This window comes from Prunus avium, chromosome 8 (assembly GCF_965620075.1).
Source record: "Prunus avium chromosome 8, drPruAviu1.hap1.1, whole genome shotgun sequence".
NCBI lineage: Eukaryota > Viridiplantae > Streptophyta > Magnoliopsida > Rosales > Rosaceae > Prunus > Prunus avium.
In genome coordinates, this window is record NC_142291.1 from 6,798,413 (window position 1) to 6,870,501 (window position 72,089).

Below are 72,089 nucleotides of genomic sequence, written 5' to 3' on the forward strand. Positions count from 1 at the left end.
AAATCAAATTCATGACAAAGCTTTCGGTGATAAGTACATTTAGTATTCTTGCAACATTTATTTACCCATATATCACCATCTAGTCTACATCAATTTTAATAAAAGTAAGATTTATCTGTTGCGAGTGTCACCCTTCTTAAAACTAATAATATATTTAGTGATAAGTTGAAATGATACAAATAACGCTACTCGATATTATTATTTATACGATGAGTAAATTTGAGCTACATCATTTTTAATAGAAGTAAGGTTTATCTTTTGTGAGTGTCACCGTTGTTAGAAACAATAATATATATTAAGTGATCAGTTGAAATGATACAAATAATGTACGCTACTATTCTAGTCATTTATAAGATGAGTAAATTTCAGATGACATAACGCATGAACATGGCAGTAGATTCAAACATATGAAATCGTCAACTACAAATCTATCTGTATTTTGAACTTGAGAAAATATAAATTAGGCGCCAGAATTTTACCAAATGATGGACTTTGATTGACAATATCTTCCCAGTTCACGACCATGCAGTATATATTTTACCCTGGGTAAAATCAATATATTCAGTCACTGATCCGGAAGAAGAGAGAGAATCTCTGATCCGGAGTCAAAGAAAATGGAGAAACGTTTTTGAGTATCAAAAGCTTGAGGATGGAAAAATGCGAGGATTGATTTTATAGCAGACCATGTTTATGCAGTACACGATACATGAAGTACAAAAAATGTACTTCATTAGTTAAGCACTTAACCGCTAAGCTATTTCTTTGTTCAACAGTTGGCCAGAAAATCTAAAATTCTCATAAAATAATACATAAAATATTTAATTCAAGCTTCTTTGTTTATTATTTAACATATCTTTACAATGATTAATTTTTTTTATTTTATATTCTTCTTCTTTTTGTTAGAAAATTTTCAAATGTATTTTGAGAAGGTATGACTGCAAGCAGTTTTTTTTCTGAATACATAACAGATTTTTATTTTTTGTTGAAACTAATTAGTCCAATAATATCACTTGTCACTCCAACACCACCACATGATTGAATTAAGCCCATCCTACACCATCAGCCCAAACCCAATGCCCATTATTGTTAAAATAAGATAAATAATTGGAACAATATGAAAGATAATTTTAGGAGTCACGAATTCTATAGGGTAAAAGGAAACAAAATGTTAGTTATTTGGATCTGTTTGGGTTTGCGTGCCCAAAGAGTTCTAGACTCTGTTAGTTATTTTCTCGCATTAAAAAAAAATGAATTCTATGAAGCTATAATGCTATGTTTTCAAAATTTATGAAATCTTGTCGCGGACAATTATAGCTTGTAATGTTGTTTTTCACATGAATTATTAATAAAATGGTTAATTACAGTTTAATACCTTGTAATTACACCCTTAAGACATATTAGTCCCTATCTTTTTAATTTTTACAATTACATTCCCTGGTCTTTTACATTTGTTACAATATGGTTTTGCGGTTAAGGTTTCCTATCATATCTCACTGTTAGGTGCCTACGTGGCACTATGGGCCCTATATCTTCATTTTTTTAAAAAAAATTTAAAGAGGATTAAAATATGAATAAATTTTTTTAAAAAAAAAAATTGAAGAATTAGAGAAAAAAATATCACCAACCCCTCCTCCCCTCCGATTTCTGCTCCCCTCATGACCACCATGTGCCACCCCCAAACCCACCCCCCCACTCCTCATAGCCAGCCCCCACTCCCAAAACTCTCTCTCTTCCAACACCCTTCGCCTCCCCAGCAATTATCGCCAAGCCACCACAAATAATTTCTCAAGACACCCAAAAAGATAACCCCTCCCATGATCCCATCCCCCATAGCCAGGGCCGTCCCTGAGATTTTGAGGGCCCTGTGCGAAACTTAAATTGGGGTCTCACATAATCTAATACAAAAATACTATAAAAAAAAAAATTTGCCATAACTTAATGTTATAAACAATTTTTTTATAACTAAAAGTCACCATCAATAAATATGTAATGACAATTAGAAATCAAATTCATAAAAATTTAAATGTGTCCATTTGATAAATTTAAATGTTTGGTACAAAAATAACCTCCTCGTGCCTGCCCCTATAAGGTCCCTTGCTGCCTCAAATAAGCAATATCTGGTTAATAGGAAAAAAAAATTGGCAATCACAAATTAAAGAGTAGCATAACTATTTGATTTTGAGTGGTCTTTATGAATTTAGGAATTATGAATTTCTCTTTTTGGTATTGAAATTCCTGAAATTGAAAGAATAACAAAAATGGTCAAAGGACTAAAAAAAGAACCAAAAGAAAGATTGATGAATGATGATGATTACTTTACCAGAAAATCAGAGTTTAAGAGAAAGAAAAACCATGAAGTGTTTTTGGTTTTGAAGTAAAAAGTGTTTGGGGAATATATATACTCTTCTTGTTGTTAGCTTCGATATTTCCCTTTTTTTCTTTAAAAGGCTTTCTGTTTTTTTTTATTGATATTTATAATAATTACGTAAAGTGAACATGCGCTGGAGCCAACTCCACTAGACACGCTCTTGTGCAAGTATTTTGCACGCTATACTATATATACAATTCCTATAATATTAATATATACAATATAAAGAATTTTTTTTTGGGGCCCTCAAGAATCGGAGGCCCTGTGCGGTGGCGCCACTTGCACCACCCCAGGGCCGCCCCTGCCCATAGCCACCCTCCACTCCCAAAACTCTCTCTCTCTCCCAGCACCCGTTTTCCTACACAGCAACCATCGCCTAGCAACCACAAAACATTTCTCAAGACACCCAAAAATATAGCCATACCCAACCCACCCACCCATGATTCCACCCTCCTCCCTCCCCCATTATGTTTTTCACCCACAGACCCATTCACCCCCTTCTCCCCCACCCCTGAATTTCTCTTCCCCAATCACAGACCTAGACCCATCCCTCCCTCCTCCTCCCACCTTTCTTCTCCACCACACCCCTCTTCCCCCAACCCCCGGCATGATCTCTTTTCCCTTCCCACCACCATCATCATCATCATCATTAAAATCACTCTTAAAATTTCCAAAACCAAATAAAGAGTAAAACGAGATCTGCAGTTGTCCTCTATCCTCACATTTGCATTCACTTGGGATTTCCCATGAAAAACAAATAAACCCATCCCCAAACCAAAACCCCCTTATTCGAACAGGGATCTGGTTGCGCTACCCTAAACCCCCTTCTTCGAACAGGACCTTGCGCGACAACTCATCGTTCTCTAAAGGCCAGGGAACAAGCAGCGTTCGACTAGTGGAGCACTCTATTTTTGAGAAACAAGTCAAGGTCTCAAAGCTGGTTGGTGAGCGAGAACGAGGCCATGTCAATTGGAGCAAAGGAGAGAATGTGGGACGAGGTTCTTCTACTCCCTGCGATTTCTTCTCCCTATTCTCCCTCCCTTCACTTACGCTGCCAGGGGTGGGTTGCGGCTGGGGGTAGCTCGGGCTGAGGTTGGACGTGGAGGGAGAGAACAGAGAGAGAGAGAGAGAGAGAGATGAGTTTTTTTTTTCCTTATTTTTTAAAGAGATTTTCTATTTAAACCCCACACTTCTCTTAGTTCACCCCATATTCTAAGTTCACCCCAACTTTTAATTTAAATTTTCACAATTTCTAAGAAAACCCCACTATCTTCCCAAACTACCCTTAAATACACCCAAAACTGAATAAAAAATAAAAGAAATTTTCTATTTAAACCCCACAAACTACCCTTAGTATAACATGAAGAAAAATTCAAGCTACCCAATACTGATATTCCAAAAGTGACAATAATATTACCGGTGATACCTAGAGAACAAATTGATTCTAATATTGACGTTTCATTTGCTGCAAACAAGTGTCAATTTAACGATTGAATGTTGCCAGATAGTTCTAATATTAAATTGACACTTTGCACTAGGAGTAGGCCATCTTATCGGCCACCAATGGAGAATACATTGAAGCTTTTATCAGAGTGGAAAAGCAACAAGAAAAATAACCCAACTATTGAAGTAGCAGCAGCAGGATTATGATTTTAGATGCATACTGGAATTCCAAAAGTGACAATAATATTACTGTTCCCAGAAAAAAAAAAAAAAAACACAAACAAATGGAACCCCAAATTCGAAATTTAATACTTTCTAGAGAAAGAGAACAGTTTTACCAAAACATCAGGTATTAAAAAAAAAAAAAAAAAAACAATCAACAAAGGTAAGAGAATAAGATCATTACAGCCAAACAATCAATAAGTCTTTCCATCAGCTCCCACGCAGATTTTAAAGAGGCATGCTCGTCAATGTTCTACGTCTTTGACAATAGGAGTTTGTATTTTTGTAAAACTTAATATGAAGAGTGGTGGGGTGTGTGGGGTGTTGATCGGTTCATAATTGTATATCATTTTGTACCATTCTAGCTTATGATTTGGTTATGTTTTTGAGTTAAACTTGTGCTTTTAATCCTTTTTGTGTTTATCTTTCAGTTCATTGAGCTTTAGGTAATAATGATGGCTTTAGAGAGCATAATTCATGCAATTCAAGCATGTTAAGGCCTAATTTGGATGAATGGATGAAGAGCTTAAAGACAAACTCAATTTTGGCTACAGTCCCCTGCCAGCCCAGTTCCGTAGGTCATATTGCAAGCTTTATTTCAACAACCTACATAGCTCGAATGAGGCCACATTCTTCATGAAAGTTGTTCCAATTGGTGTGTACTATAACATATCCAAAATTCAGCCCCATTGGATAAATCTGGAGTCCGTTACCTAGCAAACACAGAACCATGCTCAGGATGGATTTTATCAGCGCGCAAAATGAGTTAGCAATTTGTTTTGGCCTTAACTTCCTCCTCCGACCTTGGATTGGCCCAAATGATATATGGCTGGAAAGAAGACATTCTGAACTTCAAGTTTGAGTGCTTAAAGTCCTAATTTGATTAAGAGAATCCCAAGTTGTAAGCCCTTGAAGTTGCTGGTCATGCTGACCTCAGCATGTGCTGGTTGGATGCTTGGTCATGGTGAGCTAGGTATGAGCTATCATTTCTGGTTGGAAGCTTGGTCATGGTGACATGAAGATGAGCTAGGGCTGCTGGTGGGATCTATTGGTGAAGTGCATCAACCAATTCAAGATTTTCTAATACAAGTGCATCACCCAATTTAGATTTTCTAATACAAGTGCATCAACCATTTCAGATTTTATAAAACAAGTGTTGTATGCATTAGCCATATTGAATTCAGATTTTCACTTCCCCTAGGCCTATAAATAGGGAAGTTCTCTAAGCTTGTAAACACACCCCAAGGGGGGGAGCTCTCAAACACTTCTCTAGAGCTCCCTTCCCTTCTCTCCCTCAAATTCTCTTAATTTTGCTTTCTAGTTCTCAATTCTAGCTTTCCTTTTGCTTCTTAGTTGTAGTTTATTTTTCTTTGTAATGTAAATTCTTTTCTTAAGTTTTCAAGTTGAATTAGTTTCCAAGTTTCAATTATGGTTTTTGTTCTTATTCATTATGCTTATAAGTTAATATGCTAGTTTGAATGATTGATCACCATTTAGGCTTGCATGTTAGCTATCTTGGTTTGAATTAAGAGTATACACCATGCTTTAATTCGAATTGAACTATGAATAGGAAGAGTATGTATGGACATTCGACAACATGGATTAGATACATGCTTGGTTGTTTAAATTGTTCTTCTATGCTTAATGGGTTCCTAATGCTTAATTTTAGGTTAGACAACAAATGATCAAATTAGGGAATTAGGAACACAAGGTTATGACCACACACCATGGCTTAATCATACTTTAGCTAGAATCAATCCATTAATCTAAATTGAACTTGGGAACTTATTTGCTTGAGTTACTTATTTCTTTCTTCCTTGTTTTATGTTCTTTGTTTTTGTTTCTATTTTGTGTAGGGAAACTAAATTGGATCATTCAATCACCAATCCTCGTGGGATCGACCTCGCACTTTGTTGTTAATATTATGTTAACTCGCAATTGTACGGGGCAATTAGTAGTATAGCAAGACAAGTACGAGGTCGTACCCACGAAGACTGAGAAGTTAAAACTAGTTATGTACTTAGATTACCAAATTCAAGAAAGTAGGAGGTTATGTCTAAAACAGAATTTAAAACAAGAGTGGTTGTGATTGTTGAACAAAAGAAGCAAAATGAAATTGCAAACAAAAACAAGTAAACAAATGTAACAAAGAGTGGTTTTAAGAGTTGGAAAACAGATTTTGAGACTAGGGCATTCGAATCACCATAACAATTCAATTCTGGGTTATAAAGATTCAAGTAACAAGTCTAATTCAGATTCAAAGATTGATTCTAGCTAAAGTATGATTAGGCCATGGTGTTTGGTCCTAACCTTGTGTTCCTAATTCCCTAATTTGATCATTTGTTGTCTAACCTAAAATTAAGCATTAGGAACCCATTAAGCATAGAAGAACATTTTAAACAACCAAGTATGTATCTAATCCCTGTTGTCGAATGTCCATACATACTCTTCCTATTCATAGTTCAATTCGAATTAAAGCATGGTGTATACTCTTAATTCAAACCAAGATAGTTAACAAACAAGTTCTAATGGTTATCAATCATTCAAACAAGCATGTTAACTTATAAGCATAATGAATAAGAACATGAATCATGAATCAAACTTGAAACTCCAAACTTATAAACCCAGAATATTCATGTTAGGTTACATCGAAGCCCTAGTTATGGATTTAGCTACTCATAATGGAAAAGAGACTTGAACAGAAATGAGAAAACATAATGAATACAATAAGAGTAGAAAAACCCTTTTTCTGAAGTTCTTGTGTTGTCCAAGGCTTCTCCAAGTGCTTCTCCACTTCTAATGCTTCTCCAAGAGCTTCCCCACTTCTAGAAAGATGTATGAAGGATATGGAGGTGATTTGGGATGAGTTTGAGTGAGTGGTGATGGCTAAGGAAGATGAAATTCGTAGGGAAATGGAAGAATTGGAAGGAAAAACAAATAACTTAAGAACATACCAAGGTTGCATGCTTCATTAATCTGCAAGGCATCATTGATTTAGATTGGCATGGCAGCAAACTTCATGGTATCTCCTGGCATAGACTTTATTTTTCACACTTAGATCAAATCGAAACACTTTCATCTTCGTTGATTTGATCTGCATCTTCATTAACTTCATTGCACAGATTCACATCATCTTTATTTAGGTACATGGCTGCAACTTCCTTGCTTCAAACTTTATCTTGGCACACCTTGGTATATTTCTAAGCTATAGGGTATGGCTACAATAGGTCAAGTATCTCAGATTGAGATACAAAGGTAGGGAAATGATGAGGGTGATAGAAGAAAAGGCTTTAAGTGTTTGGCTTCAAGAGGGTTGATGGAACACACATATAGGTAGGGTGAAAAGAAAGCACATAGAATGGTTATGCACACATAGCCTAGCATCACTTCAATGAGTTCATTCATGAATGAGAGCAAGCACATGATATCTGCAAAAGAGAATCATCCTTAGTATTCAATCAAAATGGAATAATGAGATCAATTAGAGTGAATTGAAGAAAATAAGTATGGATGAGAAATAGAACACTTTAAACCCTCTCAAGAAAGCAATTAGGCTCGATATAGCTCACTAGGGTAGTCTCCACTATTTTCCTTCAAGAATTTGAGCGTGGTACTTTAGCCACCAGAATTCTAAGAGCAAAAGCTTTGTGAAGTGCAAAATTCTGATATGAAAACCTCAAATAGCAGCTCCATAGCATTGATTGTATGACATTCTTTAAAAAAAAAAAAATTTAAAAAAAAAAATTTAAAAAAAAAAAAAAAAATTGTGACAAGAGAACGAAAATTGAAAACACAAATGGATAAGAAAATTGAAATTGAAAACCTTCCCCCCAGACCTGAATTGAACATTGTCCTCAATGTGAAAGCATACAAAAGATGATTGAGAACAAACAAATGATAAAGGGAAAAGTTTAGAAGAAGGTTTAGGAAAAATAAAAAATAAAAAAAATGAATATATAAGCAACTCATGGATGACCAGTTAAGGGCCTCAGAAAACACAGCCAGGGGATCCGGGAAGGTTGGAGGGGTCACAATGGTCCCGCTTAAAACCCAAACTTCTTAGACACCGAAGGTGTCGCCTAAAGAACTCCTAGACACTGTATTGACGGAAGTGCTCACTGGAGTTACCATAAGTTAGCTCATATGAAAAATCTTTTTAAATTTTTAAATTTTAAAATTTTTTTAAAATTTTTATAAAAAAAAAAAAACAGAAATTTAAAATAATAACAAGTAAAGAGAAAGGATTGAAATGCTCCCCCTTGATGCGATTAGGTCGATTGCTACCAAGCACCTTCTTCTTGAACACATGGGTTGCCTCCCAAGAAGCGCCTTAGTTACTGTCTTGGCAAGACATTGTGCAATCAGCTAAGTTGATGGTACGAAGGGAAGTTGATCTACCACATGGCCAGTTTGGATGCCAGCTGAAACTCCCTCATAGAATGGCTTTAAACGTTGTCCATTTACTTTGAAAGTCGAGCCATCTTTAGGGTTTTGAATCTCCACAGCTCCATAGGGAGAAACATTGACCACGGTGAATGGGCCTTGCCATCTAGACTTCAATTTTCCTGGAAAGAGACGCAAACGTGAGTTAAACAAAAGAACTGACATACCTTTGGAGAACTCTTTCCGTTGAATGTTTCTGTCATGGTAACTCTTGGTTCGTTCTTTGTAAAGCTTTGCATTCTCATAAGACTCATGTCTAATTTCTTCCAATTCATTCAGCTGAAACTTTCTTGCATGGCCTGCCTTGTCTAGATCAAAATTTAACTTCTTGATGGCCCAAAAAGCATTGTGTTCAAGCTCCATTGGCAGGTGACAAGCTTTCCCAAACACAAGACGATAAAGGCTCATTCCAATGGGAGTCTTATATGCTGTCCTATAAGCCCATAATGCATCATTGAGCTTGGCTGCCCAATCTTTCCTTGTATTGTTCACCACCTTCTCCAGGATGTGCTTAATTTCTCTATTGCTTATTTCCACTTGACCAGAAGTTTGCGGATGATATGGTGTAGAGACTCGATGGGTGATGTTGTACTTCTTCATGAGTGCTTCGAATGGCTTGTTACAGAAGTGGCTGCCTCCATCACTAATGACAGCCCTTGGAGTACCAAACCTTGTGAAAATATTATCCTTCAAGAACTTCAGCACCACCTTATAATCATTGGTTTTGGTGGCTATGGCTTCCACCCATTTAGACACATAATCAACAGCAACAAGTATGTAAGTATAACCAAAGGAAGATGGGAATGGTCCCATGAAATCAATACCCCACACATCGAAGAGCTCCACAACAAGTATGTTATTCAATGGCATTTCATTCCTGCAACTTATGTTCCCCATCCTTTGGCACCTATCACACTTAACACAAAAATTAAATGCATCTTTAAATAGAGTGGGCCAAAAGAAACCAGATTGCAGAATTTTAAGTGCTGTTTTCTTAGCTCCAAAGTGACCTCCACAGGCCAATTCGTGGCTATGCCTAAGTATGCTTTCTTGCTCTTCTTCTGGAACACATCTTCTGATGAGTTGATCCGGGCAATGCTTGAATAAGAAAGGTTCATCCCATACATAATGTTTCACCATGGAAAAGAACTTCTTCTTATCCTGAGAAGTTAGATCATTTCTAAGAACACCACAAGCAAGATAATTAACAAAATCAGCATACCATGGCTCTTTGACTTGGGCAGCATATAGTTGTTCATCAGGGAAAGTCTCATTCAAGGGTAGCACAGCTCCTCCTTTTTCTTCAACCACAATTCTGCTCAAATGATCAGCTACCACATTCTCACATCCCTTCTTATCTCGAATCTCCAAATCGAATTCTTGCAGCAAGAGAATCCATCTAATCAAGCGTGGTTTGGCATCCTTCTTAGTGAGCAAGTATCTAAGGGCTGCATGGTCAGAATAAACAATTACTTTAGAACCAACAAGGTAAGAACGAAATTTTTCTAAAGCAAAAACCACAGCAAGCAACTCCTTCTCTGTTGTGGAGTAGTTGATTTGAGCATCATTCAAGGTCCGGCTAGCATAATGAATCACATGGGGCAGCTTGTTCTTCTTTTGACCTAAAACTGCACCAATAGCAAAGTCAGAGGCATCACACATTATTTCAAATGGTAAAGACCAATCCGGAGCTATGATAATAGGGGCTGAAGTTAGCTCCCTCTTCAAGGTAGAAAAAGCTTCCATGCAAGCTTCATTAAACTCAAAAACAGCATCCTTAGCAAGGAGATTACACAATGGCCTTGTAATGCTTGAGAAATTTTTGATGAACCTTCTATAGAATCCAGCATGACCTAGAAAGCTTCTAATTCCTTTAACAGAGGTAGGGGGTGGAAGATTTGAGATGAGGTCGATCTTGGCTTTATCCACTTCGATTCCCTTGCTTGAAATCACATGGCCTAGTACAATGCCTTGTCTCACCATGAAGTGACACTTCTCCCAATTCAAAATCAGATTTGTTTCCTGGCATCTTTTAAGCACTAGAGACAAGTGGTGAAGACAATTATCAAAAGAGGAACCAAAAACTGAAAAATCATCCATAAATACCTCAATGAATCGTTCCACCATATCTGAAAAGATTGACGTCATGCATCTTTGGAAAGTTGCTGGGGCATTGCATAAACCGAATGGCATCCTTCTATAAGCAAACGTACCAAATGGGCATGTGAATGTGGTTTTCTCTTGGTCTTCCGGAGCAATGGGAATTTGATTATAACCTGAAAAACCATCAAGAAAACAATAGTAAGCATGGCCAGATAAACGTTCAAGCATTTGATCAATAAAAGGTAAGGGGAAATGATCTTTTCTAGTGGATGTGTTCAACTTCCTGTAATCAATGCAAACTCTCCAACCAGTGACAGTTCGTGTAGGAACTAGCTCATTCTTCTCATTCTTCACAACGGTGATTCCGGACTTCTTTGGAACAACTTGCACAGGGCTCACCCACTTAGAATCTGAAATTGGGTAGATGATTCCTACATCGAGTAGCTTTAAAACTTCAGCTCTAACCACCTCTTTCATGTTGGGATTTAGCCTCCTTTGGGCATCACGAGATGGTTTGCTGTCTTCTTCCATTAAAATCCGGTGCATGCACATGCTTGGACTAATTCCTTTGATGTCTGCTATGGTCCACCCAATGGCTGTTTTATGCTCTTTTAGAACTTTAATTAAGCTCTCTTCTTCATGTGAGGAGAGACCTGCAGCAATTATAACAGGGAGAGTTTCGTTAGCACCCAAATATGTATATTTAAGATTATTGGGAAGAGGTTTAAGTTCTAGCTTTGGTGGGATGACAATGGATGGCTCCAATTTCGTGGATGATGGTCCAAGAGGCTCGATTGGTGGCCTAAAGGATGGTGGGTATGGCGGAAACACTTCTAAGGCAGCCACCACTTCTTGGAACTCCGGTTCACAAAGATCTTCCTCTTCTTGTGTTAAGACAGCTTCTAGAGCATCATTAGACTTTCTCTGCAAAATTTTGGAAGAAACCTCATGATCCACAACATCAATTGAAAAGCAAGAATCAAGAGAGATAGAAGGTTGAGATAGAGCATTAAGCATTTTAAATTCAACAGTTTCACCCAAAACAGTCATGGAGAGAGTGCTATCTTTCACTTTGATGATTGTGTCTGCAGTGGCCATGAATGGCCTGCCTAGGAGAATGGGATCAACACGATCTCCATTTGGATTGTCTTCCATGTCCATCACTACAAAATCAGCAGGGAGAATTAGTGTATTAACTTGAACTAGAATATCTTCTACAATACCTTTTGGATATTTTATAGAATGATCAGCTAGTTCAAGTCGCATTGAAGTCTTCTTCATCCCTTCTAAGCCAAGCTCTTGATAAACTGAATATGGCAAAACATTGATGCTTGCTCCCAAGTCCAACATGGCTCTTCCAACCTTCTTGCCTCCAATGTTAATGGGAATGTCAAAGCTGCCAGGATCATCTAGTTTTGGTGGAAGCTTCCTTTGCAATACAGCACTTACATTCTGGTCGAGCTTTACTCCTTCATTTGGAGCGAAATTGAGCTTGTGAGTTTTCAAGTCCTTGATGAATTTTCCATATGCAGGAATCTGTTCAATAAGATCAAGCAAAGGCAAATTGATATTAACTTTACTCAAAATATCATAAATCTCTTTAAAAGCCTTATCTTGCTTTGCTTTCTTAAGACGGCCTGGAAATGGAATCTGTGGAACATATGGAGCGGGTGGCACGTATCTATCTTCTTGAAGATGTGGTGGCACAAATTTGTCATCCCTTTTATGCAATTGGAATTGATCGGATTTCTGAGAATCTGATTTGGCCTTAGGAGCAGATTGAGAAGTTTTGAGTTGTTCTCCTTCCGTGGCCATGGTCTCCTCCTCTTCAGTTTCTACAATCACAACATCATTTGAAAGATTAGAATCATCTTTATTATCAATGATCTTACCTGATCTGAGCACATGAATGGCCTTGGCTTCTGGGTTCTTTGGATTGATCTCAGTTTGGCTTGGCCATTTCCCAGGCACTCTTTGAGTTATTTCAGCAGCTATTTGGCCTAATTGGACTTCCAATTTGGAGATGGCAGCTTGTGTAGTTTGCTGAAAATTGGATTGGTTGATTGCCATCTGCTTCACTATATCTTCCAATGATGATGATGATTGTTGTGGCCTTTGGAATGAAGGGGGATTTGCTTGATTCTGGGTATTTCTCCATGAAAAGTTTGGATGATTCCTCCAACCTGGATTATAACTTTGAGAGTATGGATCATTTCTTGGACCTTGGTTGTAGGAATTTACCAACTTAGCTTGCTCTTGCACAAATTCTGGATATCCAGCCCCAAGTGGACAAGCTGTGGTAGCATGGTCATGAGATTCACAAATGCTACACACTTCCTTCGGAGGGCTTCTTGAGTTTAATGCAAGAAGAGCATCTAGCTTTTGTTCCAGTTTTGAAATCTGCACACTAGAAGCATCATTAGAACCACTAATAACACGTTTACCTCTTGTATCCGTATGTTGGGTCTCCATTGCTATCTCCTCAAAGAGTTCGTACGTTTCTTCTGGAGTTTTGGTTTTAAAAGAACCACCTGCAAAATTGGTGACTATATTATGACTAGAAGGGGTTAGTCCTTTATAAAACATACGCATTTGAAGCTTCAATGGAATCCCATGATGAGGACATTGGTTGAGCAACCCATTGAATTTCTCCCATGCTTCACAAAACGATTCATCATCTTGCTGTGCAAATAACAAGATCTTGTCCCTAAGCATGTCGGTCTTTTGCGTGGAGAAGTATTTTTCCAGGAACTTCTTTTGAATGGCAGACCATGTAGTGAGTGAACCAGGCTTCAAAGAATTCAACCAATACTTCGCCTTATCCTTTAAAGTGTATGGAAACACTCTCATTCGAAGTTGATCTTCTGTCACACCTGTCAAGGGAAAAGAACTCACAACATTAAAAATATCCTTTATATGAGTCAATGGATCTTCATTAGGTAAACCATAAAAGGAAGGCAGCATATTAAGATGAGAAGATTTAAGCTCATAATTTCGAGCTACAGTGGGCAGCAAAATGCTTGAAGGAGATGCTGGAATTGTTGGGATATCAAGTTCTCCCATGAACTCAATGGCAGCCATCATTTCTTCTTCTTCTTGGTCTGAACTTGCTTCCGAATTTGAAAGTGAAGAACCGGGAAGTTCAGTGTGGAGAGCAAGACTTGTAAATGTAGCAAGAGCTTGCTCTTTTGCAGTTGACAACTCCCTTTCTAGACGATTCTGAATTTCAGAGGTCACTCGTCTGGGTTGCAATGATGGTCCTGCGTTCAAAGATCTAGAACGTTGGAACGAAGACCTCACTTGTTCAAGTAATGGATTTTTAGACATAAACTACCTGAAACAGAAAATTAGATTAATTAGAAACACTAAAAAGAATAGGGTAACCTTGGGCACATAACCAGAGAAGAACTTTCGTTCAGTCCCCGGCAACGGCGCCAAAATTTGTTGTTAATATTATGTTAACTCGCAATTGTACGGGGCAATTAGTAGTATAGCAAGACAAGTACGAGGTCGTACCCACGAAGACTGAGAAGTTAAAACTAGTTATGTACTTAGATTACCAAATTCAAGAAAGTAGGAGGTTATGTCTAAAACAGAATTTAAAACAAGAGTGGTTGTGATTGTTGAACAAAAGAAGCAAAATGAAATTGCAAACAAAAACAAGTAAACAAATGTAACAAAGAGTGGTTTTAAGAGTTGGAAAACAGATTTTGAGACTAGGGCATTCGAATCACCATAACAATTCAATTCTGGGTTATAAAGATTCAAGTAACAAGTCTAATTCAGATTCAAAGATTGATTCTAGCTAAAGTATGATTAGGCCATGGTGTTTGGTCCTAACCTTGTGTTCCTAATTCCCTAATTTGATCATTTGTTGTCTAACCTAAAATTAAGCATTAGGAACCCATTAAGCATAGACGAACATTTTAAACAACCAAGTATGTATCTAATCCCTGTTGTCGAATGTCCATACATACTCTTCCTATTCATAGTTCAATTCGAATTAAAGCATGGTGTATACTCTTAATTCAAACCAAGATAGTTAACAAACAAGTTCTAATGGTGATCAATCATTCAAACAAGCATGTTAACTTATAAGCATAATGAATAAGAACATGAATCATGAATCAAACTTGAAACTCCAAACTTATAAACCCAGAATATTCATGTTAGGTTACATCGAAGCCCTAGTTATGGATTTAGCTACTCATAATGGAAAAGAGACTTGAACAGAAATGAGAAAACATAATGAATACAATAAGAGTAGAAAAACCCTTTTTCTGAAGTTCTTGTGGTGTCCAAGGCTTCTCCAAGTGCTTCTCCACTTCTAATGCTTCTCCAAGAGCTTCCCCACTTCTAGAAAGATGTATGAAGGATATGGAGGTGATTTGGGATGAGTTTGAGTGAGTGGTGATGGCTAAGGAAGATGAAATTCGTAGGGAAATGGAAGAGAGGTTTGCTGGAGTTGTTTTGGTGATTGTTGGAGTGTTTGGGATTTTGAGAGTGTTTGAGGATGGTTGGAGTGAATTGTGGGGGTTGTGAATCTCAGGATTTGTTGTGTCTTGAATGTGGAATGGATGTGGTATTTATAGGGAGAGGGGAGTGACAAATCTGAATTCAATATGGCTAATGCATACAACACTTGCATTATAAAAGATGAATTGGTTGATGCACTTCACTAATGCATACAACACTTGCATTATAAAATCTGAATTGGTTGATGCACTTCACCAATAGATCCCACCAGCAGCCCTAGCTCATCTTCATGTCACCATGACCAAGCTTCCAACCAGAAATGATAGCTCATACCTAGCTCACCATGACCAAGCATCCAACCAGCACATGCTGAGGTCAGCATAACCAGCAACTTCAAGGGCTTACAACTTGGGCTTCTCTTAATCAAATTAGGACTTTAAGCACTCGAAATTGAAGTTCAGAATGTCTTCTTTCCAGCCATATGTCATTTGGGCCAATCCAAGGTCGGAGGAGGAAGTTAAGGCCAAAACAAATTGCTAACTCATTTTGCGCGCTGATAAAATCCATCCTGAGCATGGCTCTGTGTTTGCTAGGTAACAGACTCCATATTTATCCAATGGGGCTGACTTTTGGATATGTTATAGTACACACCCATTGGAACAACGTTCATGAAGAATGCTGCCTCATCCGAGCTGTGTAGGTTGCTGAAACAAAGCTTGCAATATGACCTACGGAACTGGACTGGCAGGGGGCTGTAGCCAAAATGAGTTTGTCTTTTAAGCTCTTCTTCCATTCATCCAAATTAGGCCTTAACATGCTTGAATTGCATGAATTATGCTCTCTTGCTCTATTGGCCTACAAAACACACAAAGGGAGGGAAATAACTTAGAATTATAGGAACTAAGCAAAAGAAGTAAGTAAATTGGGCATGTATATGTATGAAATTATGAGCTTAACACACTTACATATGCTATACTACAAAACGGCTCGTGCACTTGCGAGTATCACAAGTTGAGGATGCAACTGAATCCATTTTGGTGCAGCTGTATCTACACAACAAGTTTTTGGCGCCGTTGCCGGGGATCGGTAACATTGTTTGATTCTATTTGACTTTCCTACTTTATTTTTTTTCTTAACTGGACAATTTCTTGTTTTAAAGTTAATGACGTTAATAGACCAGTTGTGTTTGTAGTCCAACAGAAAAGGACAATTGCCCAACAAGCAAGAGAACTGGGTTTAAGTCCCAGCTTACACAACCCATTGGTGCTTGTTACTTTGAAACATGGAATTGGATGTGTGTTGATTTTCCTTTTCATTTTAGTTTTTATTTCCTCATCCTTTTAATTCTATTTCAAGTTTTCTATGTTTGTTTTAGCAATTTATTATAGCTCAATAATAAATGGAGAGAGATGGCAACCTCAATCATAAGAATGGGAAGTGTGGAGCAGTGGGAGAAGTCGCGACCTCCAAGTGCATCCATGCTCGACCTAATCGCTTCAAGGGGGAGCATTTCAATCCTTTCTCTTCTTTGAATTCTGTTTATTTTCGTAGTTTGTTTTGCCTTTTGGTCCGCGCTGAGTTCTTTTTTTTTCTATGCTGAATCCAACCATATAAAGAACGTAAAATTTGGACTTACGGTTGGAAAGTTATAGCCTAAAAACTGAACAGAGGTCGAAGCTGAAAAACATAGAAACGAATCTGTCCAAATGGTGATAAATAGGTGATAGAAAGTGCTGTTTGTGTTTTTCTTTGGTTTCTTGGTTTGTTTCTTTTAGTACAACAATTTATTTCGTTTGTTTGAGTTTGTTTAGAGTACTTAGTTCATTTTCGTTTATGGTTTGTTGTTTCATTTTATCTTAATTTGCTTTTGTTTCTTATCTTAAAAATTTTTATAAAAAAAATAAAAAAATTATTTTTCATATGAGCTGACTTATGGTAACTCCAGTGAGCACCTTCGTCAATACAGTGTCTAGGAGTTCTTTAGGCGACACCTTCGGTGTCTAAGAAGTTTGGGTTTTAAGTGGGACCATTGTGACCCCTCCAACCTTCCCGGATCCCCTGGCTGTGTTTTCTGAGGCCCTTAACTGGTCATCCGTGAGTTGCTTGTATATTGTGTGTTTTTAAATTAAGTTTTTTTTATTTTCTTTGTTTTCTTTTCTGTTGAGTCTTTGTTTTTGTTTTGTTTCTGTTTTTGTGTTGTTATGTTAGTTTATTTATTTATTTACGTGGTATGGTTAGTTAGTTTATTTTTGAGTGTTAAAACACATTTTTATTTCAAACGCTGCATTAAAAACAAAAAAAAAAAACAACAAAAACAACAAAAACAAAAAAACAAAAACAAAAACAAAAAAAAAAAAAAAAAAAACAACATCATCATCATCTTCTTCATCTTCTTCATCATCATCATGGCTTGCCTCTATTTTCTCGCACTTGTAGAATCTGCAGCAGCTCCACATGGTCCTCATTTTTTCTCTGCAGTGCTTCCACGTGCTGATTGGCACAGTAGAGCCGCTTCTGCAAGTCCGCCACCATAGCCTTCAAGGAAGCTATTTCCTCGCTCATCGCGGCACACTCCCTTGTCCTCGCCAGTAATCGCATGCCCAAATTGGTAGCGGAGACCGCGTGGAGCACAGTTAAATTGTGGGACTCCTCTACCGCTGCCTTATCAGACCTCTGTGCCACATGCATATGATCTGTCGGAGTGAGCTTGCTGCTAATCATGCCTCCTAGCAGCACTGTTCTGTTCGACAGTGCCTCAGAAAAGTTCGGTATTGCCTCAGCAAAGTTTGAGGCCGTGCCGTGATGATATGTGGAGTTTGGGAAGACAGGAGTTGGAGGAGCCCTTGTCTGGGCATTCGGTGGTGCAAGTGAGAGCTCAAGGTTGAGATCATCAAGGTGAGTGCATGAGGATGCCATTTGTTTTGCTTCTGAATTTTTTATGTTTTTCCTTGAGTTTGCAGGAAGAAATGCTGGGTATCATCCGCTTGCAGAGGTGTGGTTTAAATAGACATATGCTGATGAGAGAGAGCCAACACCATTTCGGATTTCCCGGCCATGCTCGACCTAATCGCTTCAAGGGGGAGCACCTTTACTTTCACTTTACTTTTCTTTTTTCCGTGTTTTCTGGTGTTTAATGTTTTTGCCCGTTACTTTCATTTTCTAGAGCTTTGTGTTTTTGCTTTTCCCTTTCGGCTATCATCTTTATCTTATTTTAGTTAGGGAAATGTGTTTCTTTTCCGTTTGTCGTCTTTGTTTTCTTTTTCTTTTTCTTTTTCTTTCTGCAACCTTACTCTTTTATTTCCGAAACAAAATAACGAAAATACAAAAACAACAAAATAAAATAAAAACAACAATAATGCAGTAGGAAATCATTTCTTCTCGGTGCTTGGTGTCTCGACCATTGGAGCTTTGAGTTTGGCCCTCTGGCTGTCCTCTTCCGGGGCTTCACGCACAGCTTCTTGGGGCTCATCACTTGAGCTCCCAAAGATCGCAATCTTAGCTTGAGTGTAACTACTCTCGCGATCTGCTTGTTTGCGTTTACCCGGTCGGTCTAGGTCCTCCAGCTGTTTTCGCATGTCGCGAGAGTACAACTCTACCATCTTTGATAGGTTTCTATTCTCGTCCCGCAATACTTCTAGCTGGTGTCGATTCACCTCCACTATCCTTGACCTCTCCCTTTTCAAGCTTTTTATAGCAGTCTGACACTCCTCAACCATACTTCGCTCCGCCGCCAACTGACCTTTCAGCACCTCTACCTCATGGGACTTCGCAAGTAGGCGATGACCCAAACTTGCGACTGTTGCCGTACTCTGCACGCTCAGTGCCAGGGCATCGCTCACGACCCGGTTGTCATCCCTTGTCCCCAGAACACGTATATCTTTAGGAGTCACTAAATTTCTAGCCACTCCAATGGCAACATCGTTGTCCAGGAGTATTGAGTCAGTTACTGTCACAGGCCCCCGTGCGGAAGCAAAGTAGGGCATCCATACTGGTGCCGCTGCTTGGCCTCGTGTCTGAGTCGGTGGAGCTAGGTTGAGATCCAACGAAAATGGGTAGTTAGAGGCCATTTGATTTCTCACTCTCTTTTCTTCTTTCTTTCTTTTCTCTTTTGTGTGTTTCTGAGTTTGTGTTTTTTTTTCACCCTTTCTTATAGACTTAGTCTTTGACAAACCCTAGCTATTGCAGCATCTGAGCATTTTCTGAATCTCCAGAATTCCTTGAGTCCCACAACCTTCTCGCCTTCCAACCATACCCAACTCATTTATCACGACGTGTCTTTTCTGAACGAACGCGTTCAGTAAAGTCTTCGCGCCTTTCCATGAGCCCGTAATTTTTGCTTGTGGAGTCTGCGTCGCCTCTTTGCGTCGACACGTGCCTCACCCTGTCTGTTGGTCCCTTACACTGAACCGAGACATCATGACCCATGTTAAAATCCCGCTCTTTGTGTTGCTAATCACGGTTCGATAGTTTGTTTTTACAAAACTAAATAATAATAAAAAGCCGGAAATGAAAACAAATTGTGGGTCGGGTTTCACTTTAGTTTGGGTTTCAAAGTGGGTTAAATTCACCGTGGTTTGTGTTTCGAAATTGTGGGCTTTGGGCTTCAAAATTTTTTTGGGTTTCAGAATTGTGTGATTAGGATTTACTGTTTCATTTTTTTTTTTTTTTTTGTTTGTTTGTGTTGTAATTTTTATTTTATAATTATTTTGTTTTTGTTTTCTTTTGTGATTTTGTGATTTTTTTTTATTTGCTTTAATACCTTTCATTTGTTGTTATGACATTGTTTGTGGCTAATTTTTAAACATTGAGGACAATGCTCATTTCTAGGTTTGGGGGTATTGGAGTTTAGCAAGTAAACTTGGTTTTTCTGAAAATTAAAAAAAAATTAAATTTTTTTTTTTAATCTTGTTTTGAATCTTGTCTTGTTTAGTCACTTTCCGAACACATTTGATGAGATTGTGATAAATGTTGCATGACTTAAATAAAAAATTGAATTTTATTTATTATTTATTTTTTTTCTTGTAAATTTTTATTGTAAAAAATAATAATTAATTAATTAATTAATTTGGCATCGTTCTAGCATGACATGTTCGAAACCTTCTTTGCACTTGCCATTTGTTTCATAATTTTCCAATTAAAGGATTTGCATGATCTAAAGAATTGTATGAATCATAAATTAGACTTATTTAACCAACTATATAAAGTGAGCTTTTGAGCCTTGTACTTCAATTCTTGAGTGTTATATACATACTCTTATTTTCTTGTCATCAAAGTTGTTGTTTGATCTCATTATTCATTGATTTGGTTGAACACTTAAAAGTCATTCATTCTTATGCAATTTGATTTCATGACATTTAAGAAGTGATATTAAGGCCCTCTTTGGATCGTTTGTGCCTTTCAAGCTAACCTTATGCATGCTTAAGCATGATTTTCCATTGTTAACCATTTTGAGCCTACATGTAAACCTTTTCTTTCATTTTACCAATTATATTCCCTCGCCTTAGCCCGAAAAACAAGAATTTACCTTTCTAAGGAACTCATGAGCTCTAATTCAGATGTGTTTTTCATGCTAAGTTTGGGAAGGGATATTACATAAAGAAGAAAAAAAAATTCACTCAATTGGTGAAAGAAAAGAAAAGAAAAGAGAAAAATTGTGATTAAGTGGTGGTTGAATGAAATTTCATTTTTGGGTTTCATTTTTGGGCCTTCTAAATAAATTGGTGTTTGTTCAATTCAAGGAAAGGAGTATGAATAATTGTAAATGAAGGTATAAGGAGTTTTGATCGTGTAAAAGAAAAAATCTAATCGTGATGATTCGAATTCTTGTAAACAATTGTTTTATGCTCTTATATTTTGAGTTTCTTGGACTTTGTTTTATCCATACCCTTCATTTCTTACTCACCTTACACCCTTGGCCCCATTACAACCTATGCTAAAGACCTAAATTGATCTTAAATGTCATGTGGTTGAATTGCATTTATTTTTATACTTTTAAGTGTTTGGCATCCTTCTTGAGATCATATTAATGCAAGTTCTTCATCTTTCTATTTCGAGTTAAGTCTTTATGGTTTAACTCTAATCTCATGTTTATAACTGAGTGTTGCATTATAGCCCTCTTCCGAGTGATTCATTTGTGAGAGGACAACTTTGGTGAGATTTGAAGTTGAACTTGTGCTTTGTATGATTTTTGAAATTGTGTGAAAACTAAGATTGGGGAATTTGTTGCATTTGGCTATCACACTACCACACTTTGAGCATATTATGTTTTGAACTTTGCCGCTTTGTGAATAATGTTTAAAATTGAGCTTTTATTGTTAAAACTTTTGAGTCATGTGCATGAGTCATTTCTCTTCAGAAAATGTTCGGAAAGATTGTTTTGAGTTCTTTTTATTTTTGTAATTTTTTTTGTTTTGTTTTGTTTTGTTTTGTTTTGTTTTTTTGTTTTGTTTTTGTTAATGTAATTATTTTTTTTGTTTTTGTTTTTTTTTTTTTGCTTAAGGACTAACAATCTTTTAAGTTTTCTAATTACCTTGTTTTACAGAGTCAGTAAAACGTTTGTGGGTATCGTATCTGTTAAACCCTCAGGAGACGCAACTCCTCCTACTAGGGATGCCTAGAGGTTTAAAGGCTTGTTGCATATGCTCAATGCAATCGAGTTACCTACGAAAGTGGTCTAGTTAACTTCTTATTTTGTTTTATTTTTCTTCGTTTTCCTTTTGTTTTGCTTGAGGACTAGCAAAATCTAGGTTTGGGGGTATTTGATCGGTTCATAATTGTATATCATTTTGTACCCTTCTAGCTTATGATTTGGTTATGTTTTTGAGTTAAACTTGTGCTTTTAATCCTTTTTGTGTTTATCTTTCAGTTCATTGAGCTTTAGGTAATAATGATGGCTTTAGAGAGCATAATTCATGCAATTCAAGCATGTTAAGGCCTAATTTGGATGAATGGATGAAGAGCTTAAAGACAAACTCAATTTTGGCTACAGTCCCCTGCCAGCCCAGTTCCGTAGGTCATATTGCAAGCTTTGTTTCAACAACCTACATAGCTCGAATGAGGCCACATTCTTCATGAAAGTTGTTCCAATTGGTGTGTACTATAACATATCCAAAATTCAGCCCCATTGGATAAATCTGGAGTCCGTTACCTAGCAAACACAGAACCATGCTCAGGATGGATTTTATCAGCGCGCAAAATGAGTTAGCAATTTGTTTTGGCCTTAACTTCCTCCTCCGACCTTGGATTGGCCCAAATGATATATGGCTGGAAAGAAGACATTCTGAACTTCAAGTTTGAGTGCTTAAAGTCCTAATTTGATTAAGAGAAGCCCAAGTTGTAAGCCCTTGAAGTTGCTGGTCATGCTGACCTCAGCATGTGCTGGTTGGATGCTTGGTCATGGTGAGCTAGGTATGAGCTATCATTTCTGGTTGGAAGCTTGGTCATGGTGACATGAAGATGAGCTAGGGCTGCTGGTGGGATCTATTGGTGAAGTGCATCAACCAATTCAAGATTTTCTAATACAAGTGCATCACCCAATTTAGATTTTCTAATACAAGTGCATCAACCATTTCAGATTTTATAAAACAAGTGTTGTATGCATTAGCCATATTGAATTCAGATTTTCACTTCCCCTAGGCCTATAAATAGGGAAGTTCTCTAAGCTTGTAAACACACCCCAAGGGGGGGAGCTCTCAAACACTTCTCTAGAGCTCCCTTCCCTTCTCTCCCTCAAATTCTCTTAATTTTGCTTTCTAGTTCTCAATTCTAGCTTTCCTTTTGCTTCTTAGTTGTAGTTTATTTTTCTTTGTAATGTAAATTCTTTTCTTAAGTTTTCAAGTTGAATTAGTTTCCAAGTTTCAATTATGGTTTTTGTTCTTATTCATTATGCTTATAAGTTAATATGCTAGTTTGAATGATTGATCACCATTTAGGCTTGCATGTTAGCTATCTTGGTTTGAATTAAGAGTATACACCATGCTTTAATTCGAATTGAACTATGAATAGGAAGAGTATGTATGGACATTCGACAACAGGGATTAGATACATGCTTGGTTGTTTAAATTGTTCTTCTATGCTTAATGGGTTCCTAATGCTTAATTTTAGGTTAGACAACAAATGATCAAATTAGGGAATTAGGAACACAAGGTTATGACCACACACCATGGCTTAATCATACTTTAGCTAGAATCAATCCATTAATCTAAATTGAACTTGGGAACTTATTTGCTTGAGTTACTTATTTCTTTCTTCCTTGTTTTATGTTCTTTGTTTTTGTTTCTATTTTTTGTAGGGAAACTAAATTGGATCATTCAATCACCAATCCTCGTGGGATCGACCTCGCACTTACATATGCTATACTACAAAACGGCTCGTGCACTTGCGAGTATCACAAGTTGAGGATGCAACTGAATCCATTTTGGTGCAGCTGTATCTACACAACAGGTGTGTGTATAGATGTACTGGGGTTAAGTATTAAGTTGGACGACTTTTTTGTCTTTTTACACAATAATAAAACTTATAGTTTAATAATTTAAGTATTGGGGTGAACTAAGAGAAGTGTGGTGTTTAAATAGAAAATGATTTTTTAAAATGATATGAATAACACCTAATATGGGACTCATAAATGTCACGTAGGCAACTAACGGGGAGATCTGAGTGAACCCTAATGGTGGAACCACATTGTAACAAATTTAAAAAATGGAGGTCTGTAATTGTAAAAATTGAAAAGATAGGGACTAACATGTTTTAAGGGTGTAACCATAAGGTACTAAATTGTAATTAACCCTGAATGAAAGTACTATCATTTCATTTTCAATGTGTTTTTCATCCTAAATTTTTTTTGGAAGCTTTACACTATGACCATTTGATGTAAGATTCCTGAATCTGCCACTGCTATGCGGTAAACGGAATCAAAATGTTATTATTTTGCAAATATTTGCTTATTCCTACAATATTCCAAGTCGAAAACTTAAAATAAAAAAATAATAATAAAACAATTCGCTGAACTCATTGCCTTCAAGTTTGTACAGGCTAAATGCAACCAAAAATAAAAATAAAAAATCTTTAAAACCATTTTTGCTTAGGATAGAACCTCTTCACCTTAATTCAGTGTAACAAATCCAAGTCTTATTGATTCAAGGGTTAATTACAGTTTAGTACCCTGTGGTTACTGTTGCGTAGATTTAGCTCCACCAAAATGGATTAAGCTCCACCAAAATGGATTAAGCTGCATCCTCAACTTGTGATACTCGCAAGTGCACGAACCGTTGGTAGTATAACATATGTAAGTGCGAGGTCGATTCCACAGGGATTGGTGATTGAATGATCCAATTTAGTTTCCTACACAAAATAGAAACAAAAACAAAGAACATAAAACAAGGAAGAAAGAAATAAGTAACTCAAGCAAATAAGTTCCCAAGTTCAATTAGATTAACAGATTGATTCTAGCTAAAGTATGATTAAGCCATGGTGTGTGGTCATAACCTTGTGTTCCTAATTCCCTAATTTGATCATTTGTTGTCTAACCTAAAATTAAGCATTAGGAACCCATTAAGCATAGAAGAACATTTTAAACAACCAAGCATGTATCTAATCCCTGTTGTCGAATGTCCATACATACTCTTCCTATTCATAGTTCAATTCGAATTAAAGCATGGTGTATACTCTTAATTCAAACCAAGATAGCTAACATGCAAGCCTAAATGGTGATCAATCATTCAAACTAGCATATTAACTTATAAGCATAATGAATAAGAACAAAAACCATAATTGAAACTTGGAAACTAATTCAACTTGAAAACTTAAGAAAAGAATTTACATTACAAAGAAAAATAAACTACAACTAAGAAGCAAAAGGAAAGCTAGAATTGAGAACTAGAAAGCAAAATTAAGAGAATTTGAGGGAGAGAAGGGAAGGGAGCTCTAGAGAAGTGTTTGAGAGCTCCCCCCCTTGGGGTGTGTTTACAAGCTTGGGAAACCTCACTATATATAGGCCTAAGGAAGCTGAAAATCTGAATTAAGTATGGCTAATGCAAACAACACTTTGTTTTATAAAATCTGAAATGGTTGATGCACTTCACTAATGCATACAACACTTCCATTATAAAATCTGAAATGGTTGATGCACTTCACTAATAAATCCCACCAGCAGCCCTAGCTCATCTTCATGTCACCATGACCAAGCTTCCAACCAGAAATAATAGCTCATCCTGAGGTCAGCATGACCAGCAACTTCAAGGGCTTACGAATTGGGCTTCCCTTAAGCAAATTAAGACTTTAAGCACTCAAACTTGAAGTTCAGAATGTCTTCTTTCCAGCCATATATCATTTGGGCCAATCCAAGGTCGGAGGAGGAAGTTAAGGCCAAAACAAATTGCTAACTCATTTTGCGCGCTGATAAAATCCATCCTGAGCATGGCTCTGTGTTTGCTAGGTAACAGACTCCATATTTATCCAATGGGGCTGAATTTGTGATATGTTATAGTACACACCCATTGGAACAACTTTCATGAAGAATGCTGCCTCATCCGAGCTGTGTAGGTTGCTGAAACAAAGCTTGAAATATGACCTACGAAACTGGGCTGGCAGGGGACTGTAGCCAAAATTGAGTTTGTCTTTAAGCTCTTCATCCATTCATCCAAATTAGGCCCTAACATGCATGGATTGCATCATTTACTATCCAAAGCCCTCATTATTACCTAAAGCTCAATGAACTGAAAGATAAACACAAAAAGGATTAAAAGCACAAGTTTAACTCAAAAACATAACCAAATCATAAGCTAGAAGGGTACAAAATGATATGTAAATATGCACCGATCAGTTACACCCTTATGACATGTTAATACCTATCTTCTCAATTTTTACAATAACATACCCCGGTCTTTTAAATTTGTTACATTGTGATTCTGCCGATAAGGGTTCCGTCATATCTCTCCGTTAGTTCCCTAAGTGGCACTGTGGGTCCCACATTTTTCACATTTTGTTAATTTTAAAATGATTTTAAAACTTTTTTTTTTGTGGAAAAAGTTGCAGAAAAAGAGAAAAAAAATTATCCTCCTCTTCTCCTTCCCATCAATTTTCTTCTTCCACCCCCCTATGCGATTTTCTTCTCCCCCACCCCGGATTTTTTCTCCCACCCCCAAACCCAAAACCCCAGCTCGCCGACCACTCTCTCTTTTCGGCTAGATTTGACGGTCTGCATCTCCCTCTCCTCTCCGCTTTATGTAGGGACCTTTTTCTTCTGGCAGCTACCAAATGGGCTGGGCTGCCGTAAGGAGCAAACCTTTTTCCCTCCTCTCTCTTCTCCCTCTGAACCCCACAACTGCGAGATGCTTTGTTTTTCCTTCCATGGCTTCCCATCCCCTCCTTCCCTCCTCCCCTCCCTTAGTTTTTTTTTCTTCCCTCATATTCCTCTTTTGCTTTGATTTTGTGCGGTTCTTTTGTTTTTGCACATGTTTTGGTTTGGTTTCAATTGGTTAGTTTTTTTTTTTTGTGTGTGTGTGCAGATTTTGGAGTTCCTGCGTAGATGTCCAGATCTGTACTTTTCTAGATGACTACCAAATGGTTTTGGTCGGCTTGGATGATTTTGCTGGAACTCTTGTGTATCTTGGAGGTTGTTGATGTTAGAAATATACCCTTAAAACCAACTAATTATGTAATAGTTAAAGTTAAGGACATCTTTGATAAAAGACACACTATGTTATCAATGGGCAAGAAAGGTTGTTTTATGCATTAAATCATCCTACATTATCTTTCAATATGTAGAACAACTATAGTCCAAGGAATACACAAGTGGATATGAGAGCTATGTAATGAGATTCCATACATGGAGACTTCTCATCATCCCTAAATCCTGAGTATGTTCCTAGTCATAGGAATATTGATTGGGCGTCAATATTCCGCAAAGACCAGTACACACAATATTGTCTCTATATGTAGGGAATGGCAAGGTCTCAAGCCATTAAATGTGGAGACACATCCAATATGTGTGTAGGTGCTTGTAGAAGAACAAGTACACTGAACGCAATCCAACACATGAGTTACAGCATGGAAGTCTTTACTCACATGTCAAGCTAGAACTCATAAATTGCAATGGTGCAAACTAAACCTTAGACCTGAGGCATCATAGATGTTTTGTGGCTATGTTGTTAATTTTTTAGGGCACTATACGGTCATGTTGAATTAGGCATAGCTTAAAAGTGCTCATCAGGATTCTCAATAGAGTCATGGAAGCACATGAATGTACAACAAGGAATCTCTACTCTCAGTAAAGGAGAGAGAATACTCCAAGATATGATTGGTCAAATCTCTGCGCAGAGTAGTGGATAAGACTTGAAAGAAGAAGTCTTCAAATCTTACCAGGATAATCATATAAAAGGAATGATTCACATTAGGATATTGACAATCGAATTCCATGATCTAATAATGTGAATAAGGAGTATTGACATAAGAGAATAATTCAATTACATGGTCCATCCAATTTGAATAGGTTCTTTCACAACATCTCATTTAGCTCGGATAACCGTGACTTGCTGCTAGGTGACAACCATGGTTTGTGGATGTCCTAAAAGGTTTCAATTAACTTTTATTAATATGAAGAATTAAATTGTGGAATTTAATTCGTATATCATCTCTGAGGAGTTGAGTCAACCCACTACCTTAGTAAAGGGAACCTACGGATATGCACACCCAAAGAATGTGATTAGAGGTACAAATGAGGAGAAATGAAATTAGGAGACACAAGTCAATGGTAGATAATCAAATGTCAAAGTCAACGGTCAAAAGTCAACATGTTGACTGGAGCAATTGACCAAAGTCAAATAGTTCAACCGGGTCAATTAAGTAAGACTATAATGATAATTTAATAGTTAAATTATAATTAAAAGATTAATTATGAAATTAATATTGACATATAGAAATATTGGATTGAGCTTTTAAATATGATTTAAAAGGAAAGGGACAAAATAGTCCAAAAGGCTATTGGGCCCCAGGGATAAGTGGCATAAGAGCATCTCCAACCGATATGTCAAAAGTGCCACATAGACATTTAACAGCTAGAAATAACATCTCACACACTCCAACCGATGTGTCAAAGCTGATGTGGAATGAAGGCTGAAGATTGAGATGTTATTTTTGACATCCCAAAAGCAAGATGTCAAATGAATATTTTATTATTTTTTCTTTTCTATTCTTTTTAATTAAAAATAAATCAACACTAAAATGTAATAAAATAATAATTTAATTTGACATATTGGGTGGAGTGTAAAGCTGTGTAAGATGTCAAATTGCCACATCAGCCATCAAATTTAAATTTGATGTTTGGTATTTGATATCTCCCTCGGAGATGCTCTAAGATGACATGACCCATGGACCAAATGGAGCCCCAAATACCTACCCAATTGCCTTTTGTGTTGTCCTATATAAGCTAAGTGTTGGAGAAAACCTAGCTAGGGTTTTTGGTTTCCTACTTTGGTTGATGAGTGATCATCTTTGTATCTCATCTTCCAAAAATCAAAAATTGGTCCAATCAAGAAGTAGACTAGCATCCACACTTCTTGATTGCTTTCTCTTCATCTCTAGGAGCATTTGGTGTGGCGAGGTAGAGGACTCCAATCTTGGAGCCTTAAGGTGAAGGAGTCAAAATCAAGAGAAATAAAAAGGCCTTTCCAACAAAGGTGTTCATTCTTGAGAAATCAAGAAAATGTCATCAAGGGTAAAGATCTATTCCCTTTTTCCTTTTTCTATTTGTGTTCAAAGAGACTAGGCTAAGATACTTGGTTTAAAATGAAAAAGGTTTAGCTCAACTAGTATAAACAAAATGAATCCACCATTTAGAATGTTTTTGTTGTATATGTTGTGGCTAAAGTTTATTTCCTAAGCATTAGATGCATGTTTCCTTCAGTTGAAGTAAACATCGTGAAACATCATTGTCTCCATGATTTAGTTGCTGTTTTTGGCCCACATACACAGTTTTGGCTCCTGTTCAAAGTTTGGAGTTACAATAATGGAAATTGCAAGTTTGTGCCGGTGCGACATTAAGATTTAGCCGGTATGACACTTTGGATCTCTATGGATGCCAGAGAGGATGTGGAGCAGTGGTCCTATTTTTCTTTGTTTGTTTTAGTATATTACTGTTGAGGCCCAAATATATTTTTAGTCCAATACAACACTTAACTGGGGAAGAAGCCCGACTGGGGTACGCAAGAGTTTGTCGTGTACGCTTGCACAAGTTATGGTCCACGTGCCACGCGAAGGAAATACGCAACTCGCCACGTAGAAAGTCGTAACAAGCCCGTAAAATGTATTGGCTTTATGAACCCATGTTTATTATCCTGTCAAGCGCCATTCGGCCCGGCCATAACCCTTTACAATACAGCAAAGCTCGAGCACAAACACGCCAAATAACACACAACACCAAGCGGGAAATCTTTATTTCAGGCACTAAGCCACCCTACAAGCTTAAGTGGGCCCAAGCCACGCAAATGCCTGGGGCTTGCTGAGCAGGTTGTGGTATTGATGGTTATGAGCATTCACAAGGCCCATTGATGGGCTAAAAAGTGGAAGTTTTGGGCTGTTTGGGAGCACCAAAACTCAAGCCTATTTCTTGAGCCCAACCATATGGGTAAGCATGAAAGAGAGAAAAGTGGCCCATCACCTTAGTAAAGTGGCCCATCACCTTAGTAAAAGTATCCCATCACCTTAGGAAGTGGCCCAACAACTTGAAAAATATCTCAAGAAGCCTCCGCATATGGCCAAAGCCAAATCCAAGACAAACCATCTTTAAAACTGAAGGATTTACTGACTTCCTTGCCAGTCATGGTATTCTGCATCAGCTTACATGTTCATACACCCCACAGCAGAATGGTATGGCTGAAAGGAAACAGACATGTTGTAGAGACTGCACTAACTTTCTTGACAGCGGCTAATATGCCTGGACAGTTTTGGTATCATTCTCTCACACATGCAGTCTACTTAATAAATAGAATGCTAAGTCAGTCCTTCAAGCACCAAGCTCCGCATTTTCGATTGTATGGCAAGCAACCAGAGTTACAATTTTTAAGAATATTTGGCATTGCTGTATATCCTTATCTCAGACCTTATAATGTGCATAAGTTTCAACCTCAAACCACTCAATGTGGATTTTTGGGTTATTCTTCAGGGTATAAAGGTGTTTTGTGTTATGATATCCATTAAGGTTCGATTTCTCCTTTCAGAAACCCCATTATGTTGTGGAGTCCCTGGTGGAGTCCATTGTGATAAGATGCCATGTTCCTTGAGGTAATCAAGAAACACTGTGCTTAAGTATTCACCTCCTCGATCAGATCTAAGGATTTTAATACTCTTGCCTGTTTGGTTTTCAACTTCATTTCTGAATTCCTGAAACTTTTCAAAAGATTCAGACTTATGCTTCATTAAGTATAAGTACCCGAACCGTGAATGATCATCAGTAAAGGTAATGAAGTATGAATAACCTCCCCTTGCGTTTGTAGACAATGGTCCACAAACATCTGTGTGGATTAACCCCAACAACTCTGTAACTCTTTCTCCTTTTCCTGTAAAAGGAGACTTGGTCATTTTACCTTGTAGACAAGATTCACAAGTAGGCATAGGAGCAGGGTCTAAAGATCCAAGGCATCCATCTTTTGCCATCCGGTGAATCCTATCTTGGCCAATGTGTCCAAGTTTGAGGTGCCACAATTTAGTTGAGTTATCCACTTCTCTAGGCCTTTTAGGTCTAGGTGCATCTTTATCTATACAGTTAATACTACCATTCATTTCTAAATGAAAAAGACCATCAATCAAATTTGCATAAGCAATAATTCGATTATTATGTGAAATAGAACAAAGTAGTTTGTCAAACAAAACAACAAATCCGTCTCTTAAAAGCATAGAGACAGATATTAAGTTCTTTACACAACCAGAAATGAAATAACAATTATTCAAATTCAGGGTCTCCCCGGAAGGTAGATTGAGACGATAGGTGCCTACAGCTTTGGCAGCTACCTTAGTGCCATTACCCACAGTTAGCACCATTTCTCCTTTTCCGAGTCTTCTACTTCCTACTAGTCCCTGCACACAATTGCAAATATGTTGACTAGCTCCTGAATCAACTATCCAGGTAGAAGTATTAACTGTAAAAACTGATTCAAGAACAAGAGTGTTACCTTCCGAAGGCTTGTTCTTTAAGCTTGCGAGGTAATCCTTGCAATTTCTCTTCCAATGTCCATCCTTTCCACAGTGAAAGCAAGTTCCTTTCGGTTCCTTGCCTTTCTTTGTTATTTTTCTTTCCTTGGGTTTTTAGAAAACCTTTCTTCTTCTTTCCCTTATCCTTACCTTTCGGTTTGGATTTGGAAGAGGAGGAAGAACTCTTTTCAAACACCGCAACTGTCCCTTTCAGCCCTTTATCCTTTGAGATATTCTTTTCAGCTACTATAGCCATATTGAGTAGCTCAGATAAGGAACTTTCCATCTTTCCCATATTATAGTTCATAACAAATTGGGAAAAATCTGATGAGAGGGACGAAAGAAAAAAATCTTGTTGAACTTCAGCATTAAATGGACAATCCAATTTTTCTAATTTCTCAAGTAATGATATTATCTTGAGACCATGCTGATTAACCGGAGTCCCTCTTGTCATCTTTGTGTTGACAAGTTCACATATTGTATTGAATCGCAAGCTACGAGTAGCTTCACCATAAAGCTCATTAAGGTGAAGCAATATGGAAGCACAATCTTCCATATCTTCATGTTGTTTTAGTAGCTCATCATTCATGGATGCTAGTAAGTAACATTTACCTCTACTATCATCCTTGACATGCTTCTCATAAGCAGTTATTTCTTCCTGAGTAGCTTCTTCGTCAGGAGCAATATGTGGTGGGGCTTGTGTCAACACATAATCAATCTCATCCATTTTAAGGACAAGTTTCATTTTGCGAAGCCAACCCGGATAGTTCGTGCCATCAAGGATGTAATTGTTAAGTATCGATGAGATTGGGTTTTTAACGGCCATTTGAAAAATTCTGCAACAACGTAAACAAATTTTAGTTTAGATTAATCTTCTACTAAAAACTTAGGGTCTTTAAGTCATGATGGTAGCTCCCACTATTTTTGGCAAATATCATATCCCTCTTGAAATCCGAGAGTTTCCGTTGAAACTCTTAGTGGGGATGGGAGTCTCATTTTCATATAGTTTTCCTCAACCTAACAGTTTGTTGGATTGCTATCTTACTAATGAGAGGATACTCTTATCCAATCACATCATTCATGTGAATACCCATCACTATGGCCTCTAGAGAACTAGACCTCAACCTAACAGTTTGTTGGTTTCGTTCGTCTTAGTTAAGTTATTCCCACCATGCTTGTGGGTATAGGGTTTCAAGCATGACCTCAACCTAACGATTTGTTGGCCACACTCGTTATCTATCCGCACTACATCAAGTATGTGTAATAGGCTTCCCTTGGATGGTTACAAGTACTGGATGTTGCCTCACTGAGGTACAACAAAGTGTAAATGTGCCACCCAATAAGAGACTACCACGGTGGAAGGCCACAAAATAGCATTCAAAATGCCATTTCGCTTATCAACTTAATATTGCTTTGAGGGTAGTTGAATTGGTCTCATTTTAATCCAATTTTAATCCTGTTAAAATTACCTATCTAATCTCATTAAATGGTTCCCAATGCAACATATTAGTAGCACATAATACTCCCACTAAATATTTTAGAAACCATTTGCTTAAGATAGCGAGAATACATGGTGCTACTAATTGGTTAATTATTGTCATTACCGAACATTCAAATTGCATTGGGCTTATAGGATGATTATGGACTTTCTTGTTGATCCAACACGAGCCACCATGTTGGATCATGGTCTTGGAAGGTGATTCATTTTAATTACGCGCGCATAAAAATAAATTAGGCATGAAAGCCATTTCATTATTACATAGCCAAATAAATTAGGCGTGAAAGCCATTTCATTAATACATAGCCAATCAAAATCGAATACATATCCAATAAGCGGCCAATCACATAGCTCAATTGTTTGGTCTAAGTCCATAACCATCCTTTAATTATTTAAACGCTTTAAACAATTAAACTAGCAATGTAAATACATGCTCTTGGGTTGCATACATATGTGGGTTTCATTCAAGTGGTAACCATATTCAAAATAAATTTACCATGGAGTGAAAACGTTTTACTACAATAGCAAAAGTAATTGTGGAAATCTATTGGACATAGTTACACTTATCATATATAGTAATTAGGTCCAAAACTATTCAACAATTAATAATGGATCCAAAGTTGATCCACTAAGGTGTGGGGTTAAAGCATGCATTTGTATAAAACAAAGTGGTGATCATGATTATTCCAACAAGGTGAATAATCATGAATGTGACTAGGTAGGCCAACCACACTCACCAAAGTAATCAAAATTAATTTTAGTGTGGTGGGTAAAAAATTAGTGATGGGAATAATTTGAACAACTTTTGCATTTTATATCAAATCACCATAATTTAAATCTAGATAGCCCCACACACTCACCAAAGTAATCTTATTAATTTTAGTGTGGTGGGTAAATGTTTATTGAGTGGAAACATTTTGAAAAACTTTTAATTTTATAATAAAACACCATCATCATCTTTTGACCTATTTTGGTGGAAAATTCCACTAAACACAATCATCAAAATTAGTCACCTAACTTATGGATCAAAAAGATCCCATAACAAGAACATCAAGAACACCAAGAACATGCATATGAACTTATATGAATGTTCATGCTATTTCCGGAAAAATCCATATTCCATTTTAACCATCTCATGCTCTTAATATCATATATTTCATGAAGTTAAAAACATGGGGTTTTAATGCAACTATGCTCAAATGTTCATACATACATATATGCATACAAAGAGAGCATCAATCATCAAAACAAAAATCCGGAAATTCAAAATCCCAAACAACCCCTTTCACTTCATTTGATTTACATTCAATCATATCAAAATAAATCAAGTATAACCATTATACTTTTAAATGAATTTATAACCCACATATGCATCTCTAAACCCTAGAATCATATCAAGTTCATGACCTATGGCTCTGATACCAATTGTTGGTTTTAAAACATTTTTAAGAAGTTGATTTGAACATTAAACATACAAATTAATCAAATTAATTGCAGCGGAAGAATATGGTGGTTGTTTAAATTCAAAACAAAACTTCTTCCAAGTATCTTAAGTCATGAACATTGATATGTTTTTCATAAAAGAAAATTCAAGAGAAATGATAAGATATAATTACCCTTGAAGCAATTATATGAACCAAGTTGTGTTTTGGTCTTCTCTTGATGATTTCCCTTTGTTGATCTCCTCTTGATATTTCTCCTCCTTGTGAGCCACAAAAGTATATGGCCTCTAAGTCTCCACACCAATGGAACCTTGAGATGAGAAGAGATATCTTGAGAATACAAGGATGCTAGTACAAGATTCTCAAGATTGGTTTCAATCTAAACCCCTTTGAAAGATGATTGTGTTTCACTCTTGAAAACTCACAATTGTCTCTCTTTGATCTCCCAAACCCATTTGGTTGATGTTAGATTGTGTTTGTGTGTAAATTAGCTTATAGAAACAATTCCCATACACCTTTACTTAAGCATTTTCGGCCAAACCCCATTGGGCTTCCAAAATTGGGCCTTATGACACTTAAGCCATAAATTAGGTGTCTTAAGTCCATGGGCTTGATACCCAATCATTTGGGCTTCTCATTAACTATTACCGAGGCCCAAATACATTTTTACACGTAGTAAATCATCCACATCAAATCAATCAAATTGATTTCCTCATTCTCATTTGTATTACTCGAAGTTAACCATTTAAGGTGTGCGATCCATTAGGTTCTAATTTAGCAAGGCAGTGGGAAAACATTAGAACTCTTTCTAACCAACTGGAATTAAAACCCCTTTTTAATTCTTCCTTTATTTTGGATTGATCACAATCAGTCCTAGGACTTCCACAAGCCAAGAGTGACATCTAGCAATATATCATGGCTACCCAAGCTAATTAGAATAGATGAAGAACCTATTCAGTTGGAATTGCAATGCAATACGGTCCTTCTCTTATACAATGTTTCCAATCATATTGTTAGGGTACGGATTGATAATGTCAAACCCCTAATATGATTAAACTCATATGATTCAATAGAACACAATTAAAAACCACTTTCTAAATCATGTTCAAGTACTTCGGCCGAAGATTCACTGAATCATATCTTGAAACATTCTCCTTTCTTTATCAAGGTAGAGATTCCTTATTGTACATTCACATGCCCCTATGATGAATTAAGAGATCCCAATAACACATAAGGAAAATCTTTTACGACTTGCCTTTGTGAGCTATCAAAGATCAATAACGCATCACAAGACAACCATGATGCCTCAGGTCTAAGGACTAATTTGCATTATTGCAACTATGAGTTCTCGTTTGACATATAGATAAATACTCCATACGAGAACTCCGGTTGATCGCGTTCAGTGTACTCATTCACTAATGAGCACCCACATACTTGTATTAGTGTCAATTACACAAATGGTTTGAGACCAACCATCCTCATCATTGAGCATACATAGTATGTGCCAATCTTGACGGTTTATCAATGCCCATTTGATAACCTTATGATTAGGAACATTTTGGGATACTACAGTTAGAGATTAAAGGTCTCCCGAATCTAAACTTCTTTAGATCACTTTATCTCTTATTTAGTACACCCTGGACTTTTGTTTCTTTACACGACATAAAAGATAACAAAATAATATTGCCCTTTATTTATCATATACGAAATGTATTCTAAGGAGATTACATCAAATGTATTGGCTCTTAGGGCACATTTCTAACATAAAGTAGCCTCTTTTTCTCCACAATGAAAATAGGCTATGCAAGAAGAGATTGATGCCTTGCTTATGCAAGGCACTTGGAGTTTAGTTCCTAATCCTGGAGATAAAAACATTGTTGGTAGTAAGTGGATTTACAAGATAAAGAGGAATTCTGATGGTTCTATAGCTAGGCATAAAGCTCGGTTGGTAGCTTAGGAATTCAGTCAAGAGCAAGGCTTTAATTTTAGTGAAACTTTCAGTCTTGTAGGATGCCACACCACTGTCAGGTTAATACTAAGTCTAGCTGCAATGAATAAATGGCAGTTAAGACAACTTGATGTTAAGAACGCATTTTTACATGGCGAATTGGAAGAAGAAGTGTTTATGAGGCAGCCATAAGGCTTTGCAGATCCACGTTATCCTAATTTTGTATGTAAGCTTAAGAAATCATTATATGGTTTGAGGCAAGCTCCAAGGGCGTGGAATGCCAAATTCACCGAATACTTACCAGCTATAGGTTTTCAAGCTTCACAATTCGATCCTAGCCTATTTGTCAAACATGCAGATTCAGAGGTTGTGATTCTCTTACTCTATGTTGATGATATCATTCTCACAGGTTCTAATGAGAAGATGGTTCAACTTCTGATTGATGAGTTAAGTTCTGTATTTGAGATGAAGGACTTGGGTAAGCTTCAATTCTTTCTCGGCTTGCAAGTATCCTATGCCTCCAATGGTGATTTTTTTGTTAATCAGTCCAAACATGCTAAAGAGTTGCTACACAAAATGCACTTTTGTCGATCCTGCTCAACTACATGTAAACCACATACACATGTGTTAAAATGGTGATATGAATCTCTCTGCATATAGTGATGCCGACTGGGCAGGAGACATCAACACTCGAAGGTCTACAACAAGTTTTGTGATATTTTTGGGCAGCAATCCTATATCTTGGAAATCAAAGAAACAAGGCTCTGTTTCAAGAAGTTCTATAGAGGCAGAGTACAGGTCTCTAGCCAATACTACTACTGATTTGGCTTGGATTTGATAGGTTTTAAAAGATTTGAAGTTTTATCTGCCAGATCCTCCAGTTGCATATTGTGATAATTTGTCTACTTTGGCTCTTAGCTCAAATCCAGTATATCATTCCCAAATTAAACACTTAGACATTGATTTCCATTTTGTAAGGGAGTGAGTGCAGAAAAAGGATTTGTTGGTCCAGTGTGTTTCAACATATGAAGGAGCTCAAATCCAGTATATAATTCCCAAATTAAACACTTAGACATTGATTTCCATTTTGTAAGGGAGTGAGTGCAGAAAAAGGATTTGTTGGTTCAGTATGTTTCAACATATGAACAACTAGCTGATGTCTTTTCCAAGGGCCTACACATGGTCCTATCTTCTCACAGCATTGTGCTCATCTTAGGTTAAGAGAGTTACCTAAGTAGGGAAAATGTTAACTATGATTAGTAAGTCAGTAAGTCAGCAAGTTTGTTACAAGTCTGGTACTTAGCACGTGTATTAGTTAGACAACTAAGCAGTGTGGTTAGTCGGTTAAGCCCCTTTGTAATCTGTTTACATAAGAGTGGGCTATGCTTTGTAAGAGACAGTTAATATAGAAATACTCTAGTCTTCTGAATTTCTCCTGATATCTCTGAATTTCTCTTCCTCTTTCCTTATGTTATCAAGAGTTAGGAGTAAAAGATGCATAAGATATATATTTAATTTTTTCAACTTTTTTCCAATTTTCCTTCAAATGACGCAAATCAACAAACAAAAAGATGTAAAGTAGACAAAATAAAATAGCAACAAACTTGGATGATACAATTATTCCAGTCGCTCGATGTAAATATATAAATTGATATTGATGGAAGAGAAAGTAAATTTCTAAATTTAAGAATTGGAACAAGGAGGCATATAAGCAGGTGGTCCACGAATCGTGCTTTCACTGGTATTTCCATTCCTCACAATGAGCACAGTGTCCATTCCCCAGCTGGAATGCCTATCCAAGTGACAGTGCATAAACCATACTCCTGAAAATCATTATCAAATAATTCATTTCATTAGTTAACCTAGCTTTATGGTTGCTCCTTAATTAATTTAATGTGCATTTGATATTAAGACTTACCAGGATTATCAGCTACAAATCTGATGGCTGCCCATCCATTCTTTGGCACTCCAATGGTGTTTACTTCTGGTGGATCAACCAAATTGTAGGTCGTAGGCGACATCGTACTGTTGAAATTCCCAGAACCAGTTCCAACCAAATAGAAGCTGAAACCATGGAGATGCATTGGATGATTCTCAGCTGCAATAACGCTGGTCCCTTGGAAGACTATCTCAACTCCTTCACCATAGTTGATCATCCTCACCCTCGTCCCAAAGCTTGGATATAGTGTGTTGTTTGTGAAGTCTCCCGTGAAGTTATAAAAATAAGGTGGTATGTCTGGGAAATTAGTTGCGTACACTCCATTGGTATTTCCCCTGCACATAGACAATAAGTTGGGAAACCTTATATTTATACATAGAAACTTCATGAACTATAATACTATAATTTTATAGCATGCACTGTTTGATGCAAAAAACATGCAAATATGCATATGCTAATAGATGGAGTCTCGACATAATTTGTGGAAGAAAAACATGATAGGTACCCATAATATGCTTGCAGTACACTAATAGATGGAGTCTGAAAACTGATGTTGTTTAAGCTTGCAGAAAGCGCATTTCCATCTGGCCCAGCACAAGAAGAATCTGCGCAAATCCTTTCATTTATTGAAACAGCGATGTACATCGACGTTGAGATGTTTAAGGGGACACTAATAGGGTGGTCTTCGCTAGCCAAGGCCCTCACTTGCTTAGTGAAGTTTTCAGCAGCTGTGTCGTCATTGTGATCTGGAAGAGTCGGAAAGGGAGTGGTTGAGGGGGTGCTGTAGTTGCCGTTGTATTGAAGAATTGCAGTGGTGGTGCCATTGTGGAATGGAACATTCCCGCCAACAAAAGAAGTAGAGGCGATGTAATAGTGGCTGGGAGGCTGGTTTGCAGTGACTAAAATGTCCATGGTTTGGCCTGGAGTTATCATGATGTAAGGGGTGGTAATAGGTTTTATGTATGCAGCATCTTGAGCTACCACTCTCAGGTTGTGGTCGGAGATGGCGAAAAACTGTTCTTCGTTCATCACCGCGTTGATGACACGGAGTAGATAGGTCTTGCCAGAATCAACCAACCAACGATATGTTGTTTCTGCACCATTAAATCAATTAATTATTATTACAGAGTTTGTATAAAAACCATTTCTGAACTTTAGTTACCGAACAAAAATGAAGCAGCAAATTAATGATGTGAAAGTATGCTAGTTGGTAGAAATAAACGGTGTTCATAGTGAATCAAACACTATATCTAGAGTAAGTAAATGTTTGTATATTTTACGCGATATTTTCCTCTATTACTTATTGATTTTCGATGAAATAATAATGTCTCTTTGTAAAATAATTGTAGTTGATTTAGACTTCAATGATAATTATATAAAAAAAGCACCGAAGCATGACTAGATTACCTGGTTTATTGGCATGTAGCCTTCACATTGTAAGAGGAAATTATGAATTCAAATCTCAATGGACGATAGCTACTAAATAAAATAGCATGCAATTATTTTTGAGTGCTACTATTTCGATCCCCTTATCCTATTTCCCCACCCACCTTATCTTCAAAATTTTAAAGACAAATTTACCTGTTTGGAAAATGACTCCTAAGACCCTCTTCTCCCTCATCCCGACGAAACCTGACCGCCCCACCACCCCACCACACATCCGAACCCCACCTCCTCTCTCCTTCTTTTCTCTCTTCCCCTCTCTCGCTCTCTTCAACAAACCCACCGTACTGTCTTATCTTCCCCAAGCACCCATCCACCCTCCCCCTCCTTTTTTCTCCTTATTTCTCTCCTCCCTCCTCTCGACAGCCACCCCTATGAATGAATTGATTCTTTATTTTTCTTTCGTTTGTTATTTGGTATGGTTTTAGGTTGAATAACTCAAAGGGTTATTGGGTTTTGTATTGGCAGGGGGTTGAAGGTTAGCATGCTTTCATGCTTTCAATGAAAGCGAGGGCATGCTGTAGGGACTTGGGACAAAAGGGTGTCTTTCGGGATTTTTTTGGAATTGTGATTGAAGAAGAAGAATAGGAAGAGATTGCTGGGTTTGTTTGGGTTTTTTTTTTTTTTTTTATAATAATTTTTTGCTTAATTTCTGGGTTTTTGTTGAATTAAGTATTTTAGAAATAAAGGTGGGTGGAAAAATAGGATTGTGTTTTTTCAAATTTACATGGTGGGTGGGAATATAAGGTGAGTGGAAAAATAGAACAAGGGGGTGGAAATAGCAGCACTCTTTTTATTTATTTTTATGAAGAAGCAAAATAGTGATTTTCAATCATTTTCTTGAAGTTTTAAATATTTTTTTTTAATCATTCAGGGATTCAGATTCAAATTTGAGACATTTTATAACATTTGGGAAGATAAATTTCACTAAATCAAGAGCTAGTTTTAAATTGATTACTACGTTTTGCTAACTAATCACCACAAGTCAGAAAAGCTATATCCTTTGCATTTTATATTATATTCCATAGACACCTAAAAATCTTCTTCATTTACGGGGATGTTACCATCATCTTTCTCACTTGTATGTATAAGCAACAATAAAATAATTAATGGGATTAGATTATTAAAGTAGATTAGATTTGGATTTTCGATTATAATTACCGTTAGAGCAACTATACAAATCTCCCGGCTGCCCATTGATTGTGAAGGCATCTGAAATGTTTGGTTCGCCACCCGTTGCAAGGGCATCTTCAATTATTTCCATCACATCTCCCTCGAACCAGGATCCTGCAGCAACCAGATCAAACAGGATTATAATTATTAAGATTCAACGGTGCAGCAGTACATTTAAATATTTTGTGTTTTTACTTCAAACTTTAACCTTATATTCAATGGAGAAAGTAGCCCAACTCCTTATAAGCTTTTGCAAGGTTTTCTAATTTTTCAATATGGGATATTTTCATCTTTACATTCTGACACGCAAACCTAATATGTGGACAACATATATTTGGTGACATGAAGCACGTGTGGCCACTGGGCTTTCACCTGTGGGCAAACCAGGCTTTGATACCATGAGGGAAGTTGAGGTTCCACCCCAAAACCAATTAGCAATGGATGGAGTAGCCCAACTCGTTATAAGCCCTTACAAGGTTTTCTAACTAATTTTCAATGTCAGACATTTTCACCTTCACATTCTCACTATTATGACATGGCCCGCAGTCGTTGTAAATAGTTCTTTATTTTTTTTTATCAAAGTTTGGAATGTGCTATTGGAGTTCAAGCATACGATCACTGATTTGCAGGCAAATACTCTTACCAATTGAGCTATGGATTCGTTGGCCAGTCCGTTAAATAACCAAAACATATAAATAATGATATAAAAAAAAATACCTAGAATTAGTGTTTCTTGTGCATCTGGCGTTGCAAATGGATAAGTGGTGTTGTCAGCCGGTAGAATAATGATGGCACCGTAGACAGTGGCGCGTGTCCAATCACTATGAGCATGCCACCATAAAGTTCCTTCCTCAGTTGAGAAGTTAATCTCATACGTAAAGTTTGTTCCTACTGGAATAGGGCACTGAGTTATGTTCTCAGGTCCATCTGACCATGGATTTCTTGGTTGCTTCACTCCATGCCTGTAAATATTAAACAAGATAAAAGGGTTTGTCTTTTCTTTTCATGGTTTTACATTATGAAGCAATGAAAACAAAATGGAAGGTTTTATTTTTGTGTTTATTAAAGAAAAGATTAAAGAGCCAGAGGAAAGTTCCATTCATGATGCACAAGAATAGATACAACATGGAGCTTCCTCTCGCCTTGTTTGTTTGTTTTTTTCCAGATGTTATTCACAGTTTCACTTTCACGCCATGCACTCAAAATTTACTATTTTCTCTCTCTCTCTCTCTCTCTCTCTCTCTCTCTCTCTCTCTCTCTCTCTCTCTCTCACTTTCACGCCTAGCCTAGCCATCAACGATCCATAATTTTTCACCAAAGCTTATATTCTTTTTTCCTTCTTTTTTGGTCAGTATCTTCCAAAGCTTTTTTTCAAACTTGTCAATGTCAGAAATAAAAAAATTAAAAAAAAATCCGGCACTGCTAACCTCGACGGGTTTTATCCCTATTCCTCAACGGTTTTTGTTCGTCATCTATTAGCTTTTCTCTAGTAGTGAGTTAAAAAAAAAAAAAAAAAAAGCATTCTGATCTAGAGCTATGATAATGGGGCTGCTAGGTTGTTACCAATGCATTGTGAGACCGTACAATCCTTGGTTGTGGACATTGACAAAAGCAGTATCTCCTTTCTGAACAGTGATGGTCGGCCCCGGCAAACTGCCATTCACAGTTAGGATGCTCTTTGTGCTGCAAAGCCTTGTAAAATTTGTTTCTTTTAGCTGCAAAATATCACAAAACGAACACCAACATTTTATTACACAATTCTACTGAAATACTCATAAAAAATCTAAGCACATTATCCACTAAAAAGCAAAAAAATATGACAAATTCGAGCCGAAAAAACCAATGATGATGAGCATGCAAGGGCTATCAAAATGGTATTAGTGTAATGTAGCAAGCACTTACAACAAAATCATAAAAATGGGTAGCGCCATCAGCCTTGCAAATCCCACCCAGGAACATAAACCCTAGAAAAGCTAAGACCCAACTCATTTTGTTAAACTCCATTTTCAGGTCTTTATTGCCAGAAAATATTGATTTCCCTATAGCTATGTGGCTGTGTCCTTCAGGTCACCCTTGAGGTGGTGTTGTGCGGTTTTGGTCTCAGCTCAAGAGCTATTTATAGAACATGAGAATGTCTTTGTTAGAAATCAAGGCTTAATAGAAGGAAGACTTTAGATTGAAGTCAACGTTGTATAGCTGTCTTACTTGGACACCAATTCTTTTCTTTTTCTGTGTAATTACCTTAGACATAGGATCTGGAGATTTCTTTCCTTTTGTATTCCTTAAGCTTTGTTATATATCTATAATCTTTATACAGTGATCAATATAGAAAACATTCACAATATTTTCTTATGTGGTAGAGGAGGAAGAGGGGAACAAGTTTCATGAAGGTTGTGCCACCAACCATGGCTGGACGGCGACGGAAAATTGACTGGAAGTGACGCTGGCACTTTTCACGCGTGAGGGGGAGAGAGTTGTCGTGAGGGAGAGAGAGAGAAGAGAGAGAAGAATGCCAAAATCTGATTGGCCAGTTGGGTTTTAAATTTCAACTTTGCACAAATTACGGTTGTGCCACTGAACTTCCGTAGATCAAAACGTCTTCATTTCAACTCCGATTTGGGCCCACCACGTGTCTACGAACTCATGAGCTCGAGCACTACACAATGGAACAGAGAAATTTTTCAAAACCAACCCCGAGCAAAAAAGTCAACCCTAAACCACTAAGAAACCCTGAGGGTAAAGTAGTCCTTTGCTATAGAAAATAGGAAAATAAATTAACTTTTGGGGCAGGATGTTACATATACCAAATTAACTAAAAAAAATAAAACTCAGAAAAACACAGTACGTTGACAAAACTGTTTTGTGATGGATGAGCAGCCATCCTAAGAGATTTTCTCCAAAAGGCACACTTTCATTTTTTTTAAAGCAAATTAGGAGGTTAATTTCAATGCAACTTAAAACCTATTTAAATGTATGATGGATGATGCAAGAAATTACATGAAACATGTTGACCCAAGAGGTATAGCTGCTTCCTAGTTTAATCTTAGAAAATCCAAGCTCAAATGGGTTGCTTTTGTATGAATCTCCATTTGACATAGGGGATTGCATAGTTTGTTGATATATGACTCCCAATTTTTACCAAGTAGTGGGTTTCTTGGTTATCATCTTTGTGTGTTCATGTTTCTTGTTAATCTGCTCTTTAGTTTAGATTGGAAAAGTATTTCCTCATATTATTCGCCCATGCTAATCTCTTGCGTACACATGCTTCACTTTAGTTATTGTTAGCATTGGGGATGCATATATGGCTTCATAGATCATTCTGAGTGCCTAGGATTTGACTGAGATGAGATGTGTGTTATGATGAATCTGAACATGTGTTTGCTGACTGATTCTTTATATGGCATCGTTCAATGTCTGTAGGATATAGGCATGGGCACAGTTCGGTTTGGACCGGTTCTTAGGCAAATTGGAACCGAAATCGGTACTGTTCATCGGTCCGGTTTGATTCGGATTTTGAATAAAAATACCAAAGAAAACCGGACCCACCTAGACCAATTTAGGTCCAGTTCGGTTTCGATTTTTCATGCTTTGAATCGGCTCTTTAGCCTAACTGACATTTTTACACAAATCAATGTGAATCACCAAATCCATACAAGAAAACCATATCCGAATCTTACAAGATACCAAAAAAACTATCTAGCAAACAGATCTAATCGATGCACCAAAGGAGAGTAAGAAACAAAAGGAGATATCAGACAAAGAGGAGAGGAGAAAAGAGAAGAAGAAATAAAGATCTGGTAAGAAAAAAAATAAAGAAATAAAAAATGAAAAAAAAATAATAGAAAGAGAGGAAGAAATAATCAATGAGAAAGAATAGAGGAAAGAAAGAATAAATGAGATGAGAGGAGATAAAAGAAAGAATCCGAGCAAGAAGAGAGGAAGAAAGAATCGGTGAGCAAGAAGAGAGGAAAGAAGAAGAGGAAAGAAAGAAAAAATCAGAGAAAAGTGAGAGAATACTTAGAAAAGAGAGAGAAATGAGAGAAATAAACAAAACAAAAAGTATGAAAGATTTCATAAAAAAAATAAAAAAGAGCCATTCTCTTCTCTCTGCCCAAGACATCATCATCACCATGAATTCTCAACCCACTTGCTTTTTAATCACGTCTCTCTGTTCATGGTTTCCAAGTTGGGCATTAAAATAGTATAGAATTGATTGTACCAATGTTCTCTCTCCTCTTTTTTGTATTCTTTATTGTTTATCCTTTGCTTTTTAGACAACCAATAAAAAACATGTTAAACTATATATAAAATATATAATATAAAAATATATATAAATTAATTTTATTGGACCGATTCTTTCGGATGAAAAATGGGAACCGAAACTGGTCTGAACCGATTTGGTTTGGACTTGTCTCAGTTTTTGACTTTTCGGGTCAACATGGTTTTTTTCGGATTGGTTTAGTTTGGCTTTACAGTTTTGTGGTTCCAATGCCCACCCCTAGTAGAATATTTAGTGGAGGAAATACAAAATCTGAAATTTAAGATTTTAGTTAGGAACAAAAGATACATAAGATATATATTTAATTTTTTCAACTTGTTTCCAATTTTCCTTCAAAGGATGCAAATCAACAAACAAAAAGATGTGAAGTACACAAAATAAAATAGCAACAAACTTGGACGATACAATTATTCAAGTCTCAATGTATATATATGTTTGTGCAAATAATCTCGAAGGAGAATATTCGCTTCTAGATCCTTCGCCCTTTGATATTCCTTCTCTCTCTTCCTCGATTCCTGTAAAAAAGACCGGAGTAAATAGACCACAGCTGGTGGGTGGCCAAAGGCCCTCCGATGTCTAAATTAGTTCGATTGAATTTAGGTGAAACAATAGCTAAAAAGGGTACGGAGATTTCTCTAGGGTGAGAACCGGGTAGCCAGAGCCGTGTGTTGTGGCCGGAGTCGTGTGGAGAGTGGAGAGTGGAGAGTGGAGAGTGGAGAGGGAGAGAGCTTTAGGTATTTTTCTCGGGTTTTGGAGCTAGGTGTAGAAGTAGGGTTTTTGTCGTACCTTGAATGATGAATGAAGTCATCTATTTATAGGAGCCTCGGGGCTAGGGTTTCGTAGCGATTGAGTTGGACTTGATTATATCCCTTTATTAGGATAATATTTAAATTAATGCTATTATCTCATTAATTATTAGATAATATCCTATAATTAAGATATTATCCCCTTATTAGGATAATATCCAAATTAATGATATTATCTTATTAAATAAAGATAATATCTTATAATTAAGATATTATCCATATTAATTAATTAACCAAATAAATTGGTTTTATTAATTAATTTAAGGGATAACTTCTTTTCCACGTGGCGTGCTGTGATTGGAGACGAAAATATTTGCTCCCACAAATGCCCCAAGTTTCTGCATGGCGCTTGTGTGGCATGTAGGAGATGAAATTATTTTTCGGGCCCACCAACTATGTCTGGGTTTTCTTCTGTGAGTTGGACTCCATTGAAGATCGGATTCCCAATTAGAGTAGGCTTCTGACTGTTCTTGGAGTTGGATTCCCAGTAGGAATGAGCTTGGGATTCCTTCTTGACCCAGGTTGTCCAACTTGTATAAATGCAAGGCTTCTCTTCACTCTTTCTCACATCGCAAACTTAAATTCTCTACTTTTTAGCTTGAGAAAGATCTTGGAGAATTTGTACTGCTTGTCGAAGAGAGGAGTTGTCTTGCATCCCAAGGTAAGTCGAGCACGTATATTTTTTCTTCGTCTTCACTTTTTCGTTGCGAGGACCAGTTGGGTAGGACTAGGCTAGTTGTCGTCATGACTGGCAGTCGAAGACAGTTGGAGAGGCGGTGGTCTCTGGTGGCTGTTGAGCGAGTATCGAGAGGAAGTCGGTGGACTGCCCCCTACCGAGGATATCGAGAGATGGAAGCAGGATGGTCCATAGCCTGATGATCTGCCTGCTGCTGAGAAGACTCAAGTAGGAATGTGTCTCCATTGAGGAAGAAGCCAAAGCTACCTTCTGCTGAGAAGACTCAAGTAGGAGCTGTTCCCTCGTCATCTGTTAGGGTCAAACATCTCGTTGGTGGGGATAACAAGAAGATTGGCGGTATGCGCAACATTAGGGATGTTCCCCTTAAGCCTCTTGCTGATGAGTTTGGAGATCGTGATCTGCTCTGTGAAGTAGTCCGTGCGCGATCTAGTTCACCTGTTGAGAGGCAAAGAGATGCAAATATTCTTATCCGAAGTTTGGGTCGTTTGCACCAGTCGAAAAGTGGAGGTCGATCTGGGAGCTCTGCTCATCCATCCAACCATCATGATCCAACTGTTGAGTCACGAGCAGTCAAGAGTGGAGTTGATTCGTCGTCACCAATTCCTTTAGAAGTGAGGTTAGTAGAGGCTAAAAAAGCAAGAGAGTCATCTGCTCGGGCGAAAGGTTCTTATGCAACGTCAGCGGCTGATCCTAAGGTGGACAAGTCCAGCCTTGCAGGGGATGCAGGCGTGTCTGATCTGCTCAAGACGCACTTTCTATCAAGTCCATCTGCTTGTGCTGAGCTGGTTGATCAAATCCGTCAGGCTGGTGATCTTGGTACCTTTTCAAGTCTTTCCTTAGAAAAACAAAGGGAAGCAACATTTCATCTGCTTAAAAAAGGAATAGTTTTTGCTACTGAAAATATCCGAAACTCGTCTGCTGTTGCACTTTCTTCTACTGCTGACTTGGTCAGTTGAAAAGATGCTTACTTCCATCTTGAGTGCAAGAATGCCGACATCTCTCTCAGTTATGACAAGCTTTTGGCTAGATTTCGCGACTATCATGAATATGCTGAAGAATCCAAGTTCGAAGCTACCCTGTATACGTACAAGCTGGGCTACTTGGACTGCACAAATGGAAATGATCCCTTCTATGCCATTGGAGATGAAGACATTGAGATGCTTTGTCTTGAGTAGTTTAATGCTGTGAACATGGAAGGAGTTGAAGAGCAGGTCGCTGAAGAGGTGGTAGCTGAAAAGGATTGAGTAGAAGAGGATACACCCGATGAGGTGGTGGCAAACGTCATAGATCAGGCATGTGGAGCTGCTGAGAGTGTGGCTGATCAAGTGGACGTTGGAGAGGCTGCAGATCAGGGATCCCCTGTCGACGTTTCGGAGTAGATGAAGACTCCTTTATTTCTTTTCATCTTTTGTAGTATACTTTTTGTTTGATCATCTTCTTTTTGTTTGAACTCGGCTAGTTGGTCACTTTGCTAGGGAAATTTCAATTATTATTTTTTTGAACTTCAATTTGCATATTGTCTTGTGAACTGCTTAAGTAACCCGCTAGTGTCTTGGCTGTACATTTCCCCTTAGGATTTTGGCAAAAGCCAAGGTCCCTCTTGAAGGAGTCCGGGCGTATTCTGCATTTTCCGAAGAAAGCCTAGGACGCTTCTGGTTGTTGCCCTGCTTCTCCCTTAGGATGCTGCTTATGGACAACTGTATGACTATCCTGCCCCTCTTAGGAAACGGATAGGAACCTGGATACCTCCCATAGGAAATTCCTGGCGCACCCTACGTCTCTCTTAGGACGCTTCTTTGTGGGCTGTGTCTCCCGAAGGATGCTTCTGGTTATTGCCCTGCGTCTCCCTTAGGACGCTGCTTATGGACAACTGTATGACTCTCTTGCCCCCCTTAGGAAACGGATAGGAACCTGGATACCTCTCTTAAGAAATTCCTGGCGCACCCTGCGGCCCCCTTAGGATGCTGCTTTGCGGGCTGCATCTCTTGAAGAACGCTTCTAGTTGTCGCCCTGTGTCTCTCTTAGGATGCTTTTTATGGGCAACTGTTTGACTACTTAGGAAACGGATAGAAACTTGGATACTTCCCACAGGAAGCGTGGAGACTTCCTTTTAAGAAATTCCTAGCGCACCCTACGTCTCTCTTAGGATGCTGCTTTGCGACTGCGTCTCCCAAAGGACGCTTCTGGTCGTCGCTCTGCGTCTCCCTTAAGACGCTTTTTATGGGCAACTGTCTTTTGTTGTGGAACATTCTGGAATTTGCAGTAGTTGCTTCTCTTCTTCAGAAATGTGCAGGGCTCGGTCATCTGCTTGGAACTAAGCGGGTAGGAGGAAGCGTCATGGATAGTATCTTTGGAGGTGGCAGGCATTCCATTGTCGCGGAATCTCCTTTCCTTCCATGGTGTCAAGCGTATAACTTCCTCTGCCCCCGGACCGGTTGATCACATAAGGGCCTTCCCAATTGGGTTTCATCTTTTTGGAACCTTGTCTTTGTGTAGTGATGAAGGTCTTTCTTAGCATAAGGTCGCCTGGTTGAAATTGTATGATCTTGGCTCTTTTGTCGTAGTAAGACTTCAATCGCTATTGATAGGAAGCGACTCGGACAATGGCTTCTTTAGTAGAGGATAGAGTTTCGGCCTCGATCCATTTAGTAAAGTAATCAGTGGCGACGATCATCATTTCTTTATTGGCTGGTGTCGTAGGCATAGAGCCCACTAAGTTGATGGTTATTGCATGAAAAGCCACGGACTGTTCTGCGGATGGTAGATTTCGGCAGGCAGGTTAGCATCCGGTTTGTACCGTTGGTAGCGATCACATCTTTTGACATACTTAGTGGAGTCATGGCGCATGGTAGGCCAGAAATAGTCTATATTTAGAGCCTTTTGGGCGAGTAACCTTCCCCCAGAGTGGTTGCCACATTCGTCGTCGTGAATTTTGCAGAGGACCTCAAGTGTTTGAGATATTTTATGCAGGTGAGATTATGGCCGGAGTATAATCTACGAATGAGCTTATCGCCTTGCATGTAGTATCTCGCGGCTTTCTGCTGGACCTTCCTAGCTTCGGACTTATCGGTTGGAAAATTTCCATTCACCAGGTAGTCGATGATGGGGTCTTGCCAGTTGGGGTCTTCATCAATATGCATTGAGTCGATTGGCTCTATTTCTTCGATGCTTGGCCGGTCAAGGTGTTCGACCGGGATGGAGCGTTTGAACTGGGTGTCAAGCGCTGATCCTAGGCTCGCCAGCACATCTGCATGAGTGTTCTCCACCCGTGGAATTTGTTGGATGGTGAAAGTAAGGAATTATTTCAAAAGTCCTTGGACTTTGTCGAGGTACTGGATCATTTTTGGATATTTTGCCATGTACTCACTTGAGGCTTGATTCGTGATCAGCTGGGAGTCTTGAGTAGATGGCCAATATTTTGATCTACAGTTCTTTTGCTAGGCGCAATCCGATAAGCAATGCCTCATATTCTACTTCGTTGTTTGAAGCAGGGAAGCCTAGTGTAATGGCTTGTTCCAACAAAGTTCCGTTTGGGGTGATTATGACGACGCTTGCCCCCGCTCCTTTGTGATTTGGCGCTCCGTCTACATGCAACTGCCACATGTCTTTAGGTAGGTTTGAATCGGTGAGGGAGGTATCGTCTGCTAAAGCCTGAGCTTTTATAGAGGTCTTCGGCCGGTAGAGGAGGTCGTATTTGTTGGAAATTTGGCTCACATTAAGGTTGCAAGTGAAGGAGGCAGCGACCGGTCGCAAGGTTTGGGCGACCGGTCGTTTTTGGACAGAGTCGAAGTCTGAAAAAATCGCAGCGAGCGACCGGTCGCAAGGTATCAGCAACCGGTCGCAAGGTATCAGCGACCGGTCGCCCCTGTGCTGTGCTGATGTTTTCTTACGTGTTTTCAACTGTGTTTTCGGTGGCTATCGCTTTCCACAAGATTTCAGAGGCTTTGTGGGTCACTTCTGAGGTAAAAGAAGGTGGACTACCTGCTGGATAGTTGGGAGAGCACTCATTGCCAATTGGTTGTCTTGGTTTGGAGAATCCATTCTCCATTTTCTGGTTTTGTGGAAGGTGGCTGAAGTGGGATTTGTTTACTTGCATGATCTGATCTTTAGTCTAAGTGGGAGACTAAAGGAAGGAACGTGGAAGACAAGATGGTGCCTTATCTTGTGTCCATTGGTTTGTGTAGGTAATGGAGATAAAGCAAGACATTATAAGATGAGAAAGCAAGTTGAAGTTAGGTGTGGTTAATCTCAAGGTGGTCAAGTAGCTGGGTTCTATTGTGTTCAAAGGAGGTTAACTCACCAAGGGAGAACGTGAGGGAGAGCAATCAGTTCAAGTTAGGAGCTGAGTTGGGGTCTTAAGAGTCTAGACACCAAGGGGGGAAACACCAAGGGTTGTGAGAGTGTTTCACAAGTGCATCAAAGTGTTGAGCAAGGGGTGTGAGAGAAAAGAGAGCTTGGGGAGAGAATAGAGTTCTAAGGGGGTTTTCTGTGTAAAACCAAAGTTGTAACTTATTCTTTCATGAAGTGAATTTCTCAAGGGGATCACCAAGAGGATGTAGGCAATTGCTGAACCTCTATAAATTCTTGTGTCACTTTGTGCTTGGTTGTTGTCTCAAGTGTGTGTGTGTGTTTCATCCATCATTGTGTGTGTCACAAAGTCCATCAACAACAAGATCATTAGGGGAGTGTGTGAAAGTGTTTGTCCATTTTTCACAACAGTATTGACTGAGTTCGATTGCCCATTTCATGAGTCGTTGAGAGGTGTTGGGGCTGTGAAGGATCGATCTCAAAGGAAATTTTTTCATGATAATTATCCGATGCGCTTGATATTAGGGCCTTAGTTTTCTCGCGGAAACCACAAGTGAAAAAATGAGCTTCTCCATTTTCAGATAGTGAGTCTCTGCGTCGAGGAGAGCTTTTGAAGTGTAGAATATCAGATGTTGTGCCCCCAGCTCTTCTCGGATGAGAGCTGAGCTAACAACTAAGTCAGACACCGCCAGGTAGATGTACAAGTCTTCACCTGGTATCAGTTTTGAGAGTAAGAGAGGTGAAGTGAGGTAGGTTTTCAAGTTTTGAAAAGCTACTTGGCACTCATCATCCCACTTGTCCTTGTGTCCTTTCTTCAAGGCTTTGAAGAATGGCCTACACTTGTCGGTAGATCTCGAGAGGAATCGGTTGAGAGTTACTGCTCTACCCGTTAGATTTTGTATCTCCTTTGTTGTGGTAGGTGACTTCATGTTGAGTATAGCCTTGATTTGATTCGGATGTGCCTCAATTCCTCTTTGAGTGACTAAGTATCCCAGGAATTGGCCAGACGAGACTCCAAATGTGCATTTGCTCGGGTTCAACTTCATGTTGTATTTTTCAGAGCAGGCTGAATGCCTCGGCAAGGTTTTTGATGTGGTCTTCTCACTGGGGAGCTTTGACTAACATGTCGTCTACGTAGACCTCCATAGTTTTACCTATTTGCTCCTTGAAATTTTTTTTTACTAGCCTTTGGTAGGTTGCTCCGGTGTTCTTCAGCCCAAAGGGCATGACTTTGTAGCAGTATGTAGCTCTTTAGATGATGAATGAGGTCTTTGCCTTGTCGTCTTCATGCATCATGATTTGATTGTAGCTGGAGTAAGCGTCCATGAAGCTTAACAGTTGATTGCTGGAAGTTGAATCGACGAGTTGATCAATTCTTAGCAATGGAAAGTTGTCTTTAGGGCACGCCTTGTTGAGGTCTGTGTAGTCGACACACACTCTCCACATGTCTTTATCTTTCTTTGCTACTAGAACAACGTTTGCTAGCTATTTTGCATAGGAGACTTTTTCAATGAAACCAGTAGCTAGGAGCTTGTCGATAGGAGCTTCTTCAATGAAACAGAGATCGACAAGCTCCTTTGTTTCCTGCTTGGGGGTGAAGTTGCGTCTTTTGTGCACTACAGGATTGATTGTTGGGTTGACGTGTAAACGATGGCAGATGATCTGGGGATCGATGCCTGGCATGTTGGACGATGACCATGAGAATACGTCTTTGTTTTTCTGGAGGACGGCTACAAGCTCTGCCTTTTCCTCTTGGCTTAGGTGCGAGCCGATCCGCGCTTTTCTCATCTTCAGGCTTCCATCCTTCTTCAGGAGAGACCTCCGAATGGATTCCCTTGACTTGGTCTTGATTCTTAATATGCTATTGGGGATTGGCTATTCCCTTTCCTTTTCGGTCTGCTCGGCCGTCAGGAACGAGATTTACAGGGAGGAACTGTGTTTGCTTGCTTCTATTCAGCCCTTGAGCTGAGCATTTCCTCGCAATTGCCTGATAACTGTTGATCTGACCGACACCGCCCCCAAGGATAGGGTAGCGGATTTTCTGATGTGTGGCGGAGATGATGGCGTTGATCTTGCCAATCCATGGTCTACCCAGAATGCCATTGTAGGGCGAGACTTCATTAATGACCATGAATGTTTGCGAGCTGATTACAGGTGGGGAGTAGACGTCGAGATCTATCGTGTCCATAGTAACTGTTGTTGCGCCATTGAAGCCGGTTAGTGACCTAGCTGATTTATTGATCTTTGTCTTTAAGCCCATTTGCTGGATGACTGCCAATTGTAGGATATTGGCTGCACTGCCCTCGTCTTCATGGATTCGATCGACCATGGCCTGAGCGATTTGAATGCTGATGACAAGGGCGTTATTGTGTGGTAGATCAAGGCCGATTAGATCTTTCTTTTGGAAGCCGATCACGGGATCGTCTTCTGCCAATGAGAGACTAGTGGAGACCTGGGAGATCACAGTGGCTTGTTTGATCTTCTTCTTGTTTTCCTTGCTAGTCAGTCCAGACTCCTCGGAATCAGCTAGGATTGTGTTAATCCTTATGACCTTTTGAGGTGGCTCCTTGGCGGTATCGCGGTCCTCAATTCGCTGGATGGCCTGCTTCATGATGAATTCCGTGCAGTGACCCTCTTTCACGAGTTCTTCAAGGTGCGCTTTCCAAGAAAAGCAGTTATTCATAGCGTGCCCGTGCGTCCCATGGAAGGCACAGTATTTTCTGGTATCCCTCTTGTCCGGATCTCCTTTCAAGGGTAGCGGTCTTTATACCCAAGATTTTTCCTTTACTTGGGCTAAGATTTGATGTATAGGGATGGAGAACTTGGTGTAGTTCTCCTTTGTCGTAGCGTCACCTTGTGGGCACGACCTGCGTTTGTCTTTGTCCCTGCTGCTAAGCCTGTCGCTTCTTTGGCTTGCCTGCTTGGTCGGCTGATCTTCCTGCTCGGTGGACTTCTTCGCGGCGATTCGATCGTCATCCCAGAGCGTGTAGCGTTCCACGATCGTGAAGACCTCTGCCAGAGTCTGGCTGGGAGTGATAGTCAGCTCGCGATATAAGTCGTGTTCAGCTGGAAATCTTTCTTGAATGCTAAGGACGCGATTCGGTCATCGCATCCTACGATGTTGGCCTTTTCTACTTTGAATCTCTTAATGTAATCTCGAAGGGATTCATCGGTCTTCTTGCGCAGGTTGTACAGGTGGTTAGGGTTCTTCTTCATCGTCCGGTAAGAAGTGTTCTCTTTGGTGAAGACATAAGCAAGCTCATTGAAGCTGTTGATCAATCCGGATGGCAGGTTATGGAACCAGTCCTGAGCTGCTCCTCGCAAAGTCATTGCAAACACCTTTTGAGATCGGAATCCCCTTTGAAGCATGTGAAAGAGGGCGTTGAGAATCATTTCGGGGGAGCAGCCTGCTCGATTTCGGCGGTGAAAGGTGAGGAGTTTGCTCGGTCTACCTCCATACGTAGTGCATCTTCAAAATTTCTGCCAATTATGAAGTCTTGAAGTCGGTTACTTACAAGCTTCTCAACGTCTTCCGTGCACATGTTTAGTCGGCCACGTTGATGACCTTCACGATTTGGGTGACATTGATTGACTTCCTCGTTGGTTCGCAAGGGTTGACCTTCTCGGCTGCGCTGCCTAGGCGGTGTGTTGGTGGACTGCACTTGTGAAGGATTCTCTGTAGCTTGGTGATGAGAATTGGTTCTTCGAGAGCGAGCAGCGGAGTGCCTCTCTTCACGATTCTCATTGTGAGGGTTATTTGGTTGACCTCCCCGAGGGCCTAGCCTTTCGGGAACATTTCTCTGCGAGCGAGCAACAGAGCGTCTTTCTTCACGATCCTCATTGCAATGGCCGTCAGGTTGACCTCCCTAGGAGCCTAGCCTTTCATTCACGTTTCCCTGCGGGCCAAGGCGGGTGCAGATGTGAAGTTGTGGGCCCAGCCTTTCACGCACGTTGGTCCTGAAATTCAGTATGGATGGGAGACTTCGTTTGCTCTAAGTGTGGCTCGCAGATGCTTGCGACATGTCAGGAAGCTGATCACGTCACTACTACAAAAAGGGCAAAAGACGACCAGAAAAAGACGACGGTAGAACAAAAAACCGTCGTTGTTTTTAAAAAGACGACGGTAACAAAAAACCGTTGTGGATAAGTGACTTAAACAACTAAAAAATGGAGATACTGTTGAGAATTTTTTTATAACGACGCACACAAATAAAAAAGCGTCATCTTATTAAAAAGCTTTTCTTTAGAGTTAAAATCTGACCAAAAAACAACGACAGCAGGTATGACAAGCGTCGTCTTTTAAAAATCAAGTGTCCTTTTTTTGGTAAAGACATGGTTGTTTTGAAAGAACTGTCGTCTATTATATGTAAAGATGACGGTTTTTTTATAAAAAGGGTCGTCTATTATGAAGTAAAGACGACGGTTTTCATATAAAAAGGGTCGTCTATTATATGTAAAGACGACGGTTTTCATATAAAAAGGGTCGTCTATTATTAAGTAAAGACGACGGTTTTTTTATAAAAAGGGTCGTCTATTATTAAGTAAAGACGACGGTTTTTTTTATAAAAAGGGTCGTCTATTATATGTAAAGACGACGGTTTTTTATAAAAAGGGTCGTCTATTATATGTAAAGACGACGGTTTTTTATAAAAAGGGTCGTCTATTATAAGTAAAGACGACGGTTTTTTATAAAAAGGGTCGTCTATTATATGTAAAGACGACGGTTTTTTTATAAAAAGGGTCGTCTATTATAAGTAAAGACGACGGTTTTTTTTATAAAAAGGGTCGTCTATTTTATGTAAAGACGACGGTTTTTTTTATAAAAAGGGTCGTCTATTATGAAGTAAAGACGACGGTTTGAAAAATAGCGTCGTTTGAAAAACCTTTTACGTCGCTTTTTAAAAAACTATGACGTTGTTATGTGTGTACAACGTCATTTTAAAGAAAAATCATGGTTTAGAAATGCGCTCTTCGATAATCATCGACGGAAAACAAAAAAACCGTCGTTAACAATATAAATAAACATGACGCTTATTACATCTATACCCTAAACCCTAAACCCTAAACCCTAAACCCTAAACCATAAAATATAAACCCTAAATTATATATATATGTTTAAATAATTTTAGAAAAGGGATTATGGTTTTACGGCCTAATATATATTAACCATAAACCCTAAACCCCAAAAATAAACCTTTATCCCCCTAAACCCTAAACCCTAAACCATTAAAGTATAAGTGATGTTGTGACTCATGAAAACATTTTTCTTTTTGGTGGTAATTTTAAATTTGTATAACTCAAACTTAATTTTTTAAAGCTTAAGGGGGAAGAAAATATCTCAATCACTTCATAGGAGTTGACGTTGCATTTTTTGGATTTATTTTAAATTTATTATGAATATTTTGAATTAAATAGAATAAAATATTATTAATAAAACCCACAAACCACGTCGGCATTAAGAAATTAAAGACGTTGTAAATCATAATAAACGACTTAATTTTAAAACAAACGAATGACGGATTATGTAAAGACAACGGTTTTTTATGAAAAGGGTCGTCTATTATATGTAAAGATGACGGTTGTTTTTTTAAAAAGGGTCGTCTATTATATGTAAAGATGACGATTTTTTTATAAAAAGCGTCGTCTTTTAAAACACGCTAAAAAAAGGCCGCTTAAGTGAATTCGCGCTCGACAAATTTTCAAATTTTCCCACGTCTTTGAAAACCTTATCTCTCATTAACAAGCGTCGTCTTTTAAAACACGCTAAAAAAAGGCCACTTAAGTGAATTCGCGCTCGACAAATTTTCAGATTTTCCCCCGTCTCTGAAAACTTTATCTCTCCCTCCTTGAAACCTCTTGAGCTCCTCTCTTCTTGAAACCCTCCTGAGCTATCTGAAACACTCCATCTCTCACCTTTCTACTCCTCATACGTACCTACCAGCCATCGACGCCATCGAAGCAGCGACGCCGTCAACGCCATCGACGTAGCGACGCCATCAACGCCATCGTTCTTCGCATCAGTCATCACTAGCCGCCATCGACGCCATATTCACAGTCAACGACGATGATGTCCTTGAAAACATATCTAGAGACCTTGCGAGATGGGAAAATCCTAGAACATCAGATCTGGTCTTCGATGTCGCCTGAGGTTCGATGACAGATCTCCATCACGCCTTCTTGGTGAGCTCTCACCATCCACGTCACAGAAGCAACTCTAAGTTAGTCAAAATGTTCTTCTGTATTGTGTTACAAATGAACTTTTCCTGCATAAGCTTATGCATATTTTTTGTTAGTTGACAGCAAGATAATGTAATCTTATTGTGGTTTTTGATTGCTCAGGTAAGATGACATGGCAAATAGGTGCTGCAGCTTATATCAAGTGTAGCTCAAAGGCCAAGATGACAACTTAGAAGAATATAAGATCCATTTGACCAAGATGACTTAGAACACTACTCCAAGATGACAGCTGAATGTGGAGAACAAGTACAAATTGTGGAAGATACAACAACCATAGGTTAATGCTTTGGATATGGTATTTTGTAATTATAGGGTATAATGTTATAAATATGGTATTTTGTATGGATATAGTAGGAATCAAGATTGGTAAACAATGTAATTACAATTGAATCTTCAAGTTTTATGAAAGAAATAATTTTTTAGGATATCTAAAATGAAATTAGTACATCATTTTTACAGATAATAAACGGCGATTTTTTGGAACAAAACCGTCTTTTTTAGATTTAATAGACCTCTTTGGATATAATAAACGACGGTTTTTTAAGAAAAAGTGTCATCTTTACATTTAAATAGACGACGGTTTTTTCAGAAAAAGTGTCGTCTTTATATTAAATAGACGACGGTTTTTTCATAAAAAGTGTCGTCTTTACATTTAAATAGATGACGGTTTTTTCAGAAAAAGTGTCGTCTTTACATTAAATAGACGACGGTTTTTTCAGAAAAAGTGTCGTCTTTATATTTAATAGACGACGGTTCTATAAAAAAAAGTGTAGTCTTTACATTCAATAACGACGGTTTTTTTAGAAAAAGTGTCGTCTTTACATGTAATAGACGACGGTTCTTTTAAAAACCGTCGTTTTTACATATAATAGACGACGGTGAATTACCGTCGTAGTTTGACTTTCAAAAAGACGACTGTCGATTTAACGACGGTTTGAAAAAGAAAAAGACGACGGCGTTTCCCCGTCGTCTATTTCAATTTTTGTAGTAGTGCGTTGTTGTCCATCTCCTTGTCTGCTTACTCCTGCTCGACCTGCTCGGTACCCATCGAACTGCATATTGGCGCCTTCATCCATCCTTCTCTCTTCGCCCTGTTGTCCAAGGCCAAGGTTTTGAGCCAAGTTTATTTGGTTGAGGAGTTGCCTCATCAAATTGTTTTGGTCGTCCATTCTCTGAGTTAGCTGGTCAACTCTCAGATTAAGGTCTACTTGACTTCGTGGATCGGGAGGAGAAAAGTGTGTGGAGCCCAATTGCACACGGGCTAGGGTTTCATTAGAGGTGTGAGCAGGAGCATGTGTCGAGTGCGGAGGCAATGGAGGGAATGATTGAAGTTGCTCCACGATTGGGCCAAAGTCGGCTGTGGTCCCAGCTGCGAGTCCGGCAGGTGGCACGGTGGTTTGTGGTGCAGCAGCAAGGGTTTGCTGCGGGTTCATGGCGGCTAGAGGTGGTGGTGCCACCATGTCGATCGCGGGATGGTGGAAGGACCAGCTTTGGGCCATCGCGGCGGTCTTGCTCCTAGTGCGCTTGCTTCCAACCGTGGTTGTTTGGAAGGCTTCGATGGATTGGAAAATATGAGGAATGGATTCCTTGAGCACGCGTTGAGTATAACTCGTGCTCTCAATGAAAGCACAAAATGTTTGTGCAAATAATCTCGAAGGAGAATATTCGCTTCTGTTTGTACGTAATAAATCACGGTCGCGCGCGACCAAAGGGGTTTTCCCCCCTTGGCCTCAGCACCTGTTCGCAATCCAAAACGCAGCGCTTTTACCTACATCAAAACAAAGGAAAAGCTGCAAAGGGATAGTCATCTCGGCCTTACAACCACGGTATCGTCAGGCCGAGGCCGAATGACGAAGGGGACACGGCCGAAGATATTAAGAGTCAAATCGTCACATGGCAGCAGGGTCCCACGCTTCATTTAATGAAGTAACGCCTCTGACTAGCAAACCCACTAGCCGCAAAAGGGCATTTAATGCACAAGGGAAGAAGGGAAGTGACTAAAGTCAGGATTTGGTGACAGAAATCAGAGTGGTTAGGCGCCAACATGCTCACAAACATTCTTACAAATTGAGGTCAGATCGCCAACCACCAAACAAGGGCATTAAATTCGTCCCCACGGCCAGAGGCGCAGAACCCACGATCAGGGCGGCGGCCGAGATTTACCAGGATTCATGGGGTCACACCACCATGCTTCACGATCCCAAATGTCGATTGGACTACCCACTTGCTCTGATCAGGCTCCACCACGCAGATTTTCAGCCTCGATTACTCCTCCAAAAACTCTTCCTATAAATACCAAGTTCAAGCTACATTCAAAGGGTTCAAACACCAAACCAAAGCCTCCCACGGAGCAAATTATATTTTCCTGTAATGCACTTTCAATATCTTTATTTGCTTTCCTAGGTGTATTTGTAAGGAAAATCCGTTCATCAATATATCATACAACCCTTGAATTTCAAGGCGCCGGAGCACTATCTCTGTTACTCTTTCATTCACCCCATATATCATACGACCGTCGCTCACTGAGCAACGCGCCGGAGCAACGCCCAAAACCCACCATCCACACCACCACTAAACGGCCTTGTAGCTCAGGCCGTGAACCTAACGGCCGAGATCAGTTCCTCTCTCGGCCACAATCGTTCGATTAGAAGTCGAATTTAAACAGGCACACCACTAGACCATTTTATCCAAACCGCATCTCGACGCACGGTAGACCGTGCTAGCACGCCCGCGCACAACCACACCGCATCCAAAAGAAGGAAGCCACGTGTTAACGCACATCCCCTCGGCCCGGAACCCCAGGCCGTGAGATTTGCGCAGTCAACATCTTCTAAATCCTTCGCCCTTTGATCTTCCTTCTCTCTCTTCCTCGATTCTTGTAAAAAAAAGACTGGAGTAAATAGACCACACTTGTGGGGTGTTGGCCAAAGGCCCTCTGATGCCTAAGTTAGTTCGATTGAATCTAGGTGAAACAATAGCTAAAAAGGGTACGGAGATTTCTCTAGGGTGAGAACCGAGTGGCCGGAGCCGTGTGGAGAAAATATGGAGAGTGGAGAGTGGAGAGGGAGAGAGCTTCGAGTATTTTTCTCGGGTTTTGGAGCTAGGTGTAGAAGTAGGGTTTTTTGTCGTACCTTGAATGGTGAATGAAGTCATCTATTTATAGGAGCCTCGGGGCTAGGGTTTCGTAGAGATTGAGTTGGACTTGATTATATCCCTTTATTAGGATAATATCTAAATTAATGATATTGTCTCATTAATTATTAGATAATATCCTATAATTAAGATATTATCCCCTTATTAGAATAATATCCTAATTAATGATATTATCTTATTAAATAAAGATAATATCTTATAATTAAGATATTATCCATATTAATTAATTAACCAAATAAATTAGTTTAATTAATTAATTTAAGGAATAATCTTCATTTCCATGTGGCGTGCTATGAATTGAGATTGATGGAAGAGAAAGTAAATTTCTAAATTTGCTCCCACAAATTGATGAATTAACCAAAATATTTGCTCCCACAATATATAAATTGAGATTGATGGAAGAGAAAGTAAATTTCTAAATTTAAGAGTTGGAACAAGGAGGCATATAAGCAGGTGGTCCACGAATCGTGCTTTCACTGGTATTTCCATTCCTCACAATGAGCACAGTGTCCATTCACCAGCTGGAATGCCTTTCCAAGTTTCAGTGCATAAACCATACTCCTGAAAATCATTTTCAAATAATTCATTTCATTAGTTAACCTAGCTTTATGGTTGCTCCTTAATTAATTGAATGTGCATTTGATATTAAGACTTACCAGGATTATCTGATGGTTGCCCATCCATTCTTTGGCACTCCAATGGTGTTTACTTTTGGTGGATCAACCAAATTGTAGGTCGTAGGCGACGTCGTACTATTGAAATTCCCAGAACCAATTCCAACCAAATAGAAGATGAAACCATGGAGATGCATTGGATGGTTCTCATCTGCAATGATGCTTGTCCCTTGGAAGACTATCTCAACTCCTTCACCATAGTTGATCATCCTCACTGATGGGCATATTTTGTATTATATATTTAACCCTATTCTTAGTATATTTTGGTTCATATTTTGGAAGAATGTTGATACTTTGAATTATATTTTCAATATAAGACTTTCGACTTCCTCTGGAGCGAAACATAATCAAATGGACGAATTTTGGAGTAATTCCAGTTGGAGGACGTTCATTAGTCACTTAGCTTGATCGTATCAAAATTTCAAATTTTTCTACCAAGCAGTTATTCTCTGGCAATAAAAGAAAGGAGCAGTGCCCAACATGACCTCAGATGGGTTTGTGGCCTTCTGGAGAAGTGTTCAGAACATTTCTTTTTTTGGTGAAGAAACGGGGCTAATGCCCAACAAAGAAATTAAACAATGGCTCGAGGCCTACAAACTCCAAGTAAATCTTCACTAAGAAAAGACCTAATACTATCAGGAGGATCATGGAAGGTTGACTAACCCAACTCAAGATATGAACCCAATTCAGCTAATTTATCCGCCACCATATTGCACTCACGATATAGATGATGGATAGAACAAACCCAGTTTTTGTTTATGTAGTCTTGACATCCCCACAACATAGCAGCAAGAGGATGAAGGTCTTCCACATTTTTGTTAAGGTGTTCAGAACGTTTTTATCTTTAAAAAAAGCTATCTTGGGCTGGATTTGGAGGAGATTTGAGGCCAAAACGTGGCTGGGCAGATTCTCCTAATCCATTTTGGACTTTATATCCTAATATTATTTTATTCTAACCTAGTTTCCTTGTGGGGATTGGGCAGCTGGGTTTTAGGAGGTATTTAAGTTATTTTTCACAGCAAATTTAGGACACTTCTTTTTTGAGCTTTTGAACGTGACATTGTGGAGAGGAATTGCTAGGGTTTTGGAGTTTTTGCGACTTTAAGGTGTTTTCATTCTTTTTCTCCATGATTTCAGTTATGAATATGTGTAACTAACTCTCTATTGCTAGAGCGAGGCCATAAGCCATATCATGAATATGTAATTTTATTAATTTGCTTATGAATGGATGCATGTTTGCTTTGAATTATTAATCACTACCACTACTACAAAAAGTGAAAAAGACGACGGTAGAACAAAAAACCGTCGTTGTGTTTTAAAAGACGACGGTAACAAAACACCGTCGTGGATAAGTGACTTAAACAACTAAAAAATGGTGGTCCTGTTGAATGTTTTTTACAAACGACGCACACAAATAAAAAAGCATCATCTTATTAAAAAAGTTTTCTTCAGAGTTAAAATCTGACCAAAAAACAATGACAGCAGGTATGAATCCACCGACGTAAGAGATTAATTTATCGACTTATTATTTTGGAGTGTACTACGACGGTACCTACAACACTACTGTCGTATTTATTTACCATGTCCTAAGTTCAAATTACCGTCGTATTTTTTCTATTTATACGTCTGCCTTCTCTGTAAACCGCCGTCTTATGTTTATTGCTTTTTAAAAAAATTTGTTTTTTTTATTTTGGTAATATCTTTCTTAATATCTATCAGAAAGAACTACTGCCAAAATACTTAAAACCATCACAAAGAACAACCAAGTATCTTAACACAAAACAAAATTTAATTCTCAAGTCAATCCTCAACAACATTTTCGTCTTAAAAGGCAAATCTCTACTGATCAATATTTAATAGGAGCAATATTTAAAAGGTTTCTCCTCGCCAACCTTTTCTGCCTTCACCATCAGCTTGTTCAATTGTTTCTTCCTCTCGTATGCAAGCTGGGCCCTCTCCTTCCTCTTGTTCTCAAGCTCCTGCTTAGCCAAAGATAAATTCATTAGTGACAGGAATCAGATGAAAGCTTGCCCAACAAACAGTATTTGTGTACAGGAATCAGATAATTTCCAAAAACATTAACCTTTCAGTTCACAAAAACAGAACCTAACAAAAATAACAAAACTACGTAATCAAAATCAACAAACGAGTGTGAAAAGCTCACTTGAGAGCATCAGGAATGACCATCCTCTTCATCTTATCATAAGGAGGTGGAACACCCTCATATGCCTTCAAACGGGCAAGTGCGGCTGCACCACGCTTGGTCTTGAGTGAAATAAAGGAGAAAACGCAACTAAAAACATAGATCACCTATTGAATCAATAAAATAAAGTGTCCACATTTGCTTTCAAAAAGACAATTTTTTAGAAGTTGATGAGACTGAGCCAAGGGCAAGAAGAAGTTGGTACCCTAATTGAAAACTGAAAGTTAAAGAACGCGTGAAAAAATCATATTTATAGAAAATATCTTCATTATCCACGTCAGTTCGATTAAATGTAGCGACATCAAATTGTAATAATCGACGTCGGTTAAATTTTCGTAAATTAAGGCAACGACCTTTAAAACTAACAACGTCAGTTATGCATAAAACAAGGTAATGTTGAATTTAAATAACCACGTCGGTTTCCTAAAGCTAATGGTCGTTGACTTAAAAAATACAACGACGGTTTAGATAAATAAGCAACGTCATAACATTTAATATCAGGTCGTTAAAAGTAAACTTCTGTCGTGTAAAACTTGAATACCCACGTCGGTTTCGGAATTCCAAAAGTCGTTTGGCTTTATTAAAAACCACGTCGGTTCCTACTATTTTTGAGTCGTTATAATGACATACTACGGCGGTTTTAATACAACCGTCGTGTTATTGAACTCTGGGAATGTATATAAATTTTTTCTTCACCTGACCTAAATGTTCTATGTTCTCTCTCACCGATAAAATATCTCAGTTTCCCTCTCAGTTCCCAAAAGCAGCTTCGTAATCATCATCGTCTGAATCTTGTCATCGTCATCGTCTTCGTCCGCAAATCACCAAAGTTAACGTCGGAAGGAAACTTTCTTTGCACGCCAAAGGTTTTTTCTCAATCTCTTTTCACTTTTTTCAGTTTCATTTGATGAGGGTTTTGAAAGAACGAGTTTGGAAACAAGACTCTGTCAAAATGACAAAATCTTTCACTGGTTTGATTAAATTTATTTGTCCATTAACCTCACAACGCCTGAAGACGACAGTTCTGTCTTGTTTACGACGTTAGAATCGACACACCACGACGGTAGTTAAATTCTATCTAATGCACACTGCACGACGGTGGTTAATAACCGTCACGGTGTGGCAATTAATACGTCGGAATCAAAATAAAACCGTCGTCTCTTGCGAGAAAGAACTCTACCTTTTTCCTGTATCACCTCTCAGTGAGACGACATTTGCCTTTTGTTTCAGACGTGTTAATTTGTAATCCACATTAGTTTTTAGTCTTAATAACCAACGTGGTGTAACAATTAATACGACATGAATGACATAAAACCATCGTCCTATTGAATACCATTTTTGGTGAGAAATGTTAATAAGACGTCGGTTGTTTTATATAATGTCATGGTATTTTTGTACGACGTCAGTGTTGTTTTGAAACCGTCGTCCTAAATTCAATATTAAGTTTGTCTTTTTTTCGACGTCGTTTATTTAATTTTACGTCGATCATTTTAATTAACCATCGTTGTTTTTCTTGCAGATTAATTAAAAATGGTTTCAAAATCTCAAAGCAAGGAAGCTCAAATGTCAAAAGGTCCTAGCAAGGACTTTGTTGCAATTTCAAAGGCTCAAATAGATGAAGCCAAATCAATTCAAAGCAAACCCGCGAAGAGGATGAGATTTTCTTCAACCTTTGATAAAGCCCCGAGCTCAGCCACATTTGTTGAGGAGCCAAAATCGACTCGTGGTATCAACACAATGAGCCATGTTGTGAAAAGGAAAATTCAGAAGATTAAGCTTGTGGTTGAGTTCAATAAAAGGAGCAGACCACATGGCAAGGTTGCTGTTGAGATGCAGTCTTACATTGGTGTTTTGGCACGCACCAGAGTCCCTCTTGTGGACAGAAATGGACTCTATTGCCCAAGGACCTGAAGGAGTAGATTTGGGAAGCTATTCAAATGGATTTGTTGTTGGGGAAGGGTGCAAGAAGATGGTCCTATCGTCTGCCGCCAAAAAATGGAAGGATTTCAAGTACAACGTAACTAGGCAGTATATCCTTCCATTCGCACATGACAAGGAGAAGTTAAAAGAACCCCCTCAGCTTTATAAGTTCATAGAGAAATCGCAATGGGATGCCTTTGTAGCTTCAAGGTTATCCCCAGATTTTGAGAAGGGAAACAGAGAAGGGAAAAATTGGAGTACAACCATAGGTTGTCTAGAAAAGGGTAGTTGGTTTGGAGGACCAATTGGAAGAAACCATGCCCGGTGAAGAAATCGATCGATCTCTGCTATCGAAGAAGGCAAGAGAAGATAAAACAGGAAACATCCCTGATCCAAAGGTTGCATAGAAGGAAAAATTAATCGTAAGTCTTACTAACTCTGTTCTAAATTTGGAAAACATAGTGTTTTTTTTCGTATATACGTCGCATGTTAAAAAACCGTCGTTATAACTTGAACACCACGATGGTTTCTATTTAACGCCGTGTAAAAGACAATAGAATGTTGGTTTTTGCATGAATTAGACGTCTAGATTGAATTACTATGACGGTTTATATTCCTGAGACGGCCGTCTTTTTTTAAACTTTTAGAACTACGTTCATTTACTCACGCACACACTCTCCCTCTCTCCATCTATTTCTCTGAAATTTGTGGTGCACAATTTCTAGAATAGAATGCATATTTTTGTTAATTTTTTCACCTCTGCATTAAATTTTATGACGGTTTTATCACATGTAGACGTTAGAATTGATATACAACGACGGTATGTTACTACCGCCGTTTGAAATTATGTACTAAGTCGGTTTTGTAAAAAGTCCGTCGTCGTAATTGAATTACTAGGATGGTACAGGTTTTTGATTTATTTCTATTTATCTGTTTATAGCTTTTGAATGTACGATAGTTTTTTTTACTAACGTTGGAATTGATACACAACGGCGGTATTGTAATACAAACATGTGAAATCAATACTATGTCTGTTTTTAAAAAAAACTGTCGTTGTCACTAAGTTATTATGTCGGTTGATTTATCTGTTTTACCATCTCTCTCTCCTTTAGGATGATTTGCAAAAACAAGTCTCCGTGGGCACTTTGACTGTATCCGGGAGCAATGATATTTTGACTCTGTCTTTGGGAACCCCCGAGCATGGTGGGAGAGTTAGAGGAGTTGGAGCTGGCGTTTCCCCAACTCAATTCTTCAATTTTCCGAGACAGCAGAAAGTAAAATTTGCTGACAAATTGAAGGAAAGTCTTATGGAGGCAGTCAGAGAAGAGACATTGAGGATGGAGGCTAGGTCAAGGGAAAATGTTTTGGAAGCAGTCAGAGCAGAGAGGGAAATTATGTTGGCCCAATTCCGTCAACTAATTCCTAATTTTGATCCCAACATGCTGAAAACACCAATTACCCCAATTACCCCAATTCATGTACAACCTCACGAACAAAGCCCCAAAAATTCCATGTCTGACAAGGCAAGCTACTCTGTAGCCACTAATGCCAGACCCCTAGTTATGGGGGAAGAAGATTCAAAGCTTGATGCTGATACTGCTGAAAAACAGCAAGATGAAAAGGTAAAATCTCTGATATTTTCGTTTTCTGCTTTTAAAATTTTAAATAGACATCGTTCTTTTAAATATCCGACGTTAATGTTTCAAACAAACGATGGTATATACTTACCGACGTCTATTTCTTTCAAGAATCGTCGTTGTCAGTGAAATACCACGTCTTTTTTTTTTTTCCGTCGTCTGTTTCATTAAAGCATTCACTGCATTTTAATTCGATGAGTTTTCTATATTATAACGACGTTAGAACATTTATACAACGACGGTTATGTATTTACCGTCGTCTATAACCTTTCCTCCATCGGTATGTTCTAGAAACCGTCGTTTATATTATATACCATGTCTGTTTGTTTGGTTTAGTTAGAGTTGTTTATTTTACTTGGTATACAAACTAACTTATAATTCTTTATTTATTTCTTGTAACAGGATCTCTCAAAGCTAGACATGTCACCTCCTCTGTTAGCACTATGCCAATTTGTCCAGACCAAGTTGCTACCTGCTAACAAGACTGTGAAAGTTCATATTCTAGAGGAAGTGTTTGGCATTGATCATGATACCTTCCTCTTGGGTGAAGACATTTTACAGTTTGGTTCCATGGTTGAGATTGGAGCCACAGTGATTGCAGTGTACATGAGGTAAGTTGATTTATTCAAATCTAAGTTTTTTTTTAATACGGGCATTTGAATTATACGACTGTTTTTTCATAATACCGACATTATAATGAAAATACAACGGCGGTACTTTAATACCGACGTTTGAAAAATTTACCACGTCAGTAATTTCTCTAAACCATCGTCGTAATTTCTCTAAACGTTATAATGTTACATAATGTTATATACGACTTTTGGTTATACTACGTCACATTTTTTAAAACTCTGTCGTCTTAACTGATTTACCACGACGGTTATTTTTTATTTTTTAGATTTTTCGTTCTGACATTAACCCTTTTTGTTTTCTTTAATCAGTTCAATCAGAGCGTATAACTCTCATGTAGGCAAACACTCACGTAAAGCAGGAGCCATATGGAAAAATCTACAAGGCACTCCTCAACAACCAACAAGTGTAGAGTGTGGGTTTTACATAATGCGTTTCATGAGAGATATAATTCATGATCCAGCCCTAGCATTTGAGAAGAAGGTAAAAGGCAAAATTTAAAATATAATTTCTTTATTTTACTACAATGACTTATTCTTTAAAAACCGTCATTTTTATCCTTCTAACACGTTAGGTTTTTCGTTTATTTTGCAGTTTGAAAAGAAAAAAGAACCAGTAGTGTATACACAAAAAGATATTGATGAAGTTAGGTTGGAGTGGGCAGAATTCATAAACAAACAATTACCGAATGATAATTGATGTAATTTATTATAACAATGTTTAGGTATATTTTAATTTACGCTTAAATGTCAAAATGGTCCCTGTGCTTTTCCTTATCGGCCAATTTAGTCAGAGAGGAACTATGAAGATCTTCGTGATTTGTCAGAGAGGAAGCCGAGAGAGAGAGAGAGAGTTGTTGTGGTTTAGGTGGGGTTGGAATGATGGTGAGGGTGGCTATGGGTTTGGGGTTGGAGTGGTGGTGGTGAGGGTGGCTGGGTTTGGGAGGTGGTTGAGGTGTGTGCGTGAAATTAAGGAAGGTGAAATTTATAATAAAAAAAATTCCATTATAATCAATTATAGTTCTTTTAATTAATTTTAAATATTTTATATTTTTAAGGGAATAGACCACATTGACTAATATATACAAACACAAGGATCAAATTGGCCAAATTGAAAACACAAGGACTAAATTGGCCTATGAGATAAAACACAGGGACCATTTTAACATTTAAGCCTTTAATTTAATAACAATGTAAAAAAAAAAATTCATCATTTGAGCAATCATCAAAGATTTTTTTTTTTTTGGACCTTTTTTTTTTGTTTAGGATATTTAGGTTTTAAAATGAATTACAACGAGAGTAAATCATGAAAAATAAATTTACTTTCCAAAAATCGACGTCTCATTCACATTTACACGTCTCACAAGTATAAACAATCGCTGTCTTTCTGTAGCGGGAAATAAAACATCGACAGCAATTCGTAAAAACGCCATGTAAAATGAAAAACACGACGGTTTACGTACAAATATGAGATGAGAAAATCCACTTCATTATATAGGTGTACCGATATACTACGTCCGTTAGTACAAACATATAGACATCTTAAAGACATACAACGGCGGTTAGCTTAAAAAGGTTGACGTTGTATATGTAAACAACGACGGGAATTACTTTAGAAAACACGTTGTAAATGAAATCCACGTCGGTGATAAAAACCAAATGACGTTGTAACACAATAACCCACGTTGGTGATTCAAAACAAGATGACGTGGTAACATAATAACATCGTTTTGTGTCCTTGTCGACGTCTAAAGTGATCTAGAATGACGTTTTTTGTTGTTTATTGTCGTTGAAAAGGGATCCAACGTCGGTTATTTCGTTGTCATTTCATTTTAATATGACTTTGATATTTTATTTAGTTCCTAATTTCATAATAAATTCAAAACTAATTATAAAAAATAAACTGACAACTACCATGCACTCATTGAAATATTGTCTCTCCCCTAATGCTCTAAAAAATGTAATTTAACAAATTTTTTTTTATATTGTATTTAACTACTAATATTCATAATATAATATAAAAAAATCCAAAAAAAAAAACCGACAAATTTTATGCACTCATTCAGACAATATCTTGCCCGTAAAGGCCTGAAAAATTTAATTTTAGTTTTCAAAATTACAAGTGATAACAAAAAGTCAAAAACATTTGGAGACAAAGCACGATAGTCCTTATACTTATCTTAACATAACCCTAAGGTTTATGTGATCCATTGGTGCCATAAATTCAAAATTATGAAATCCAGATTTTAGCCTACTATTATAGAAGGCATTGTTGTACGGAGTCCGTAGCAATTTCGGTTCATTTTTCTCATGTGTATTTTTTTTATAATTATTGTAAAATTTAGGGTTTAGGGTTTAGGGTTTATTGAAACGACGCCGGTTTTCTCTCTCTGTTTTTCGTTAATTACGGACGTTCGAAACCCAGGAAACACAAACCCAATCTTATTTTTTAATATTTAAGATGTCGGTTTCTTAAAATGCGACGTAAAAATAATTTACTACGACGTTTCCTATATATGAAGACGTAGTTTCAGTTTACAACGTCGGTTATGTACGTAAATCGTCGTCATGCGTTGAAATAAAACGGCAATATCTATGTATTTTACCGCGATCAAAAATTTTCAGAATTTCCCTTTAACCCTAAAATATTTCGTTCTCTCTCTTGAACATAAATTTGTCTTAAAGTTTTCGCTCTCTCTCAAAGCATTGGGTATATTCTCCGAGCTCTCTCTCAAGCATTTGTTATATTCTCTCAACTCTCTCTCATTATCCATGTAAGTACAAACCCTAATCTCTTTATTTAATGATATTACACGGCTTCTTAAATCCACAAATGTTTTCGTTAGTTTTGGTAGATTTGGTTTCTTAAATTATGTTTTGGGAGCTATGGGTTCTCAATTAGGAGCTTGCTTTGTGTTCTTTTATGTTTTGGTGTTTGCATTCTTGTAATAATTACTCTCTGTTTGGGTTCTTTTATGTTTGTTTAGCCATGGGATCTTGGAAAAGGAATGGGGGATTGGAGATTTGGACAGCGATTTTTTGTAAACCCCGACGACGGTTGATGGATCAAACCGTTGTCTAAATTTTTATTATACGTCGGTTGTTCATTTACTCCCGTCGTCGGATTTTTTGTTTGCATTTGGTAACCTAAAGACGAATGTTCCTCCATTAACCGTCGTCTTTAGGCTACCAAAACCCAGAACTTTGTGCTTCAAAAGGCGATGCAAATTTCTGGGTTTGGGTAGATTAAAGACGACGGTAACTAGATATGCCGTCGTCTGAATTTCTACTTCACGTCGATTATTTTGTAAAACCCGTCGTCTGATTCTTGTTTCATTTTTTATTTTCAATTTATTCTCTGCTAGTTGAATATAGTAGTGTTTCCTTGCTGGTCTTTTCACTTTATTATATATATGATTTTATTGGTTGCGCAAATCTCACGCCCTGGAGCTCCGGGCCGAGGGGATATGCGTTAACACGTGACGTCCTTCTTTTGGATGCAGTGCGGTTGTGCGCGGGCGTGCTAGCACGGTCTACCGTGCGTCGAGATGGTGATGTGGATGAAATGGTTAAGTGGTGCGCCGGTTTGAGTTCGACTCCTAATCAAATGATTGTGGCCGAGAGAGGAACTGATCTCGGGCGTCAGGTTCACGGCATGAGCTACAAGGCCGTTTAATGGTGGTGTTGATGGCGGGTTTTGGGCGGTGCTCCGGCGCGTTGCTCAGGGAGCGACGGTCGTATTATATATGGGGTGAATGAGAGAGTAACAGAGATGGTGCTCCAGCGCCTTGAAAATCAAGGGTCGTATGATATATTGATGAATGGATTTTCCTTACAGTCTAGCACTACTCCTAGGAAAACAAGTAAATGTATTCAAAGTGCATTACAGGAAAATATAATTTGCTCCGTGGGAGGCTTTTGGTTTGGTGTTTGAACCCTCTGAATGTAGCTTGAGCTTGGTATTTATAGGAAGAGCTCTTGGAGGAGTAGTCGAGGTTGAAAATCTGTGTGGTGGAGCCTAATCAGAACAAGTGGGTAGTCCAATCGACATTTGGGATCGTGAAGCATGGTGGTGTGACCCCATAAATCCTGGTAAATCTCGGCCGCAGCCCTGATTATGGGTTCTGCGCCTCTGGCCGTGGAGACGCATTTAATGCTCTGATAGCTGGTAACTTAATCTCTCAAGCTGTAAGAATTCTTTGTAAGAATGTCTGCGCTTAACAACTCTGATTTCTGTCGCCAAATCCTGACGTTAGTCACTTCCCTTCTTCCCTCGTGCATTAAATGCCTCTTTGCAACCAGTGGATTTGCTAGTCAAAGGTGTTACTTCATTAAATGAAGTGTGGGCCCCAACTGCCATGTGGCGATCTGTTTCTAATATCTTTGGCCGTGTCTTTTTTGTCCTTTGGCCTAGGCTTGCAATGCCGCGGTCGAGGCCGAGATGATTATGCCTTCGCCGCTTTTTCTTTGCGTTGAAGAAGGTAAAAACACCTGACGGAACGTCGCTTCGTCTTGTCAAATGAAACGACGGCCTCTGGGCTTCGGACACGTCATCGTGCTTTTGAGCACGCTGTCAGATAATTACGTCTCTCGAGAGAGCCACACCCTTTCGTTTCAAAATCTAGCGCCAATATAAAATCCCAAACTTCCTCGTTTCTTCTTTACGCTTTCAGAATTTTCAGACGCCCAAGCTTTGCCAAAATTCTCTCTCAATCCTTCAATCCCACCAAGCTCTCGAGTCCCCAAGTTTACCAGTGAATCTTGTCTGCAACCACGACTCTCTTTCACTCTTGAATTTTGACTTTCCAAAAACCCACAAGTTCCCAGCCTTTTCTGGGTTCTCCTTCGGTGTTCTTACGCATTCAT

The 72,089-nt window shown here is 38.4% G+C and overlaps 3 protein-coding genes and 1 non-coding gene across 4 annotated transcripts; 1 reads left to right on the forward strand and 3 right to left on the reverse strand.

The window, feature by feature from the left end:
- The first annotated feature begins 13,187 nt into the window (after window positions 1–13,187).
- On the forward strand, window positions 13,188–13,294 carry LOC148291244 (small nucleolar RNA R71). Its single transcript, XR_015827179.1, has one exon. It is a non-coding gene; the product is annotated as a small nucleolar RNA R71 (small nucleolar RNA).
- Window positions 13,295–30,584: 17,290 nt separating this feature from the next.
- On the reverse strand, window positions 30,585–34,652 carry LOC148291245 (uncharacterized). Its single transcript, XM_088246244.1, has 3 exons — window positions 34,352–34,652; window positions 31,219–32,073; window positions 30,585–31,123 (listed from the first exon to the last, which is right to left on the reverse strand). The coding sequence occupies exons 2-3, from the start codon at window positions 32,061–32,063 to the stop codon at window positions 31,117–31,119; spliced, it is 852 nt and encodes a 283-aa protein (XP_088102370.1). The 5' UTR covers window positions 32,064–32,073; window positions 34,352–34,652; the 3' UTR covers window positions 30,585–31,116.
- A 3,156-nt stretch (window positions 34,653–37,808) lies between these two features.
- LOC110761054 (laccase-15-like) lies at window positions 37,809–42,684 on the reverse strand. The gene is made up of 7 exons (XM_088246080.1): window positions 42,583–42,684; window positions 42,244–42,395; window positions 41,398–41,642; window positions 40,669–40,794; window positions 38,570–39,158; window positions 38,044–38,399; window positions 37,809–37,948 (listed from the first exon to the last, which is right to left on the reverse strand). Exons 1-7 carry the CDS (start codon window positions 42,682–42,684, stop codon window positions 37,809–37,811), a joined length of 1,710 nt encoding a protein of 569 aa, XP_088102206.1.
- A 9,947-nt stretch (window positions 42,685–52,631) lies between these two features.
- Window positions 52,632–53,453, reverse strand: LOC110761053 (uncharacterized). Its single transcript, XM_021963427.2, has one exon. The coding sequence runs from the start codon at window positions 53,451–53,453 to the stop codon at window positions 52,632–52,634; it is 822 nt and encodes a 273-aa protein (XP_021819119.2).
- Window positions 53,454–72,089: the final 18,636 nt, after the last annotated feature.

What these genes read in the sequence shown, in the direction of transcription:
- LOC110761054 (XM_088246080.1), bottom strand. Translation starts at nt 42,684, where the DNA reads ATGGAGTTTAACAAAATGAGTTGGGTCTTAGCTTTTCTAGGGTTTATG. An exon ending in TACGGTCTCACAATGCATTG is followed by an intron (nt 41,643 to 42,243) that starts GTAACAACCTAG and finishes TAATATTTACAG; the next exon opens with GCATGGAGTGAAGCAACCAA. An exon ending in ATTTGTAGCTGATAATCCTG is followed by an intron (nt 37,949 to 38,043) that starts GTAAGTCTTAAT and finishes AATGATTTTCAG; the next exon opens with GAGTATGGTTTATGCACTGT.
- LOC148291245 (XM_088246244.1), bottom strand. Translation starts at nt 32,063, where the DNA reads ATGGCCGTTAAAAACCCAATCTCATCGATACTTAACAATTACATCCTT.
- LOC110761053 (XM_021963427.2), bottom strand. Translation starts at nt 53,453, where the DNA reads ATGAATAACTGCTTTTCTTGGAAAGCGCACCTTGAAGAACTCGTGAAA.